Genomic DNA, 60,948 nt, shown 5'->3' with positions numbered 1-60,948 from the left:
AGTTATTTAAAAAAAATCAAGATATCACATTTGATGCATATGTGTAGGTGTGTTGTATCACAAAACATCCTACCATAATATATAATCTTTTGCAATAAAGCCTAAAATATAAGGAGATATCAGTATTTTTCTTAATCAACCATAACTGTATAGACGGTTTAGTCTGGAAACATTTTTATTATAACTATTGTTTACATTTCGTGTATTTAACAATACTTAACATTGATAAAACGGATTCAAATTTTTACAGTGGTTGTTTCTATCCCTAAATCATATTTTAGAACCATTTTAAAGCACTAAATGCTGGGTTTTTGTGTCATTTGCAAATGGTAAATTATGCCTTTAAGGGGTGATTGTCCCCTCTAAGCATCAACGACAGTGCGCTGAACCAATATCTTATTTTGACAAAGAGTGGTCGGTGATTACAGGCCTTAAAAATAATAATTAGCTGTGATTTCATACCCTTTCATGTTTGGGTAAGAAAAGGTCAGCACAAGATAAAGCGACTGGCAGAGAATCAACAGAATATTGACAAACAAACAGACAAACAACAATAACACACACAATTATAAACAAACAAAGGAATCAAACAAATAAACGGAAGGTAGAGACCAGAACATCACAAACGATTACAACAACAACAACAACAACAACAACAACAACAACAACAACAACAACAACAACAACAGCAACAACAACAACAACAACAACAACAACAACAACAACAACAACACTCATCAGGCCCTCTTTCTTCATCGAGCGATAGACTCTTTCAAAGACTGGCGAAGTAGTCAACTAACAACTTTATAGGGTGCCTGCAGTATCATGGACCTATGAAGTCAAGAGCGGGTTGTAATGGTCACGGGCTGCTGCCTTGGTTAATGAGCAACCCCCGATTGTGACTCGATACTCTTAAACTTCGAATAAGACGCTCCCTCGCTTCTCACCACTGAACGACATAATGACCCTCATTTATTGGCCTTGTTAAACCTGATTGGCATGTAAAAGCAAATAAGAAAGGAAAAAAGGGAGAAAGATACTTGGAGAACAAAGCACTTTTTAATCCCTGGATTAACGGGAAAGAGAGAAATTTAGAAGGGGGCGTTTATTCTTTCAAGCCTCGTACATGTATTTGCCGTGTATAATACTATAGACGCGTGTGGATGACTGTGAGCAGATCACCACTCCATGTCATGCCTATTAACCCTTTTCAGGTCAATGAGTCAAACTGTGGAACACACATTTCACACACACACACACAAAAACACACACATACACACACATATAGACCGGTAGTTAATATGGCATGCAGGGGGTTACATCCCACATACCTGTGGTATAACGTGAAACGATCCATGGGCAAGGTCCATAGAGATTCGAGTCTCGAAGGAAACGGGTTAGCTATAAGCCTGTTATACGTATAGCAAGTGGATAGGATAGGAAGGATATAGAACGGAAGGAACTGTCGTGTTTTTTTCTATCCTTCATCGTCTTTTTATCCCCCCCCCCCCTCTCTCTCTCTCTCTCTCTGATCGATTGCATTTTCATCCACAGGTAAAATAAATCCACTGTTAGAAGGCTTTTTTGTTGTTTTCAGGCTCATTATGAAAAGAAAATAATTGGAACTATAATTGTGAAACACTCTCGTACGTACATCAAACGTATCGCAAGCTAAAAACCCAAAAAAACAAACAAACAAACAAACAAACAAACAAACAAACAAACAAACAAACAAACAAGAGACCCGCGGGTCTAGCGCTCACCTGAGTATCGCAAGTTCACCTTTCACGCAGTCACTAATCTAAATTATTCACAGCTCTACTAAAACTTGACCAGGCATTCTCAAGTAGAAGATGAAAATGTACAATAAGGGCCCATATTTTTTAAGATTCCTTAATTTGGGGGGATTGGGGCCCCCCCTGGGGCCCTCTGGGTGGGGCATGGTGCCCATTTTGATAAATTGAGATCCTGACCCCCTAGGGATGCTACCTGCCAAGTTTGACGAAAATCCATCATGAGGTTTTCAGGAAGAAGATGAAAATGTACAATTCAGGCCCCCACTGGGACCTTCCCAACCCCCCCCCCCCCTGCCCCCAAGAGGGGCACCCCTGGATCTGCTACGAACAAACTTGAAACTACAGTCATTAATGTGCTCACTCAAAGTATTATCTCAGCTCTATAACTTCTGATTCTAGAGAAGATTTTTAAAGATTCCTTCATTTTTTTTTTGGGGGGGGGGGGTTGGGCCCCCCTGGGGCCCCTAGGTGGGGCATGGTGCCCATTTTAACTAATTGAGATCCTATCCCCCTAGAGATGCTACCTGCCAAGTTTGGTGAAAATTGGTTATGGGGTTCTCAAGAAGAAGATGAAAATGTACAATTTAGGCCCCATTAGGACCCCTCCCCACCCCTCCCCTGGGTCCCAAGGGGGGGGGGGTACCCCTGATTCTGCCATGAACAAACTTGAAACTACAGTCATCAATGTACTAACTCATAGTATTAACTTAGCTCTATCACTTTTGGTTCTAGAGAAGAAGATTTTTACAGATTCCTTAATTTTGGGGGGTTTGGGCCCCCCTGGGGGCCCCTGGGTGGGGCATGGTGCCCATTTTAACAAATTGAGTTCCTAACCCCCTAGGGATGCTACCTGCCAAGTTTGATGAAAATCGGTCTTGGGATTTTCAAGAAGATGAAAATGTAAAAAGTTTACGCACGACGGACGACGGACGACGGACGACGCACGACGCACAACGCACGACGCACGACGGACGCCGGACGAAGGGCGATCGCAATAGCTCATTGAGCCTTTGGCTCAGGTGAGCTAAAAAAAAACCCCAAACAACATAAATGAGCAAGGATTGGCAGAACAGACAAACACACACACACACACACACACACACACACAAACACAAACAAACAAACAAAAACAAGAACAAAAGCAAGGCAGAGAAAGACAAGCCTGGGATACAGGGCATTTTAAAACAAAAAATATAACATCAGGTAAACACATTCAAAGGATAATTGTCTTTTAGAATAGATGGAAGATATGAAGAAAAACCAGTAAGTAGTGGAACGAGAATAGAACATAATACAAACACCTAAGCGGGCGGAATAGTAAATGCCAAAAGGTCGCAACCAGATACGGGTGGGCAGAGAGCTTTACGGAAAGGTTACTTTGCGTCCTACTCTGGCACGGAGCGATGACGATCAATTTGTAAGTAATGCTGCAAACAACATTATTGTTTCAAATGGGGTGGAATCCAGACAAAGTGTTCTTTCCGGTTTTTGTCTTTCGTTTTGTTTGTTTCCCCCACCATCTTTATTCTAGGTCTGTGAGCCATGTTCAGGAATTATAAGATATCCCTTTCTTTCTTACCTTTGTTGTGCCAACTCCGTTTTGCTGTGTTTGCTCTTGCTTTGTTTTGTTGTGTGTGTGTGTGGGTGGGGGGGGGGGGGGGGGAGGGGGTGTCCCAAAATTTTCTCCGTCTTTATGCGTTTTTTAGGTAATCCATGGCCGAACGGACTGCCCCGTTTGCCTATTTTTACCCAAGGAGGCTTACAGAACGACGCGAACAAATGAAATAAGCGCGATAACCTCTTCTCCCCCACTCATAACCCCATACTATGTGTGCACGTTTCCACTGAGGCTATCCCCCTTTCCCTCTTGAATAATATATCTATTCCTCTGTCTGCCTTTTTTTTTTTTGACAAAAAACAATATCTGTCACTGCATATTATTTATTGGTGGAAAAATGAGCAAAGAAGTGTTTGTTACAATGATATAGTGACACTCATTTCAGAACGCTTTACGTTTTCATGAAAACAACAATGCTGAATATAACTCACAATGTTGCGATAATTTCCATTCTTATTTAGAATAATTTTACCTCTTTACAAAATAATTGAGTCTTAATCTTATTAAGAGAGAGAGAGAGAAAAAATATATATATATATTTATCGCAGAAAGCCACCCACGATTATTTTCAGGAGTTGGGCATGAAGCTGCGAAGTTCTCGATAGAGGGCGGCATTCTCATTTAAAAAAAAAAAGGCTTGTGTCATTGTGATCGTGCCATTGTGTGCTGGGAGAGAGGAAAAAAAAAAAAAAAAAAAAAAAAAAAAAACGCTTTATCCAGTTATCACATACACAGAGGCAAACCAAGGCGCGCAACAGACAAACACACAGACATATGAACACACATAGACAAACACACGCAAATACAAACTCTCAACACACTTACAAGACACACAGACATACAAACACAAGTCAATGTCCAATGCTAGATTTGCTGATTCCAAGGTGAGGGTGTGTGTTGTATCAGGATCTGATAATGACATTTGAAAATGAAGAGACACGTTTTTGCTTTCAGTGACTTTGTTCCCGATTGTTAATGAACTAATTTTTGACCGTGAGAAACGTTCAAAGGATCTTGTCAAAAGACATGCAAGATTGCAGCAGACATTCACAACAATTAGGGCTTTACACAATGTACATCTTCCAGTTTTATTATTCAAAGAAAAAAAAAAAAGGTAAAGTTGTTACAAATGTACAGATTCAAAAGTACCTTCGATCTACTTCTTACTCTTTGAGACAAAGTAATGCAGCTTGACGCTTTGCCCATACCCAAGCGTACCATTACCAATTTATCAAGCTGGTTGCAAATGCATCAGTAAGTACCTCATTTCTGTCCATGTGATTGATCAATTCCATATCAACTGTTCAGCATGGCTTAATTTGGCATTAAAAGGAGGTGGGAAAAGCAAAAGCATACAAAGAGACAAAGAGTGATCAAACAAACAAAAATAAACAGAGTAGTAGGGTGGACTCTTCTTAGAAATCCTAGTGAAATCACTTTGTTATACTGTACAATGTATTAACAGTATGTCATATCAAGGTCCAGAGCATTACAAAACACAAAGATAATTGGAACTTTGGGACCAAAGAAAAACTCTATTATACAGGGAAACCTCACAGTAGGGAGGTTGGATACAACATAACCCTCTTATAATGAGGTTATTTTGCAGGTCCCAACTTTTTTTTTTTTTTGGCCTTCTTTGTTTCTGTAGCCTGATATAGTGAGAGACCTGTTATAACAAGGTGATTGCCATTTTCTAAGGTCCTCGTTGTAATGAGGTTTCCCTTTAATACGAGCATTTGTTATATCAGTATTCACTTTAACGAGTAGAGCCCTACTGAAAAATTCTCTCATTATTTGCAATTTTCTTGTCAATTTCTAATCAATATCCACTTCTTACATACAACAATGGCCATGATTGTAGTGCTATCGTGTTGTGCTGTACAGCACAACACTATCGTGTTGTGCTGTAATTAACATGCACTAAATTACGCCAAGGAAGTAGCCTGAACTAAGATTGTTTCTGTTTGCACGCAAAAATTCTAAAAATCAATTTGCTAGGTGAGGGGCAAAATCCTGATCTCTGCATGTTGTCTTTTACAGTCCTCAGAAAGGTTGTGTCACAGATGCTGAATACTGCTCAAGACATCAGTGGTGCACACCCGTAAACAAAACTCTCTTTGCAGTGCAATTAGGGTATTATGTTTTCTGCAATTAGAGCACAGAATGCAAACTGACTGGGTCTTCTTTGTGTTAATTTGACATTGCTTGTGAGAAAGATGAGCAATAATGATAATAACAAATCCTGAACTTGGCTCATTGCATTTTTCACCAAATACTGAATCATATGCTTTACACTGTTTGTTTGTTTGTTTGGTGGTTTTTTTTTTTGAAAGTTTCATAATACAAATGTCAAAAGGAAAATAACTTTGCAAGAATAAAATCTTTTTGAATATAGACAGTCTGGGTGATGACAGAGTTCCTTCGGCAAAGCATTTAACACCGCTGGTCTACAAAATGCAAAATTATGTTCATTAGCCTTTGTTTGAAAGCAGTGGTATTTGTCATTGAGTGCAACTCATAACTTGATATGGGTTGGGGGTGCAATGGACAAAGAACCTGAATGATTTTCTGGATGATCAAAAAAGTCCTTAATGATTCTGGTCGACATGGTTGTAGGCTATCCTGTTATTAAACACTTGTGATGTTTTACCAAACTCATCACAGACAAACTCACTCACTAACTGATTCAGAAAATGGCATGAGACTACTTGCCCAGTCCATTAAGTCCCCTTGGGATATGGGTAAGAATCCAAACTGGGTGGAAAGACTAACAAGTACAACACTAAATTTTTCACAGAAGATGAAGCCATTAACACTTGTAGCCTACAAGAACCGGGTGGGTTCGGTCAGAGTTTAGCTGCAGATCAGAATCTGGCAGCAAATAGGTCAAAACGGACTTGGTCATGCAGTTTCAAAACAGTACATTAGCAAACTGGATGAAAAGGATAAACACACCGACACCAAGGGGATACAAGAATGGCTTTCAATGTGGTGTACTATATTTACATTAGGGTATGTCACGCTTAATGACACTCGGTGCTCGGAGATCGTACAAGTATACATATATTTGTGCAACAGAACGATTGTAAACAAAAAATAATACATTCCCTCTTCATATAGTGGCTGGTTTGGAATGTACACTCTATATTGTTGCTTGCTAGCAGATGGGGCCTAGCAAGTTTACAATTGTGCAAGCCTTAGGGCCCTTCTGCCAGGCAAGCAAGAATTATGTTCTGGCACCATACAGGTGTTTTCATTATCAAAATATCTGAAAGAATGCAATCACAAGCCTACAAATCACATCAAAGAAAGGAAGCAAGAGAGAAAGGAGAGGAGAGGGGGAAAAAAAGACAAATTCAACTGAAAAATTAAGCAAGGGATTGAATCTGCATCTCATCATAACAAGAGTTTGTTTTGTCCATCTGGCCATTCCCTGAAGGATATGTTGAAATTCCAAGCTCCCACATATATTGTCTCTAATTGTCCATTCTCTGATCTGTAGAAAATATGGCTGGTCAAGCAAATATAATTACAATTATGGGTTTCCCGGCGGAATCTCTCTACCTCAGCTGTCTTCTTCTTCACGCTCCTTCTCCCTTTTCTTCTTCTTTTTCTTCTTCTTCTCTGACGACGGTGTCTACATATGAAAAGACGAAGGCATTAAGCGATGGGGTTATCAGTATCAAAAAAATAATACTTGACCGTATTGAAGTACAAATAAATAAAATTATGTCATCAAAAAGATATTCCCTTTAACAAGGAGTATCAGAAAGACAAGAACCACGCTTCAAAATATTGAATAATATATCTGCAATCCACTAATGAAATGGATGTCTTGCTGGTATAAAGAAAGCTTGGTATTGCTTGTGATGACTTACACATCACCTTAGTTTGGTGGCCCTTTTTGTCAATGTCAAAGAAACTACATAGTAATGTTGCTAAGATTATCTAATTTGTTAGAACTTGTTTTTTACATCATCGAAAAAGATACATAAGCAACACGAAAGGGAAGCATTCTGTATGACCATCAATATTATGTTGCAAGTACTATTTTCAAGGCACTACTTTAAAAACACCTCACTGTTGCTTGAAACAATTAATTATAACATTACCTCTGTGATCGACTCTTCCAATGCACTGGTCTCCTCCGCTTCCGCTTTGATTTTCTTCTTCTTCTTTTTCTTCTCCGACTTGGGTGTCTGATAAAAGTGATCAGAGTACAAAGGCAAATTGTATATCGCAAATCCAAAAACACAAAACAAAAGACATCTCATACTTCAGCACTGAAACGAACTTGAATCCATAGATGCTATGGTTCAAAATATCGAGGACAGTTCAAACTTGACTAGCTGGAGTGCATATATGTATTTCATGTTTTCATTCGATGAAAGAGTAGACTAGAGACTTCTTTCTTTAAATCAACAACAACAACTCAGGTTAGAGACTTGGTGCATATCACAGAAAAAATGAGCCATAATACCCTCCTCAGAAAGAAGACATACAATTTTGCGATGACTTAAAAATTCAAGAGAGACAATTTCTCAGAAAGAAGAGGAAGCTGTGATCATACTTATGTCCTTGTCACTTCTCTAAAAATAAATCCAAAGCAAGGTCAGATAAGCCAAGAAAAAAACAACAACAACCTAAGGACAAAACACACACCAACAGCAGCACACTGTCTTCCTGTTGCACTAGAAATGCTGCACTGGAAAACAAGCTTGATTTGATGGGACTATCTATAGTAAAGCTCTTGAGTGCGCAAGTGACAGATTAGAGCCCTTCATGGAAGCATTACCAAGCATTGGTTTCCCTGCTCACTGAGAACAACTCACAGTGTCATCTCAGCAGCACATGAAATGCGGATCTACGGGTCTTCACGCTTTAGGACCTGCCATATCAGCCCCTCAAAAATCGCTCATTTGCTCACAGCCACCCTTATCCATGTGTGTGTGATGTGCGTGTAAATGTGTGTGTAATCTGGGTGTGCATATCTACTAGTAAGCTTTGCCTTCTTGTGAGATGTACACTGCAGATATAAACATGTTGGTAGTGCTGGGTCACATGTGAAAATTAAATCATTCACACACTGGTAAACCTGGATTTGTGGTAAAATGGACCTTATGAGATTCAGACAATCAAACCACGAACAACAACTTTCCTAGGATGAGAGAGGTTTACCATGGGAATGCCTACCTCTGCAGCTGACGTTTCCATAGCAACCTCCTCCGCTGCCTCTCCCTCTTCCTCCACGGCAGCCTCTGTCTTTATCTTCTTGTCCTTCTTCTTTTTCTTCTTCTCCTTCTTGGTGGAGGAGTCCCCATCGGCACCCGGTGTAGCGGGTGTGGTCACCTCAGGGGCGTCGGCGCTGGAAGTACTGGACTCTCTCCTCCGCTTTTTGGCTGGTTCCTGAGGTACTTCCACCTGTGAGTCTGCTGGCTCTTTCTTCACACTGGAGAAAAAGAAGAGATTCAGCAAGTTCTTTCTATTTAATCCCTGTTTGAAATGAAACCATACTTGCTGCATCACATTTGAACCTACAATTATAAGTTTCTAATACCGTTGCCAGGTGCTGGTTCTAGGACAATTACCCCCTGGAAAATTACCCACGACCATCCCCCCCCCCCCCCTCTGACCTTAAAGGGAAGATAAACCCCAAGAGCAATGCGGATTGAGTGAAAGCAGCAACATTAGTAGAACACATCAGTGAAAGTTTGAAGAAAATCGGACAATCGATGCAAAAGTTATGAATTTTTAAAGTTTTGGTGTTGGAACCGCTGGATGAGGAGACTACAAGAGGTTATGACGTATGAGTGGACAACAATACCAAGAAAATACAAAGAAAATTCTACAAAAATCCATTTTTCATGAAAATTACAAATTCCATCAACTTGATATTGACATATGTTAAGGGTAGCAATTATTCCCCATGCTTTCTGAAAGCGGTTGGTCCATTGCTCTTTCATAATTCTAGAAAAGTGAATTTTTGTTGAATTTCCTTTATATTTTCTTTGTATTGTTGTCCACTCATACGTCATATCCTCTAGTAGTCTCCTCATCCAGCGGTTCCAACACCAAAACTTTAAAAATTCATAACTTTTGCATCGATTGTCCAATTTTCCTCAAACTTTCACTGATGTGTTCTACTAATGTTGCTGCTTTCACTCAATCCACATTGCTCTTGGGGTTTACCTTCCCTTTAACCTTAATCCTAATCCTAACCCTAATTAAACTAAGCCTAATCTTTACTCTAACACTATCACTAACCAGTATCTAGTAGGTGGGGGGGGGGGGGGGAATTGTCCTGATATGGGCTCAACACATAAATTTGTAGTAGCTCTGGGCCATGGGACCACTAGGCCACTGGAGCCACTGCAAAGAAAGTGACAGAGGGGTCATTGCAAGCTGGCAAACCAACCACAGCTGGGGTAAACTTTTCTCCCATCAAATTTAGACTGAGAGTGAAGAAGTGTCTGTAGGATTGGTCAGTGTAGGGCAGTTCTCACCTGTAGTCCTGGTACCCTTGCGTCCACTCTTTGGGCGTCTCCGCATTTGGTTTTCCGTGCTTGTCCAATTTGCCCTGCTTGATTAGCATCTTCTTCATGCTCGCCTGCAAAATCAGAATCACAGATGACGGATGAACATTGTTTGCACAAAAACTATGCTCCTATGGTGTGAGAACACCATGGAATTTCATGGACGAAAATATTGCATTTGTGTCGAGCAGACCTAGTGCAAAAAGTTCGAAGTTTAAATGACCAAGTATCATATGTGACCCTGCACCTCAAAACAAACAAAAAGTCGCCAGACATGAATTTTTAGTTAAGACCATATTCTGAAAGAGCAGATTTTAAGCTTTAAAATGATGTATAACTCAAATCAAATGGACTCTCCTAACCTATCTAAATATTGGAAAGAAAGCACAAACTCAGGAAAAGTGTGAACTGAGAAAAGAGGCTCTGAAGTACAGTGTCTATTCAAGCGCTTAATCTTTACCAAACCGTGCTGGCTGTGCGATGAATGGGACAAAAAACAGGAAGTAAACCACCAGAGTAACAACAATGAAGGGATTATCAGATTAAAGTGAAATTAAGCATGCCTCATTATCACATTCTGTCCATAATTAATGCCAACTTTCAAAGCAGTAGCCCTATCCTTTCAAAAGTTATTAGAGTTGAAAGTGAAGAGGGTGAACGAGGTTTTTCAGAAATGAAAAAGGGATATTAAAGACACACCTAATCACACTATTCTACCAAAAATGTTCAAGATAAACTGCTTAAAAAACACACTTTCCTGCCCGTTTTATGATACCAAATTTTAGCATAATATAAAAGAAGATCCGCTCTTCCAGAAAATATGAAAAAGTCAAGTTCGGCTAGGTTGACCCATTTCACTTATTTTCAGTCCTCACGCAAAATCAGTGTGTGCGACTTTATGTTCGTTTTGAGGTGCACGGTCACATATACAGTATTTAACTGCGAATGCACAACCATCTAACCAGGTCCCCTGTATAGCTCATCTCTTTTGTGTGCCATGTTTGTATGCCCAACTCGGTCGATAGCTTGCAACCTTCACATATTTTACTTCAACACACGAATTTACTTGTTTCAAATAGTGGCCATTTGCAAGAAAAACAGCCATACATGTACCTTTGTCATAAAGGTAACATCATAGGGAAGTTTGCACTTAGCTCCACAATTCTGCTGCACTGCATTTCAAATATAAATGCTCCAATAAACAATTACATGGCTTTGAAAAACAGAATGTCTTCAAAATGTGCCCATGTGTCGCAGTCGTAGAATAATGAGCTCAAATGTAAAAGCTACAATATAAGGATGGGTTGGTTACGTTAATATGTTCCTTTTGCAACCCTGAAAATTAGATACCTTTCATAAGCTGGTGCATTGTAAAAGTAGGTAATTCAGACCTTTCCTCAGAATAATAAACCTGGAAACATCTTCATAATGGGAGGAAGAGGGAATACCCTTGGATTTCCAGTGAATTCATCCAGAACGTGGAAAAATTCCAACTGTTATTCTTGGTTCGAAAGGAAAGTGAATTCTCAAGTGACATGGGGTCAGTTCTTAACATCTTTTTTGAAAACTCTTGAGGTTTATTACCGTAAGATTTTATACTTGATGTTGAAGTCATTATTCCTCAACTATGCAAAATTCTTAGATGTTTGCAAAAGGGATATACAACCTTGATAGACCCCGAGTGCAAACACTCTGTTCTAGATTTTGGCCCCACCTTTGGTCCCAGACCCCACTTTCGTGGGTACACGTCCCTCTCCATGATGACTCTCTTCAGCTTGACCACCAGCCCATGGTCAACCGTCGCCATGGTAGCGGTCGTCATGAGAGCGATGCCCAGGGCGATGGCCTCTCCCTTGGTCGTCATGAGGACGACCTCCGAGTTGAGTTCGATGCCGTCCTCGAAGCGGAGGACACCGGGAAGCATGACTTTGGCACCGTAGCAGACAGAATTCACCTGGGGCAAAAAATCAGAATAAACATTTAATAGAATATTTGCCTAGTTTGATTTTTTCATCTATTTCATTGGTGTCATTGGTCAAAGTGACTACATCATTCAGTTAGGAGAGGTGCACTGGTCAAGCTGACCATGGTTCACTAGCAATCATCACATGCACAGATCATAAATAGGCCCACGCACTCAGCTTTGGCTAACAACAGCATGAGGGCTTTTGCAGAGCGCTACATCAAGCTTTACACAAAAACGTACTTTGGCTCATTCAAACCTGCAACTAAAGGTACACGCAGATTGGAAGTCCCCCCACCACTTCTAAATGATGTCTTAATCTTTTTTTTATGGTCTAGATCAAGTCTAGGCCAACTTACTGCACTGTCTTTGAGGACTATCCTCTTGTGTGAGGTAAGGAGAGCTTCCATAGGTTTGATGGTTCGCCTGAGATAGTTCTCGTCTTTGTGGTTGTCGTACACCCACTGGGCATCGAGGACGTCGTGCATCGTCACCATTCCTTCCTGTAAAAAGCAGCATAGAGTAGTATATTTATCAATCTTAAAACTTTCCTGGATGGACAAGCAAGAGTTACAAGAGATGAAAAAAAAAAATGTGCAGATCAAGTGGAGAAATTATGTGGTTTAATTTCACATCAACAAAATACACAGGGAAAATTTCTACAACATACAGACTTGTTCTTGGGACACTTAATGTGTACTTTACTATGTTCCTTTATTATAAATGGTTGATTTTGGAAATGCTCAAAAGTTTTCGTAATGTGGACCAACACCATTCAGGGATGAATTCTTCTATTGCCACCTAACAAAATACATGTTATGAGATGAGCTATATACAGTTTGATTACATCATCAACCAAAGAGAATCAAGAACTGACTTATGACAGATTAACTCTATCAGTGACCAGCGAAAGGGAGAATACGAGGAACAAATTTGTTGTGGTCTACTCTGGCACAGTTTGAGAGAGACAGAGAGTTCTCAGGAGTGTGCAGGAAAGGAAAGATACCTTCTCGGATTGAATACCAGATCGCACTCTCCTCAGCTCCGCCATTTGACCTCCGACCCCCAGGAGCAGACCCAGATGGACACATAGTGTCCTGATGTATGTGCCCGCCTCACAGCTCACCCAAAAGATGCCTGGACATGGTGAAAAAGAAAAGCAAGAAATGTTATCCAGGGGCCCGTTTCATAAAACTTGTCATCAGTGACAAGTTGTCATAGATGTGACAAGCTACTGAAATCCTTGCATCTGATTGGCTGAGAGCAAATTTGTCATAGAAATGTGGCAGTTGTCACTGGTGACAAGTTTTATGAAACGGACCCTTACGCATATGCAAAATTTGGAATAAATGTGAGATAAAAACTGAAGGAAGACAAACATATCCACACTGTTGCAAGTCAAGTGATCAGCTCTACTTCTATACACCCATGTGTAGCTTCCTAATTGTTACACAGTTCGACTTCTGCTAGTTACACCCCTCCTGTGTACAAAAGCACACCTTTGTCTCATCATCAGACTTGTTACATTTTTTTAAATTCAAATATATCACGCTGACAATATCCCTTGGTACAAGACTACGCCAAATGTAACAAAGCATGCATATGTAAGATCATTAACTACTTTTCATCTTGTAGAGACTTTGCGCTGTTATAGATTGTGCATGCACAAATATATTCCTTAAGAGGTAGTGGTGATCCACTGTCTTTCCACACAATAAACACCTCAAATAACTGCAATATTTACTAGCCACCTATCATTTGAATGTCATGAAATCTTACAACAGAAGTTATCCCCTTCTTCCATATTTTCTCTCCTATTCCAGTCCGTGCCAAGAGCACTTTACAATGAAATCTAATGATTAGTTCTCTTTCAGAGTTGCATCAAGTTTCGCCATGCTTCCTCCATCTGTCGTTGCCACAAATGGAATGAGGAAATAATAAATTCTGCTTCAAAAAAAAAAAAAATGGAAATGAAAAATAGTGCTTTAATTAAGCTCTTCATTTGGCAAGATCCCCATATGTAAATGAACTTACCTAAATGCCTCTGATCATCATACTCGATGAGTTTACTTTCATAGATGGTCCTCACTCTCAGCTGCCTTTTCACAGCCGATATTAAAGGTGGCCTCTGGAACAACGCACCCGTCAAGGTTTCTATCGCCTGATGAAGAAAATTATAGAAATACACAGTCTTGGAATTCTTCTTCTTATTATCATGGCACTCAGTACCTGGTTGATACCATTTGCTGACTACTGCTAGTCACCTGGGGAGAACCAAGAGGGGTTGGCATCATTCGCCCGTTTTCTTGTGTGGGTGTTACGTGGGGTGGATCGCTTCACCAGGTTAGCACCCTGCTCTTTGCAAGGAAGCAAAGTGGGATCTTTTATATGTGTGTGAGTCATGACTCTCTTACACATGGAACCTCCATTTTATGTCCTTACCTGAGGGACAGAGTGTTTTTGCCTCCTACTGGAGGGGACGAGATGATTACGCACAATATTGCTCAACTAGATTCACTGGGAATCTATCCTTAGCCCCTGGACTGCAATTCAGACATGCCACCAACAGAGCCATATCACCAATCTAGCGTAGAATCAGGCAAACTAATCAAAGGAGAAGGTTACCTCCAAAATAAATATGGCTTCAGCAAATGCAAAAAGATCAGAAAAAAAAAAATGCAGTAAAAGTTCAATTAAAAATTAGACAATCTGTTCACGAGTAATGAAGTCTTAAAAATCTTTGGTTAGGAAATTTAGCCCAAATACATGTACATGATTTGTTTTAAAAAAATATATATCCTGCTAAGCAGCACAAACATATCCCCCACACTGACATGAATTTCCTTGTGTATGGCATTTTTTTTTTCTTGAATTAAAACAATGGAACAATCAAGAATTAAAATTCATTTACACTGAAGGCAAGATAGTTCCAATTACCCATGGTAACGTCCCCCCAGATTTTTTTTTTTTTTCATCTTTCATTTGTTGTTTTTTTATTTCCATCCTTTCACAAAACAATAATAATTGTACATAATTATACATAAACCAGCCCCCCCCCCCAAAAAAAAAACAGACAAAAAAGAGGGAAAAAATAGCAGGTGCACACAAGTTTGTGCTTTTTTAAATCTTAGATATTACATATCCCCAGATCCAACAGAATTTGACTGACTAAAGAGGAAATATGTAATTTTCACACATATGAGAGGAGAAAAGTACTGTAGAAGTGGAAATTTTCGCTTGAGTAATTCTTCTTGCTCAGCCAGGTAAGATGAATTTGGCATGTTTTCAATTTCTCTCATTGTCACAGCAACTGAGCAAGCACTTCCAACAGTACACTGCTGCCACTATGACTACGGGTTTGGCAGCACACAGAAAGGTAAAAAGTAACTGGTCCCCATGATGACAGCAAATTCACTTACTGTAAAAGTGGATATTTTTGCATGACTAAAAGTGGATATTTTTGCATGACTAATTTTTCACGCTCGGCCGGGTAAGAAGATTTTCCTGTGATTTTAATTCCGCAGAATCAAGACATCGACTACTGGAACATATGGCACACAAAAATATTTGCGTGCCTTTATTTTCGCGCTAGCTTCTGGTTGCGCGAAATGCACGCAAATTTCCAGTACATGATGTACAGTATGTGATGCTAAATCTCACCTTGGCTAATTTGGACTGGTTCTCAATGGCTTCATGTAACCTGACGATACACACATACTCCTTGCCTGGGGAAGGGGTCAAGGAAAACATGGTGACCAGGTTAGTTGATCAGAAAATTGGACCCTTAACAAGATATCTCTTTCTTTACTGCTACTACATTATAATGGTCTTATTGACACAGGGTAGCTGCTAAAATTTTAGCACTCCTCTTCCAGAGGGTCCAACCATTATTATTACCCCAGAACTGGGGTACACCTGGGTGAAGAGGGATGGTTTGGGCTAAACATCTCATCCAATGATGAACACATTGGGCAAATTTTTCACCCAACACCTCTGTTTACAATCCAGAGCTTCTATATCATAATGTACCACTAAAACCTTGTTCATTCTATTGATGAAAATGTGTTTATCATTCATGTAGCATTAATATTAATCTATTAGCAATTTTTTTTTTCATTAATGTTTTTATTCATTCACATACTTATTTATCTAATTAACATCTAAGGCCTGATGTTATTTTCATGTTTTACCAGTACATATCAATGGGCAGTGGCACAATGCTATTGTTTAAATGCAAAATATGCAACGGACAGTTACTGCCCACTGAGTAAACATTCAGCTATACTGAAAAAATTTCTCACTTATATAAATGTTATAAGCGTTAACTGGGTATTCAAGTGAGTTCTAACACTGTGGCACTCTGTTATTTCACAGTGCCTTCATCCACAGGCTCCAGTAACATGCACATCAACAATAAAAGATATCTTGGCAAAATGAACTCAAAAGAAAGCTTATAATTGATCTTAAAGGTAGAGGATACCTTTTACAGACCTCCCAAAATGCAGCAAAACATTAAATATGAACCTCAGGGGACTTGTTTAGGCCACTGCTGAGAAATTTGGAAGTCAACAGTTATCTACAATTTGAATAATGCACAAAACTCAACTACTCAGTAGTTCTGTGTGTCAGCGACACTTAAGCCTTTTTGTTGCAGTCTTCTGTATCTTTTATCTATAAACCCAAATCTAAAAGTATAAGAGCTGATGTAATAACATATAGAGTGTGTGGCAAGAATGTATAGACATTGTTTGTAAGTTTGGATGAACTTTCTTCACAAAATATACATGATGGACACACATGCAGTGCATGGGTCTGCAAAGGTAGCCTAGTAATGTACTGAAATTTACGGTGAGCCCCGAAAAAAATTCAATTCAAAATCTAACGGTCAATAAAAATGTACTAAATGTTACCTTCCACATTCAATACTTTATGGGAGTTTCTAAAATGATACTCTCTTCAACATACCACTGTATTTATACAACTCTTCATTTAAAGGTAGGGAATCCCATTTGCATGACTTAAATGAAAAGTTGTATAAATACAGTGGTATGTTGAAGAGAGTATCATTTTAGAAACTCCCATAAAGTATTGAAAGTGGAAGGTAACATTTAGTACATTTTTATTGACCGTTAGATTTTAAATTGAATTTTTTTCGGGGCTCACCGTAAATTCCAGTACATTACTAGGCTACCTTTGCAGACCCATGCACTGCATGTGTGTCCATCATGTATATTTTGTGAAGAAAGTTCATCAAAACTTACAAACATTTCTATATACATTCTTGCCACACACTCTATATTTTATTACATCAGCTCTTATACTTTTAGATTTGTGTTTATAAAAAAAGAATACAGAAGACTCCAAAAAAAGGCTTAAGTGTGGCTGACACACAGAACTACTGAGTAGTTGAGTTTTGTGCATTATTCAAATTGTAGATAACTGTTGACTTCCAAATTTCTCAGCAGTGGCCTAAACAAGTCCCCTGAGGTTCATATTTAATGTTTTGCTGCATTTTGGGAGGTCTGTAAAAGGTATCCCCTACCTTTAAGGCATGCAAATGGGATTCCCTACCTTTAAAGATAAAACACTGATGAGGTTTCTCGTTTGAGGGAAGCTACAGGCCTTTCGTAGGAAGCTTTACTAGAATCAAATAAAAATGATGCAAATGTGTGAGCATGTAGATGTTAGACTCACCCGCACTCTGCTGCGATTTCACCAAGCGTGTGGCACGCTCGATGCAGACGATGAGGCAACCAGTGACCTTGGGGTCAAGGGTGCCGCTGTGGCCCGTCTTTTCCACCCTCAGGATTTTCTTGATCCATGACACCACTTCATGGGAGGACGGATTGGCCGGCTTGTCCAGGTTGATGAACCCACTCCTGCAATTCATAGCAAAAATACACTTCTACATGTAAGTCAGAGAAAGTTTAGGCTACTGTAAAGCATGTCTATGGTTTACACATCAACAGAAGGATGACTGTTGGACTGAGAAACAAATGAGCCCTGTTGAAGCTGTTAACTGTTAATCCCATCTTTTTTATCATTTGCATTCACAATATAGGGAAGCTGGTTGAATGTTAAGACAAACACTGCTCCTTCAATTCCTCGTGAGAACTTTGTGTGTCAACTAACAAATCAAATTTTTTCTTGTGATCTTTGTAATAGTCATGTCGCTGAATTACTTTACCCGCACCACACACACACACACACACACACTCATAATTGATATAAGAGCCAAAAGTTCCAAGGCAGACAGTGAGAAACAATTTGCTCCGAAAATTATTGCAAGGCACTTGTATTACCTTCCCTTACTTTCCCTTCTTCCTTTTGGCTGTTCAGTGCTAAAAAAAAAAAAAGAAGAGTCACAACAGCAACATTATATTTTCAAAGAGTGAGCTGTAATAATGCTGAAGTGTAGATGCAAGACTCCCCCTGAAATCATGGACTGAACTAGCATTCAAGTACAGACAAGAATGTCAGTCTCAAAATGTGGACGAAATTGATGTTTATTTACACATGTTGATTTAATCCTCAGAATACAGACTAGGCTTAAGTGCATTTACGGGCATGGAGTTCAATCAAAGAATGTGGACTGAGTGGATGCTTACGAAATGTAATCCTTCAATTCTCTCTTGAGGGGGGAGCAGCCACTGGGAAGGGGCGTGTAGTGCCCCGTCCTGATGTTCAGTTTGTCATAGTTCTTGAGCAGCAGGGGCCAGTGGTCCGTTGTGAGTTTGGCTGCAGCCGACTCCGGCTTGATCAGGAAGTCTGCCTCATGCTGGATATCCTTCAGAAAGATTGTTAGAAGCATACGCAAATTTAAATGTGTCGTCGAGTGCTTTGAGAGCAACAAGGAAATGGTAAAAAGGTGCTATATTGAAATCAACAATTATCATAATCATCGTTTATCACAAATATGGCAGATGAACATTGGATTTCTTTACAGGTCCTGTTTACCTTTGGGAGCAGTGATTTAAAAAGATATCACTTTTGATGCATATATGTGTAAGTTAGTTGTATCACAAAACATCCTACCATATATAAAATTTTTGTAATATAGCCTAAAATATAAGGAAACAACACTATTTTTCTCATTAAACCATAACTGTAGACGATTTAGTCTGGAAACATTTTTATCATAACTACTGTTCACATTTTGTACATTTAAAAATACTTAACATTGATTATAATGTGACTTGTGCAAATTTTTTACCTTTGTTGTTTTTATCCCTAACTCACATTTTACTAAAGCTGGGTTTTTGTTTCATCTGCAAATGGTAAATCATGCCTATAAGTGGCAGCAACTTTGTTTGGCACAATGTTGCAATTTCAAAATCATTTCATGTACAGTAATTATGGATCATATCTGCAACATACAAATTAGAAATATTAATATTCTAACTGTTGGAGGAATACATACACAATCAAATTAAATATAAAACTTGTCATTTCCTTACATAAAATATAACATTACTACAATCATCTCTCGTGCACACTGTAATAGTGTCCTTAACCCGTTGAGGACGAGTCCAGAGTATATACTCGGGCAGGTGTCTATGGGAAATGCGTGTTGTAGCAAAATAAGTCCGTCCTCAATGGGTTAATTTTACGAAGTGCAGGGCTCTTCTAACTAATGCAGACAACAAAGGGTTGAATACTTCCCTATGACTAAAATGTATTGTAAGACCTGATTCTGATTTAAATCATGGAAAATCTTACAGAACTTGATCTCTCGCCAGAGGGAGTAAATTTGTAGCGGCAGTGTTACACAGATGGCCACCTAGACAGGATTGACTACATCTCTACACTGTTTCACAGTGTTTGCTTACCCCAAGGTTCTTGGGTTCCTTGCTCTTCTTCTTGCTCTTTTTACTTGAAGCTGCTGATATAAGGGGAAACAGAATAAAATGAGATGAGTACCATGAGCCACTGAGGAAACTACAGGAGAATCTGTATACAATATTTTACAGTCACCAATACATCTCCTATTGAGGGGTGGAACATCAAGGTACAGTAAATGTATTGTAGCTTGTACATGCATATCTACAGTGATTAGCAATAACATTAACCGACATCTACAATGACTAAGAAACTGTTCCATGCATGCAACAGGTTTAGCTACTTCCGAGTCCTGCATAAATCAAATTTGTGTTAGTTTAATCACAGTAAAAATGCAAGCTTTTGGGGGTCAGGCCATCATGAAGATCAACATCATAAGAAACCGACATTACCAGCATTGCCAGAGAGGTGAAACTGTCAAGTCATCTCACTATTCCCAGATCCAACAAAGGTAAATTAATGAAAATGACGTTTTAGTGGCTTTAAATATTTCTCTCTCTCTCTCTCTTTATTACTGTTTGTTTTGTGTGTTTCTGTTTTGTGTGGTATAAGAGAAGGCTTGTAGGTGTGTGAGAATGAGAAAGACCCTTGAGGCTTGAGGTGCGACGCTAACAATAAACACCTACGAGAGTGAGACTTGGTATCGTGAGTCTGATAGCTGCGAGCGTCAGCACCCGCTGTACACACAGCACAGACATGCATATAACTATAAGCATAAGGAGACAGCATGCAGCAAATACACGTCGATATCATCTGACTTGTCTGTATCACATTGATGATGTACATCTAGATCTACATCTAGCTTCATGTCACAATTATGACAAGTATTTTCTAGTGGACCTCATGACTATGTACAAGCAGGTAGAAAAGAGCACATATCTCTCAGTCTCACATTAATAAGATTAAACATTGTTAAAGAAACAGAGAATATAATAATAATATAATATACAAAAAATAAAATAAACCCTCATAAACAAACCAAGCTTGCAGAAGGTAAACAAGTACACAGTAATTAGACAGTAGCATAAATGCCCCTGTGAAGCAAGCATATACTGGTACCTGCAGTTCTCATTCTGGAGCTAGATAACATTTAGGGGCCTAGGCCTAGACACAGCCGGGCGGATGGACGGGAATGGGGGTAGGAAGGGGAGGTAGTAGGACTAGGAGGGAGGGATACAAGAAGAGCATCCTGCATCTGCATTTTGGTTTGTTCCCGGGAAAAAAAAAATGCATTGATTATTCACTCTTATAACACATAATGTTTTTAAAAGCATGTTACAACCTAAATTTCTAGTTACAGGTGCCATAAAGGTTCGATACAAGGCCTTGTTGCACTTTATTGGTATGGCGAAGCTCTCACGGTCCCGCATATTGCTACTCATGTGATTCATGCAGCCACATGGTTCGTGAACGCGAGCGGGGCGCGATTTTTTTTTCCGTAACCCTAACGCGTCGAAAGTGCCAATTGTGGCACTTGAGCAAAGACTATCAGAGTACTAGTTGGTTGCGATACTTGTGTTGCTTTCTTGTATACAGTACCATGGTCCTCTGCCAACCACAGAATCAGATTAGAATGTGAGAATGGCACGCCGCCTTGTGAACTGTCATAACAACGGCTTTCTGTGTGTGTGTGTGTGTGTGTGTGTGTGTGTGTGTGTGTGTGTATGTGTGTGTTTGTGTTGTGGATATGTGCGTGTTTCCATTTCGCCATCGGCATCGCGTTCTGCTTTGCCGTCTGCTGGTATTCCTGTGGTTTTGTTCGCCGTCTGCTTACACTTTCCCTCTTGTCTCGCAAGACTTGCGTTGTTAATGATAATAACAAATATCATTTATAAAGCGCTTATTACAATGTTTCTAAGCGCTGAGCGTCTCGATGAAACATTAGAAAAGAGAAATTCAGTCATGGAGTACAAGATGCAAACTCGAAGTTTTCATCAATATCTTGCAAAAGTAAATTGGAAATCTAAGCTTGGAATGAATTATGATATAAGTATTATATAGGCCTATGTAGGCGTACAACTGCAGCAATTGCTATTGTTAACTTTGATCATGTTTATTAAGCCACGCAGAATCAGATTCGAAGTGGGCATTATGTCTAATTGGGTAACATGAATACACTACTTGGTTAATTTGGGTTTATACTTCTCCAACCTCACGATGATTGTGCTTTAATAAGAAATGATTCAGAAAGGCGTAGTATACGCTCCTTTTTAGTTCAGGTTCATGTAGATCAGATATGATTAAATTCTCATGCACTAACATCCAAGATGAAGATGGGGGAGAGTAATCATTGATTTCGATCGATAAAATCTCTATATTGATATATTAATTCAATCAGCTTTATAAAGGCATTTTGAAACAGCATTTATAAAGCAAACAGCAACTCATTTTCATTTAAAATTCTAATATCACGGACGGTTTGAATTGATCTATCAATATAAATATATAGGTCTATATTTTTGGATGTTCACTTTATCATTGCCAACCCTATAGTTCTCCTCATCAAGTGCCTCGTTACCTCTACCAAAACGACCATCATTGAAGGAAACCCAAACCCAAAGAGAAATGTGGATTGAGTGAAAGCAGCAACATTAGTAAAACACATCAGTGACAGTTAAAGGAAAATCGCACAATATTGTAAAAGATGCAAAAGTTATGCATTTTTAACGTTTTGATGTTGGTACAACTGGATAAGGGGATACTTGAGTTCATGACATCATGTGTGGACAACAACATAAAGAAAATATAAAGAAAATCATAAAACTTTTTTTCACTTTTCTTGCGTAATGAAAGAACATTTGACTATAAAAACCGCTTTCAGAAAGTAGGGGGAATGATTACTGCCTTTAACATAACTTATGTCAGTACATTGTATCAGTTAAGTTGATGGAATGTGTAATTTTCATGAAAAATGATTTCTTTGTAGAATTCTCTTCATGTTTTCTTTACATTGTTGTCCACACATGACGTCATGGACTCTAGTAGTCTCCTTATCCAGTGATTACAACACCAAAACTAGAAAAATGAATAATTTTTGCATCGGTTGTCGGATTTTCCTCAAACTTTTACTGATGTTGCTGCGTTCACTCAATCCATATTTCTCTTTTGGGTTTTGGTTTCCTTTAATATCAAGCAATCATCACGACCATCATTGCTTCAATTAGATTATAAAACTGAGGGATCGATCACAGAAAAGAGTTCTGTGAGATCGACCATAAACATCATTACTATCATTTCACAACTGGATATCATCTTATCATCATCATCATCACCATGATTGCTACTCGTATTACCATCGCATACATATTTCCACAAGCAATTATATCCTCCACCGTATTGCACTATCAATACTTTTTTTTTCATGTCACCAATCCATCAACAACTTCACGAAATCTCTTGCATATTTTCAGCTTCATCATTATCATCAGTCTAAAAAGCATTGCGACTATCAATATATCCTACTCGATCCCTCCCTTTAATGCCCACATGGCCTAGCACCCTTATTGTAAGTCGATTCAATGAAATGATGAAGATAATTCATGATTGAATATTAAAACACTGATTTGTTTGTTTGTTTGTTTGTTTGTTTGTAAGAACACTAGCCGCATTCACACGTGTTAGCTGGTTACCGAGCGCGCTCCAAAACTCGAGTTCTTCTTATACTCGTAACTTTTTATGAAACTTCATGATCGATATATTATAGAAACAATCACCTGGCATTAACCGGTATCAGATTCCCAGGTGGGTTCATGAGTTTATGAGTAATAATACACATTTGTGGAAGCGACTTGAAACGATCGTTTTATAATGTGTTGTTATTTGGCACAAAATCAATTAATTTCATTTATTCTAATGGTGAAGGATAACCAAAAGAAAATTAATCTACCCGATATTAGCCAAATTTAAGGACTTTTCATTAAGTTGGAACATCAAGCATCTGTTCAGAGTCACAGACGCTACTTACGCGTTTTTATGATATGCATTTATAGGAAACTGATATACGTTTAAACGATGATAGCCATCATATTATGGTCACCTATATAGCTCCATACCAAGCCTGGACAAAAGTACGGAATCTATCAGCAATGTTGCAATGTGTGTGTGTGTGTGTGTGTGTGTGTGTGTGTGTTTTCTTTGCACCGAAAACTCGAGGGCGGGTGCCTGAAAGTGCAATGATTGCACCTTCCATGCACTTTATGTGTGTGTCTTTGTGTGTATGTGCGAGTGCGTGCAATGTGTGTTTGTGTGTTTATGTGTTTGTGTGGGTGTGGTAGGTGTGCAGTATATCGTTACTTGCAAAGTTTTGTGTATGCTAAAGTAAAAAACGTATGATAATCAAGAGTTATTCTGAAAGAAATTGAAAGCGAGGTCACAGCTGGTCGTTGTTCACGTCTGAAAAAGTAAACATTCTGGTCATAATCATTAAAGTGTCAGAAATTGTGCACTCTATTGTTAAAAATTTTTGTTATTCAAACTTCAGCGTGTTTTATGAAGACATATTTATACATTTCAAGACTGAGCCTGCTGTGACCTAGTTTAGTAACCATGTCATAAAGCATTACAAATTTTTCCCCTTAAACGTGATACAACAGTGCTAGCAACTATATATGAATGGGTGGTAGACGTAGATGTAAGGCTTAGGACATTTGCAGGAGTAGGGTAGGTTAGATTTTTATAATGATCGTACCTTGAGGTGCTCACAAGCGCTTTATTAGATCTTAAACTGAAATACTGATAAACCAAATGGCCACGACTTCAAAATGACGTCAAAATCACGTCCATTTCCCTTGTTCTTGAAGAAAAGGCGTCTTTCAGATGTATTCCTTGTTTTCTTTTCCAATATACGTTAAAAAGTCATGAATTGACGTGTAAACGACGTGCTCATGACGTTCTGACGTACATCTTGTCTTTAGAATTGTGATTTACACGTCATTAAGACGACTCTTATATGACCACCAATGACGTTTTTTGGACAACTTCCATTTGAGCAAAAATACGACATATTGACGTCAGTTTGAAACGTTTATATGACATCCAGTATCTTTGTTTATTTTCGTCTAAAAGATTTTTTTTGACGTCAGTCTCGTCTTTAAATTAGTAATTTACACGTCTTTATGACGTCTTTGTATAACAACCCAGACGTCAGAAAGACGTCACAAATATGTCGTCTTTTAGACGTCATCCATTAGAGCAGAAATACGACTTTTTGGCATCAGTTTAAGACGTCTAAATGATGTCTGCTTTCTTTGCTTATTTACGTTAAACAAACGACAATTATTGCGCCTTTCTGAAGTCTAAATAATGACGTCATTTTTATATCTTCCATTTGAACAAAAATTCGTCTTATTGTTGACAGTTTCGACGTCTTTCTGACGACAGTAATGACGTGAAAATGTCGTCATTCTGACGACAGTATGTCGCATAGCAAACTGATATAACTCTATAAAACTCTATAACTAGTAGGCCTAACTATATGAAGTTATAAAGACGTCGAAAAACTTACGTAAACATAACGTTAATATGTCGCTTATATATAATAACGTCAGAAATACGTCGCAAAACAACGTAAATTTAATGTCATAATACGTCATTAATATGACGTGATAAATACGTTGCAAATCAAACTGATATAACTACAAAACTATAATTCGTAGGCCTAATTATATGACGTCATGAAGACGTCGCAAAACTGACGTGAACATAACGCTCACATGTCGTTAATATAACGTCATCAATACGTCGCAAAACAACATAAATTTAACGTTATAATACGTCATTAATATGACGTGATAAATACGTTGCAAAACAAACTGATATAACTACAAAACTATAATTCGTAGGCCTAATTATATGACGTCATGAAGACGTCGCAAAATTGACGTGAACATAACGTTAATATGTCGCTAATGCAACGTTATAGATACGTCGCAAAACAACGTAAATTTAGAGTTATAATACGTCATTAATATGACGTGATAAACACGTTGCAAAGCAAACTGATATAACTATAAAACTCTATAATTCGTAGGCCTAATTATATGACGTCACGAAGACGTCGCAAACTGACGGGAACATAACGTTCACACGTCGCTAATATAACGTCATATATACGTCCCAAAACAGTGTAGCCTAAATTTCACGTTATAATACGTCATTAATATGATGTGATAAACACGTTGCAAAGCAACGTAAATTTTACTTCACTTATGCGTCGTAAATACGACGTGAATAATACGTCACAAAATTAGCTTGAATTTTACGTCTTTAGTTCGTCGCTAATATGACGTCATAAATACGTCTCAAAACTGAAGAAAATTTCACGTTAATACGTCGCTCATATGACGTCATAAATGCGTTGTAAAACAAAGTATATATTACGGTATTAAGACGTCATTTAGATAACGCTATGAATACGTTGCAAACCAACGTAGATTGCGTCATTAATACGTGTTTATGACGTAAAAATTACGTCGCAAAATTGACGTAAACTTTACGTCATCAATATGTCACCAATATTAGGTAATAAATATGTCGGAAAACTGACGTAACACATCAGGAGGTCCATAACATGACGTGATAAATTCGTTTCAAAGAGACGTTGAAATCACGTAATTTTCTTGTCATTTTAAGACTTGCGACAACTTTGACCATGTAGTTGCAACCAAATTGAGAAGTCTTTTTGACCTCCGTCTGCCAGCTGGGATGTTCATAAAGTTTGTTTCATCCCTTTCTGCCAATTCAACCGCTCATATGACTATTAGTGCTATATGTTTTTCCTAACCAATTTCTGTGCATTTTCTGCACGCATCCTAATGCATCCAGGCTGTAGAAACCGACAACTTTTGCTGATCTGAGATACAACGTCAAACGTTGAAATAGATGAATTTACATGTCTGTGTTTGAAACCTAAAGTAAGGGGAAGTCCAAACTAAAGATAACTTCTTTAAAAAAAAAAAAAAAAAAAAAAAAAAAACCTTGGCAAATAAGAAAATATTATTGGTTAAAGATTGAGGAAAACTTTCTTAAGAAAGGCATCATTCTAATTTTCAACAAATTATAATCGATCAAGAAAATCAGGCAATCTATGACGTTTCCAGCGACTTCCTATACAAGAGAATAGAAAAAAAAGTACATGTATGCAAAATTTCATATTCTAACGTAAAGGCATCATTTCCTTTTGCATATGAAACAAAAACCCAGCATTGGTGCTTCAAAATAGTTCTTAAATGTGCGTTAGGGATAGAAACAACCAATGTAAATATTTGAACCATTATCATCGATGTTATGTATTTTAGATATACAAAATGTGTACAATAGTTATAATAAAAACGTTTCCAGATTAAACCGTCTACAGTTATGGTTTAGTGAGAAAACTAGTGATATCTCCTTATATTTCATGCTTTATTGAAAACGTTTTATATGGTGGGATGTTTTGTGATACAACGAAATGACCTACACATAATATGCATCAAAAGTGATATCTTGAACATTTTTTAAATCACTGTTCTCAACGGTAAACAGGACCTTTAAAATACATGTTTGTATTCCATTTTAAATTCATCCTCTATAGTAATCACTCCAAATATTTTACAAATAACCTTTGTGACATCAGTTCTATTACTTCATCAAAACATCATGGAAAATACATTTCAAATAAATTTCTCAATGATTTCTTTACAAATTATCAAAATACTCTTCGTAAATTAAGTGACGAGCACATCAAAACACCACTTTTCTGCGGGGGAGGGGGGCAGAATGAATTTTTGAACACTGTGTAGGTGATTAATTCCTAGTGGAGTCAACATCTTGGTTTCGAACCAATGTTGGCTCAACCTTATACATGCACATAGTTATGTCGTGCCACGCTGGACTTACCATTCATGTAAACGTCACATGGATCGATGTTGGCACAATGTTTCACTGAATACTGTCATTGCTTTTAACATCTTTAAACCGTAGATTTTTTATGTTATACAACATAATGCGATCCTATACACTAACCCTTCACAGACAGCTGTTAACGCCATCCTAACAGTGAACTAGCAAATTACTATATCATACAGCATCTTAGCTGTTGTAAAACAAAAGCAAAAGAACAATCGTATGGATGTAATTTATACGGTTTTGTCAAAAAACATAGACTTACATTTTTGTACGTTCACACACGTATACACATATACACGCACACACACGCACATAAATAGCCTTCGAGATTTTTAATACCATCACTTATTTAGACGTAAAGATGTATTGATTTATATTGTTCAAAAGTTTTATATAGTTATTATAAATCTGATACATGTTTACACACTTGTGTATGTTAATGCACACCACACCCAACACAACGTTGATTTATACAGATTAATATTTCTTTAATGTTATATATTTCTGACAATGACATTGACATTGTATTGCTGTATATCTCTTGCGTGTTTATCATGTGTATCCATGTTAAACGTGTGCTCTGTATATTGTATGTATCGATGTAACTTGTATGCATGCTAACAAAACAAATTTCCAGAAACGGACAATAAAATCGAATTGAATTGAATTGAAATGAAATTTCTTTTACCTCACGGCCTATGTACACATCATTATATCATGCAGCACTATTATCCTACTCTCTCTCCCCCCCCCCCACAAAAAAAAAAAAAAAAAAAATCATTCGTGGCTTGTCAACGGACACCACCTGACGCTCACTCCACTTTTGATGCTGCCGCGTAAGGCAGCCCATAAATAATCTGAACACAAGTGATCGCTGTCAGTGAAAGTGACCAGTGATTTGTAACTTTGATTGAAAAAGGCACCCTCCCGTGTACCAGGGAGGTGAGAGAATTTTAGTCTCACCTCCCTGCTAATATACCAGCAAGGTGAGTCACCTCCCTGCTTATGTTGTACACGATATACCGAGTGCTGAGTTTTGTAAAATGATATACTTGCTAAACGGCTTGCTCATGTGAAACGTCTTCGAATAAAGCTCCAATTTACCATGTACGACTTGTGTCCTCACTTCTCATTTTCCTCTGGAACTTCGATTAATGGGAACGTGTTACTGTTGAGTGTATACTTGCAGTGCCAACAGAATAATACACACACAAAAAAAAAAATATATTCTTTATTAGAATTTCATCGATATCAGGCCCATGTTTACAATGAAATGAATTTGAACAAAAATAAGCACCTGAATTCTTATCTCTTGTGCTTCTAAATCATATTTTTCTCACACACAGTATACAATATAGAAATCATACCATGCGTAGCGTGTTACTTGACATAGAATTCTGCATGAATATCTCAGAAAAGGCTTTCTTCAAGCCAATCCATATCTGCCTTACGCACACACTTGTGCTACTGAATCACCTTCTTTTTTAAACACACACACACACACATACGCACACACACACACACACACACACGCACACACACACACACACACGCACGCACACACACACACACCGACACACAAATCCGTTGTTATGTTTGAAGGGCGTGCCATTCACATTCGAATCTGATTCTGTGTTAGCAGACGACCATGCCACTGGTATATGTGTACATACTGTATAGCAGTACAGTATGCATAACTAAGTCCAAGCGCATGCGTACAAAACCAGCCAGTACACTGATAGTCTTTGCTCAAGTGACACAATAGGCAATTTCGACGCGTTAGGGTTACGGAAAAAAAAATCGCGAGCGGGGCTAGCTCGCTCGTGTTCGCTCAGCCAGCCACGTGGGACGCGGCGAGAGCGGCGAGGGGCCACATGCACATAAGTTTACACTCCGCGGATTGTGCCAATTTCGTTTTTGACTCTACTTGTTCAACTCAACTTTGTGCACCCTACAGTTCTTGATCCTCTGACGTACTCCAATAGTAATAAAGCTATTACCCTTACTGTACCATACGGTGGCTAACTTTGCTAACATATTCTGTTCAAATCTACACTTTAGAAATTCATTTGAGCGATTGTATGATTACTTACGTGTGCCTTCCTCCATGTTGCTTTCCCGTTTAGCTTGGGTGCAAATGTTGCAAACAACTCGGCCCCTCTGAAATCGGCCGCTCTGATTCGGCGTTACATGCCGCGATGGAGCCGTGTGAAAATTGTGTACACTTTGGCACTGGAAGGAAAAATTGAAGATTGCGCGCTGTCTTTAATTTTTCACAAGAGGTATAATTTGTAAGAGTTTAAAGTTCAAGAAAGTGATTCTAAAGAAAAAGACGGGCACGTTTGACGAATCTACTCTCATGCAAGATTTCAATAGCAGAAGTATACACCTTATAAGTAGTAGAAATCGAGTAGTAGCTGTAGAAGTAGTACAATGTAGTAGTAGCTGCAGCAGTAGTCACAAATAGGACCTCAGTGCTCGTATTGCGAAGTCTGTACCAGAACGTAGGACCCTATAGTAATTGTTGCATCAAATCAAGCATAGGCCTATGAGGAAGTTTTCATAATGGTTAAAACTATAGAGGTATAGACATTTCTGAAATTTTGAAACAAGTTCCTAAAGAGGATGTCAGAAACAACTATACCACTATTTCAGGAGTACGTGATGCAACTATCTCACAATATTCTTCCGAATTTAACCTTCCTATTGAATTCGAATTTTATTTGACATAAGATAAATTATAGGCCTAACAATGTGTATAAGTTGCACACTTCGAAGCATCCTAGTCTGAGTTGTAATAAACTATAGCATAGATTGAAGCCTGGTGCTAAATCATCAGCCGAAGGCACGGTTTTTATAGACCTATATAATAATATCGATTACTTGAAACGTAATTATGATGATCATGACCTGGGTTAATCATTGTTAATAGGCCGCCTGTAGTTATCATAATAGGCATACGTATGTTTCTGGTGTTAGTATAGGTCATTTAAGTTATTATTTTTTTCAAGTAATAATTGAAAATAATAAAGCAACGGCAATACGATAATAAACAAATTTAATGTCTTCAAAACATGCGCGGAATTTGCTGGACATAGTGCCCTATGTCAGAATGTTCTTTTATGTTATTTTCTTCTAATCCTGAATCGTTGCTCATGAAATCAAAATAGTTTACTGATTTGATGCGAAGTATAGGCCCTACAACCAAGCATTGTGGATGTTAACATTATCATAGTGAATGTTCATTCACTGATCATGACCAATGGGAGACTTCCGATCCAGTACGACGTGGGTCTCTATATCATCATCCATTTTCGATCCCTTGGGTGTTTACTATAAAAATCCTTCACTGTTTGGTGAAAACACGATTTTGATGACACCAGTCCTCTACCAGCCTGTTAGTTTTATTTTACTGTATACTATACAAAATTGATGTTTTAGTTATGTTAATTGCCCACTTGAACATGGTCTAGAACATAGCAGAATCATTTAGTTTGAAGGCACGATTAATGAAAGGGGCTGTTATATTAGCGCGGATTCATAAAACATGTTCCTTTTCTTGATTCCACGTCTCTAGCGGGACCTCTGCGTACATTAAGCACAAACATCTAATTAGATATATCGCACCTTCAGAGAGACACAAGTTTCAGTTCCAAGCGCAGCGCTGTTCGTTAAAAAGGAAAAGAAAAAGAAACTTTTTACCTTAGTTCAGTGCCCGTACATAAATAAATAAATATAAATAAATAAATAAATAAATAAATAAATAAATAAATAAATAAATAAATAGATAGATAGATAGATAGATAGATAAATACATAAATAAATAAATAAATAAATAAATAAATAAATAAATAAATGAATAAAAATGCCCATGAAGCTTCAAATAACGTTCTATAGAGCCGTTGAAGGGCTCTGGCTTCGTAATGGTTGTAGCGCCCACTAGTGGTAAATTATGCCACAGTTGTGATTTACTATACTTGTCTTAGGCTATGGTCACAACCCCCAAAATCAGCCTGCTCGGCGACCGGTCGGCGAGTTTTTAGCTAAAACCGGTCGGAGAACGACCGGTGACCGACCAGTGACCGACCAGGCGCCGCTGATTTTTAGGGCATCGGTCGGTCGCCGCTGAAGTTTTAACGCGAAGTTAAAATTTCAGCGGCGACCGACCAGTTTTCACTCGCTGCCCAAAATACGCTCGGTGTCCGAGCAGGAACCGCCCAGGTACTGACCTAATCGAGCGGTCGCTGCCGAGCGATTTAGGGAACAAAAATAATAGAGACAAAGATGACAAGAGCAAAACCAAGAGAATAGATCGAGCGGTCGCCGTCGAGCGATTTGGGGACTTAAAATGTCAAGATAAAAATGACAGAGGCACTGAAGGAAATCAGGGCCTAGATGGAGAAAATAATCTAGCGCAATATGGAAGAAGCAGGGGGAGGGATAAGAGGCAAGGAAAACCCACCAACATATCAGCATCTCAACATCTCTGAACCAACATGAGGGACATTGAAGTCAGAGGCAACCACTTCGGGGCAAAACAGATGAAAGCTAAAAGTTAGTGTCGATATGTTGACGTAGTAAAATATGGTTTGGTTACCTTATCATTCATTAAATGCCTATTGATCGAAGAAGAAATGAATAACAAGAGATGGGGAAAATTAGAATATGAAATCAAATAGGAATAGAAAATACTGTAAAATATAGAAGCAAAAAAGATATTTTGGAAAATTCTAATCTATTCTAATCTTTGTTCCATCTTGGGTGTTCCTCCCTTTTGTTTTATTTCCTAATCTTTTTCTAGTTATCTGTGGTATCACATAGCGGAGTTTTGTTAGTTGGTAATTTAACTATTAGATGTTTTGCCTCAAATTTTCTCTTAATTAATTAATTAATTAATTAATTAACACATCACAAATCACATAGAAACATTAATAAACACAGGTAGTTCGTGAGAAATTTCTGGCAGAGACCGACGGGAGGCCGCCGGTACGCCTACGGGTCACCGGTAGATGACCTATCGATCACCCGTCGGTCGCTGAGCAATTTCGTAAAAATCGGCCGGTGGCCGGTGGGAGATCGTCCAGTTGCCGATGGGGCATCGCTCGGTGACTGCTCGGACTCTGCTCGTTGCAGATCCCCACATTTCGCCAAAATTTTACTGAAATCGATCGGTGACCGACGGGAAATCGACAGGGCGCTGCTCGGTCATCGCTAAGATTTTACAGCCTGCTCAGCATCTCCAAAAACTGCTGAGCGGTGCCAAAATTTCAGCAGCGACCGAGCAGGCTACAAATCGGTCGGTCGCCGCTCTGAATTGTGACCGTAGCCTAAGTAGTCCTACTGCACGAAAGAAAATAGTAGGACTATACTGTACCATAGATTATTTTGTATTTTGATTTTTTTTTTTTTTTTTTTTTTTTTTTTTTTTTTACTGTCGCTAGCTCAAGTCAGCTGGTATTCGAAATAATACCAACGCACGAATACATGCACTGTCAATAGTAATAGATTTGCAATGCTTTCTCAATGGTGTGGAATCTAAACATTCTCGTGGACGGGAATGATACCTACTGTAAAGGGGAATTCCATGCAGTGTAGATAAAAGTTAGTCTGAAAAGTGTAATATATTTTGGAAAGCTAATGTATTGAAGATAATCATAGCTGTACTTGGCATTTGCGTTTTGGTTTTAAGTATTATACACAGGCACATAAACCTGTACTCTCTATTATTACTGCTATACGTCGCATCTTTTTCATCCCCATTGTTATTATTGTCCCTCTAGGTCAAAATCACATCAAGACAACGCATTTGCCGTCTTCTCTAAGATAATTATAAAACTCTCCACCTGTAAGTCTCTGCCTCATGTTCTCCTGCGGTACTTAGAGGACAAGTCCACCTTCAGTACATGTGAATTGAGTTAATGCACCAATATTAGTGGAACACATCAGTGAGAGTTTGGGGAAAATCCGACATCCGTTCCAAAGTTATGAATTTTTAAAGTTTCTGTGCAGTCCCTCCTGGATGAGAATACTACTACAGTGTATGATGTCACATGCGTACAACGATATATGAAAACTAAAAAGAGAATTTCATAGAACTTAACTTTTTTAATAAGTTCCACATTTTCTTCGACTTGTTACTGACGAATGTTAAGGGTAATATTATTCCCCCTGACTTCTGAAAGAGAGAAGTCGAGTGTTTTTTTTTGTTGTTGTTGTTATTGGAGAAAAGTGGAAAATATGTTGAATTTTCTTTATTCTTTCATTATATCGTTGTACACATGTGACATCACAAGCTATAGTAGTCTTCTCATCCAGCCGTGACTGAGCAGAAAGTTCAAAAATTCATAACTTTTGAACGGATTGTCCGATTTTCCTCAAACTCTCACTGATGTGTTCTATATTGCTGCATCACTCAACCCACAATATTGTCTATGAAGGTGAACTTGTCCTTTAACCCCTCCCCCTTTCTTTTCCTCCTCTCTTTTTTTTTTGACAGTACAATGCACAGCAATCCAGCTGTAAGCCAGCAGGCGTCTATTATAATGTATGGGATTATACATAACGGTCAATTTCATACTACAGGTCCGGCGATCGTGACAGAGAGAGTGAGGTCTATCTGGTTATCGTTACATGGAGACTCGATTGAACCCGTCCCTGTAGGCGTGAGGTTTAGCCGCAAGTCTCTCGGCTAGGTGATGTCGAACAGTGCAACCACAAAACCACATCCCTGCTCAAATAACTGAGATTCAACGCAAGCGAACTGGAATTGCTGGTGGATTTTTTTTTTTTTCTCTTCTCATCATCTTATTTTCGTGTTGCAATTCTTTTGCGCTTCGAAAGACGATAAGGCGCTGACATTTAAAGATTTTATCTATTTTTTGTCTTGCTATCTCTTCCTTTTTTCTTCTCTTTCTGCTTTCCTTAACAGTCCTTAAAGGATAAAGGACATTGTTGATTTCGTTTTTCATTTCTTTCAAAATCTAATATGATTTGACTTCTACACAGACGAAGGTTCACAATGACTCACGTAATAAAGTCATAATATTCCACTTTTTTTCTCATTATATTGGTGGTGGATAAATGGGTAAATTTTGCAACAAGTGGCAATGGTTGTATTTTTGATGCTTCATCAAATGCATAACCATGTATTATGTAGGGGCCTATAGGACGGGAAAGTCCGTTATTGCAAGCAGACCATGATTTTCCTTCACAGAAATGTTGAAATCATTGATGGACCATCAGCTTCTTACATTATATCTTTGTCATGATCATCAAAAATGTATATACCTCGACTGCTTTATTGCATTATTCGTTGTATATTATTCTTTCCTCGTTACATATTCTATTAGCATAGTAATTACTTTCCGATAGCACCGTAACAACCAATCATGTTTATTCCAGCAAAGCTGGTCAACATCATTGCTGTCATCATCATTACTGCCAAACCTACACGCTTAACCCAAAAGGGCAGCTTTTATCATCAACATTATGTAATGAATATTTGTTGTTTTTACTGTTACTATCATACTTGATAGTAAATAATGTGCGTAATCCCGACATTCAACATGCCGTACGGCTAATAGGTGGCGCTCGTCACCTCTATCAATGTACCGGTATTATACGGCACTGCAGCTATGAACCGGCGGACGCTCTCGACTTTGCACGTGGCCCTTTAGTTTATGCATAATTTCTCCCCATGTTTCAGCTATGTACGACGCTGCTTTTCCATATGGGGACTGTTGTTAGATATTTCACAAGCAAAGCTGTCATTACAGCATTCCTCGGATCATCGCTCCAATATAATCATTCTCCCGATTAACCCTATAGGCCGGGTCAAGACCCCTCCGTTCACTCTGGATCAATGCTGGGTTCGCCCGTACTCTGTATAGGGCTCACACGGGTGAAAAATTCCCCATAGAGACGTGTGTTAAAATTCAAATTTCAAAAAATTCTGTAATATAGCTGGGAGAAATGAGGTGTTTCATCTTCACCAACCTGGATAAGTGAGATATACCCTTTCATCCATCAAATTTCCAGTGAGGGTGGATTCTTCGGCTCAAATTCTGTCCAAGGGTCCGCAAAGCCAGACTACGAGTTCTTGTCACTCAAAAAATCACCTATTTTCCGTACACGTACCCAATGAAATATAGTCCCCTCAAATTCCATCAGAAAAGCTTTCATCTTCCAACCAAAATGCAGTTTGCAGAGGAATTCATACTCAATATCTACAGCTATTCAGTTTTTGGCCAAACTACATCATTGATTTTTAATTAATTTTTTTCTTCATTTATTTTAGTATCTTTGGTACGAATTTGTGAAGGGGTCTGGGACAGTCCATTTTATTTACAGGTGTGAGCCCTATAATGCGTAAAGACAAACGACTGGTGACGACTCTGTCGTGTGTGCAAGAGAAAGTGTGATTGAGAATCTGCGCGTGTATTATCCACTCTTTATTCCAGTTTACTTTGCTAAACAGACCGAAATCAAGCAAAGGCAACGGTATAAGTTAAAATAAGATCGTACAGAAAGTATAAGATTGGTTTGATAAGTTTCACATGCTTCTATTGAAGAAGACTGATAGTTGTTAGGACGAGATTATTATAGACTGGGATTATTATTGGGACCAATATCACTACTTCGCATCTAAATTTGAAATAGCCTGGTTTAGATACGTTTTGCGTATTATGATGACTATAATTTCAACCTTCTATTATCTATATGTGTGACGAAATATTGCACATATAAAAATGTATATGTCTACATTCAATAAAACAAACATATATAATTAATTGACAATTATTCACTAACAAAAGGTGATGAATCGGAATGTTGATGGCCTGCATCACAGCCCTATTAACCCTTTCTGTTCAATGAGTTAACTGTACACAAATTTCACACACACAAGAATGGACAGGAAAAAAAAATGTGGCACGCAGAAGGTTAAGTGGGTGTTCTTATTTGATATTCTTTGTCTGCTAATCAGGAAGTGTTACATCATTCCATTATTCAATGCTGTTTCGAAAAAAAAAAACTTTTTTATTTTCTTCATGCAAATTATTCTAGAGATAGATTGCAATCGATGCGCGATGTGTAATCGAACCAATCGCTTTTCGTTGATCTCTCTTTCTATGTTGTTTTTGCTCTTTTTCGCCCCATGGTGATTAAGCGGACTCATCTGCTATCGCGACAAGCGAGAATCTTTGAAAACTTCACGCCCCGAATGTTTATTTTACAAGCTGTGACTCTTCTCGGTTACCTTGTGTTTCGTCTCAAATAGTGACAAGACAGAAAAGTATAAGACGTTCGATTTTCAGGAAGAAAAAGAAAAAAGAACACCCACAACACAAATGCTGAACACAACGTAAAAGCAGACCAGACGACTCTCTAAGCTGGGTTCTCTCAAAAAATGTCTCGTTCAGTGGAATGTTTGTAAGTATCGCACTATTTGTTTAGATACAAAGCGATGGGCGTCATTCAAAATGGGCAAGGTTTACAGAATACCTGGAGCTTTCAATGAGAAAAAGAAGGGAGAATATCATGGGAATGACAGAAATATACAGGGAGGGAGAGAGAAAAAGAGGAAGGGAGGGAGGGAGGGAAGGGAGATACATAAGACAGACGGACAGACAGTCATGCCAACAGATGAACCAGACAGTGAGGGGAAAGTTTTATGGAGTTAAAAAAAAAAGAGTTTTCAACTTTTTATTTATTTTTTTAGATGTCGTCATCGTCGTCGTCGTCGTTGTTGTTGTTGTTTAGATAGGTAGGGCCTATTAAGCTATTATCTTCATTTTTACATTTGTGGATAATTATCATAGGAAGAGAATTTGCCTTTTACTATACTCCGAATGACGCAATCAGATTGACACTTACTAAATAGAGTGAGAATCAGTTTGGGCCAATAAGATTAAAGTTGCATCGAACTCATTTCTTTCATTTATCTTTCAAGTTTGATCTGCCTTTATTTATACTGTATTGATATGTGTAACTCTAATCGTTCTTTGATAAGTTCTTCTTCCTTTTGTTTTTCCTGCTTTTACTCTTTCTTCCTTTTCTGCGAGATTGAAATCGATTTGGTTCTTTCATTCAAACGTTACATGCTACATATTTTACATTTAACTTTTTTTTTTTTTTTTTTTGCTTCCTCCACATATTATCATTGACTGATGTTATACGCGGGAGTGCCGGAGCTGCCCAATACGTTATGTCCTGTTTACGTCACGCGCAGTTTAACGACTGATGGGTTCATCTTTGGGCGCATCTTGACAGATCCTACAGGCAAATCATCCACATCATCTTGACAAATGGGGTGGGGTCTGATCGTGTGGAGATGCCATCGTGCCGGGCATCCTCTATCCTCGGTGGAAGAAAACCGGATGACACCAAACTCGATCTCCAGGTGCGTGGCGTTGTGTTTACGTCTGGCTGTAAACGTCTCGAATCGCCACACATCCATTAATGCTCGGGATGTCTGCGAGAACGTTCCGGACCAAAGTCATGATGTCATCTTAGCCTTGCTTTCTAGGCGAAGTGAGATTATTATATCCTCAAAGTTTAAAGCTTCGGAAGAACTCCGGTGTCGTATAGGAAGGAGGGACTGGATACAAAACTAGTTTTTCATTACTGTATCGTTTCGAATGCAAGTGGTGCTTCGATTTGCATGTTGTTGTTGTTTTTTTTTTTTGTAGGCCTATGTGTGTATTGTATGTGAGTGTAGAACGATTAACAACTCTCTCATAATAATGCTTGAAGATCTCGAAGAGTAATAATTATTATCTTTACATGCACAGAGACAGGGCTAAACGTTGAATTAATTTATTCATCATGAGGGTTGCTATGGAGACGGCTCGTTTTAAGCAGTAGGTCTATATAATCTATAGTAGCTGGTCTTTCAAAAAGGTCTTTTAGTATGCAAAAAAAAAAAAAATCTACTTTTATATGCAAATGAAACTCTAACATATCTTTTTTATTCTTCTTTGAGTGCATGAAGCAAAACCATGAAGTGATTTCCTATAATGCAAAGTATGAAAACTTATCAAGGCACACAATACACATCAACTGACACTCACGAATGATAATACATACGTGTATACGCCTCAAATTTACGATCTTTTGCCTTTCTTTCTATGATGTAAACTTGTCTTATAACTGCAGGCCTAATGAATGTGTCAACGAACAGAATACAGTGATATTGATTAATAATATTTCTGTAATTTATCATTTCAATTTAATTGTCGTCACTTGAGTGTGCGCGTGTGCGCTTCGTGTTTGTTTGTTCGTTCAGAGTTCGGTGAGCCACTAGAATTACTGGCAATCTCACGAGAATCTGCAGCATTTCGTGAAAAGAAATTCTTGATCTTGATCTTGATCTTGATCCCATAAGGACAAGCATTGTGGACAAGGGTGATCTTTCATCATTATGATCCCGTTGATAGTTGTATCAATGATTTTCATAATAAATAATAATTTACATAAATAAATTTCATAATCAAAATCTATATTGTCCTTTGTCTCTAAATGTTGAAATGATGCATAGAAAGTGACCAAAAATACACACGATCAAATTACTTCAGCGTAAATACAATGGCTTGTCCCACCAAATCTGCCGAGTTAATGTTGGCTGTCTATTTTAGAGGTGATATGCAACACAGCCCCATCCCATCCGGGGCCGACCGGGGCTGCGGCGAGATCGTTTTCGCGACTACGCCTCCTCTCCGAGACTCATGACAATTACCGTCTGTTGCTCTTTGCGCCCTGCAAATTACTCCGGATGAGTTGTACCATTCGTGCATCCGTGAATTGCTCTCCGCGGACGTCACGATCGCTGTGTCTCCTTCTGAAATTTATCCGATGGGGAGGGGGAAGGGAGAGGGGGTGGGGTGGGGGTGGAGAGAGAGAGAGAGAGAGAGAGAGAGAGAAAGAGAGGGTCTGGAACTGATGCCCATTTTTAAGGTCCACAATATCTGTGGAATGCTGATCAATCTTAGACCACGTGACTCGGCAATCATTCGTGTTCATTATTCAAATTTCGTTGCGAAATATGGATCCATCCTTTCAGACTCGTCCTTCACGTTGTGATGCAACGCACGCAGGCGCGTTATACGTTTCACTTGAAATCCCTTTTGTGACGTATTGCATCCCAGCATCGATGAATGAACACTATTTTGGTCATAGTGTACAATTCACAGAGAGAAAAGCGTAACATAACTGTTAATCAAGTACCATTACCAAATACTGTATGGAAGTAAAGGAAGGAAATAATTGGCCTACTAATAACTTTAAGTTTTATGTTTCTTAAGAATTGAATTACACTTGAAAGTTGATTACTTAACTATGCCATATGGTATTACCCATACATGACAGATTGTATACATACATCAGGGCTCGACAGACAATAGTTTTTTTTTTTTTTTTTTTTTTTTTTTTTTCTCTGGTGGCCTGTTTGGGTCACTATGATCTTTCAATCTTAAATTTTAGCGGCCAAATGAAGAAATAAAATACAGTGGCCCGAAAATTGAAAATCCATTCTGAATCTTGGGTGCCCGATCTGGCCACCAAAAGATATCCTTTTTGGTGATTTTGTGGCCAAACATCCATTATTAGTGCCTCGTGTAATTTATAGCCCTGCAAAATTATGCATAATGTTATGTATGTGTTTAAGGAAAGCTTATACACACATTGTGCATATCATATCATATCATATATATGTATCATGTACACGCATGTATATGTATAAATATATGTATGGAAAATGAAAAGCTAATATATACAAATGCATGTATAATTTGTGTATAATACACATTATTATGTTTATATGTATTCATCTATTTTCTCTGCGATGACTGAGTGACTTTAAAATGGTCATAGGTCTCTTATCGTTTACCTCCTTTCGCAAGTAATGTAAATTGACCCTCTTTTTTCATGATTGTTAAAAACTTTTATTTTCTCTGTGTAGTGCATTCAGTGAGGTCATGATGATTTTGCCGATGTTTACTATTAAAGAGGTATCCTGAGACATCGCATTGTCAGAAAAAAAAAATGTCGAAATACAAAAAGGAGGGCGTTTGGTACGTAGGTCGAGTTGATTGAGTTGATTGATCTGATTTGCAGCGAATGAGCTAAAATCAGTATACGTTGCAGGATTCAGCATCCTGACTACAAACGGACACACACACACAAACACACACACAACACACACAAACACACACACACACACACACACCAACAAACACACACACCACAGACACAAACACATGAACACACATACACACTTATATCATGTATGCAGCCTCACACACACATGCACACACAAAAAGTACACACACTCACACACGCACGCAAGAGCACTGTCCTTGCACTCGTTCATTTCCTATCCCAGCTCTCCCTAAATGCATTTTGTCTCCAACCTATACCACCTCGTCAAGGCAAACGAAGAACGACTTGCATAATTATGACCAGTTAAGCACAGGAAATCGTAAAATTAAGAATGCCACTTGATACTCATCGAATCAATATTGCAATTTCCCTATGCTAATGACACTCTACTTTATTTATTTGTTTGTTTGTTTTTCTTTGTGTTACCATAAAAAAATGTCCATATTTCCCAGCTCAAAATGCGTAGATAAGCACTCTTACGATTACCACGCATTGCAATCGCTCCTTATTCACGTCCTCGTTTACTGGCGCACCCAAGCAATCTCAGCTGCAGTATATGCACCGCTAATCCCATCATGCCCCCTTTGGTTATTCATGTCGCTGTTTTTATTGTTTTCTTTTTACTGCGGTCAGATAGTAGTGAATCCAATGTGGAGAAGCCCACTCACATCTGATTTCCATGGAAGTCTTAGATTCGTCTGTGCAACGAAAGCGATCTAAATAGAACAAAATGGCGCGTGGCGATTCATTGCACAAGCAGTCATAATCCTCTTCAAAGTACTATTCGGTCCTTGAAACATAAGGGATTGTGAATGCTTGGTCGTTTGCTCGCCTGTGACGACTTCATATATAACACTATAGGTCAAGTCCCCTCTCAAGCCTGGCGTTTCTACATCATTTTTAACAACTATTCCCCCTAACCCTTTTTCCATTTTTTGTCTGTTCTATCCGTTTCATTCTTTTATGTTTTATTTCCTTCTTTCTTCCTTTCCGTCCTTTCTTCTTTCTTTTTTTCTTTCTTTCTTTTTGTCTTAAATTTTTATTATAGTTGATAACTTCATTTTCATCTGATTTCTCTGTAGGACAACAACAACAAAAAAAAAAACACCTTGTTAAATTTAAGATGAACCACATTACAGTGTAGCTTTATGCAGACGTTGCATGGATATTATATTGGACTTCAATGTGATTAATTCTATCTTTTCTTTTCCCAATGATATTGCAAAAAGAATACACTGAATCAATATGAAAGGTAACACAGTGTTTCGTATTTCAATCAATAAGCAACTTTGAGCAGTAATAGTCAGAGAATATAGTTTCAAATAGACGTCAATGGGGTTAGTGATACAAAAATGCATGTCCTTCAAAAGGAAATAATGATAAGCAATTTTCATGCAGAATTTCTGTGTTCTGAAAAAAAAAACCTGAAAAAAACAAAACAAAAACACGTGACCTTTAGGAAATTTAGGAGGGGCTATATCTACTCTCAAGTGATTTAGTGGCATTCCGACCCAGTTTAGATATTATAGTTTAATCTGTTATATCATCTTCCAAAAAACAAAAAAAAACAAAAAAAAACACCATTTATTAAAGATGGAAACATAATTCCCTTGCCAAACACATGTATTCTTTTCTATCCCCTTGAACAACAAATTTCTTTACGTCTAAAACAGAGTATGGCTACATACCCTGTTCTTTATGACACTTATAGCGCTCTAGCAAACCAGCTACAGTCTTGACAGTTTACTAGTATAATTCATGATTGATCAATCTGATTTGTTGTTGAGACAAAAAAGAGACAATAGTTTTCATTTTGTTGTATAATATAGGTTTTCCCGGCCAATTTCGCACTTTTTTCATTCCAATTCCGAATTGCTGCATTCAATTTAGCACAATTTAGACTAGACGGCATGTTCGGTATTTCAATTTTATAATCTTTTCATTCAAATTCATTTTGGAGCATTCAAATTACCTTTTACATCATTCGAATCAGCACTTTTTCAGTTCAAATTCGTAAGACAAGCACCATTTCGCAAATCGTTCATTCAATTTAGCACGATATAGTCACGTGATCACGTAAACGCTGCGCTCGTTCATTCGAATTCATTCTTGGGCATCCAATTTCGCATTTGCTGCAGTCAATTTAGCAGACACGTTTATGCTTTTATTCTGATATCACCTTTGCAACAGTACTTTCAAAATAAGTGTATGTGTTTATAATGTTCGATAGCATTATTTCATTCAGAGATACATTGATCTTAAGTTTGTTTTGTCAATAATTGGGAGAAGGAGGTTTCAATTTACATGATTATTTCTTTCATCTGCATGTTTCATTATTTTCATTTGGTGGGTGCTAGATTGCGTTAATTATCATTAGGAATAAATACAAGTTCTTGGATCAGCTCTAGCCATCAATTTGTCAAGGTTATTACCCTCAAATGCTTCTATGATTCTTTCCCTGTTTTCTTGAGAGATACGCCTGTATCTAACTCGTGCTGCCATGACTGGACATAAGAAAGTGAAGTGAATCTATGGTACTGGTGCAAGCATGGCATGTATAGTTCTGATAACATTTATGGAAGAAGAGGGGCGTTACAGAACAACAAACTTGAGTTATTTAGGGTCAAAGATACCTTTACTATATACTTAACAGTGTGTGGATGAAACAAAAATTCACATTTAAATACGTATAAATCACGGTTCTCACCTTTTCAAAATAGAAATAACATTACGCCAATTTGAATGAACATGTTTGGAATTTGACTGCCCATACGCGAAATTGAATGCCTGAAATACCATTTTCCGCCAGTGCTGGCGAATTTGAATGACTGAAGAGCACGTGCCAATTTGAATGCCCGTTTTACGAATTCGAGAGGCACATGTGCGAATTTCATTGACCGAAATGCTAAATTGAACGAACAAGTTGCAATTTTGAATGACAGAATGTGCAGTGACGAGGATTTTCGCTAAATTGAATGAACGTTTTATCAAATGGACAGAAAAAAGTGCGAAATTGGCCGGGAAAACCTATAGATTAAACAGGACAAAAGATGATACGTAAGACATAAGATCAACGTTCCTTTATTTTATTTTTTCAAATTTGGTTTAGTAGACAAGATGCTGAAAATAATGCCTGCGCCTTAAGGGACATCATACGCCTTTCGTTTTCACTATTTATAAACACACAAACAAACATCATACAACTTACGCATAGTCTACCCTAACACGTGAATAGAAATTTACATTTTGGACAATTATTCCTCACCATTTCTTTCAGGCTATTTCTTAATATAAATAACTTTAGGAATCTTGCAAATATATCAAGTCATATCCGTTTCTTTAGTACTGATATCAGCATGCAAGTCAAGCTCCGGTGATGATAATCGTGGTTTTTTTCTTTTTTTCTGCTAGTGACATATTTCATATAATTTCATGGCAATCTGACAAGTGACATTTTGAAATTTTCCCTCCTGATGTTAATTTCCATTTCAGTTTATTCGACACAAAAAAGAAAGAAATAAGAAGTACATTATGTCCACAGTAAAAAACAAAACAAAAGTAAAATAAAACAAAACAAAACAAAAGCGATGCGTATACATGCATATGTTTAACAAATCAAAGCCATGGCCCTTTTAAAGCAACTAGAGCTTGTTAGTGGGCCCCAAGACAAAATTTAGACAAAATAGGTGATTAACAATGATACGTATTATGAAAAAGAAAACAAAAAAGTAACAGTCAGTATAGATTTTAACATGCACCTGCCCTTCAGTAAACACACACACACACATACACACACAATGCTCTTATCACTCACAAAAACATGCACACAAACACACACATTCTTATATCTGACATATTTCTCTTCATATGAAAGTTACAAAAAAAGTAATGTCAAGAAAAAAGATACACCCATCTTAGTATATTATATTCATATGTTTGCCTTCTTGGATGCTCTGTAAAGAGCTTCACTTCTACGCATGTTTTCAATATTTGCTGAAGGTTGATTTATAGATACTTTCTAAAAATCTATCTCTTCTTCCTCCTCCTCTCTCTCCATTTCATTTCCTCCCCTCTCTCCCCTAACCACCCCCATTTCTCTTTATGCATGTCTTCCTGGACCAACAGCTAAAATAAGCGTTTAATCTCGGTTTTGCTTTTGACTGTAATTTTTCATTGTCATGGTATTGTTTATCGCAAGAAAAAAGTATTCCCTCTTTGGACGGGAGTGAATAGAAGAACCAATCCGTTTATATTTGTTGTATTGGAATCGCCATAGTAGAGTTTCATTCCTTTTCTGTTTTTATCTTTGTAAACCTTAAGCCTGATGAAGTTTTATTCTCTATATCGTTATACACCCACGCAGATTACACTTACTCCCCTGCTTACTGCGGTAAATTTTTCTAAGCTAACTCCTTTAGATTTATCTACGCTCTATCCTCTGAACTTCTGCATCCTTACTACTTTTGAATTATGTGTAATCTTTCTAACATTTCCTCTGAACTTCACTATGCTTATACTGCTCTTTGGTATAAGGCCATAGATGAAGATCAGTGAATCCAGAAATGATTTAGAAGTCACTTGGCTGTGCTGCCATCGCAAACAAGATTGAGTGCCTTGTTTTCATGGACATCCGTCCGTTCTTTATTGACTGATGTTCATGGACGAAGCAGACACATATATTTTTTCTCATGAAAAACACGAGGAAGATACAAATATGTCTCATTGCTATGCTAGAATATAAAATATGCTAGACTTCAACCGCGACGCATGCATAAGATATATGTGAATGTTCCGCGCACCTCCATACGCACGCACTCATCAAAACTCGCGCACAAGTGAAAAATCGATCTCGATACCATTCTTTTCTCCTTTGCCAATCCGTTTCTTCGCGTTGAACTTAGTAATTACCATTCAAAAAGGTTTATGCGCACACCAATTAAAAGCGCGATATGCAACGTTGTAACCATGCTCAATCTTTAGGATCACCAGGAGAGGCGAGACAACCTGATCCGTCTCAGATTAGGTGTCAGATTGCCTAATCAGGTTGAGTGCGCGGCCCGGGCAGGATCTATTAAAACGAGGCCTCAGAGATCGTAAGCGATTTCCGCACGTCCACGCACTCGATTCCGACTTCCTGAATTTCGAACTATAGTCGACAACCGAGACGGCACTGGCGTATTCGTCACGGGGTCTGCTGCCGGCTCCGAGGCACTGATTCGGAAAACAGCCACGAGATCGATTACGCCGCCGAAGAGGGACGGGCTGAGGGAGTTGAGGGTGATTGTCGGGAAGGGAACATTAATTCAAGAGCTGGGGAGACATCAAAGGAATACACAAATCGCGCGAACACGTCGTGCCACCCACCGGAACTCTTCAGAAGTAGCAAACGATTCCAACACGACAATCGGATAAGCACGATACATTAGGAGCAGCAATCCAGGAGAGATACATAAGTAAGTTGCATTCCTACATGGTTTGTCTCGTTTTGTGTTTGTCAGCATTTGGATCCTTCACATATTATCACTCATAATTTCCAGCCGTTTCCCCTTCTCTTGGAAGTATAGTCATCCGATTTCTCATAAATGTTTGGGACAATGTCTCTAGGTAAGCACATTTTTAAGATGGCGAGGAGTCAACTGCTGACATGCAAACAGCTTGACTGTGTGTCATCAACTGTAGCAGAATTTTACCATTGTTTTGACCAAAGACGCATTAATTTTGTTCTTGAGTGCATTTTTACGTCTTTCTTAATAAAATGTTGCAGTGTAGTGCGAGACACAACATAGAAACGGTAAAACTAAAATGTGCACGCATGAAGAATTGAGAGCATGCGTGTCTTTATTCTTGTATCATTCGGGTTTATTTATTATCTTTAAACAGATGCACCATGCTTCGATTGTATTATAATGAGAAGACGATATGAGATGATGAGATCTTTACCGATGCAGTGGTTGAAGGATGTTCATAGGACTTATTTGGGCTCGATGGCAGTTAGAGAGTGGTATGTGTATTAGCGAAAAATTATACATATGTATATATATATATATATATATATATATATATATATATATATATATATATATATATATATAATATTATATATACATAATAGGAATGATGAAAGATATTATAGAGGGACAACCAGACATTATATGTGGGATTAATGATGATTAAGATATCTTAATCGATGGTTTGTGGATTCAACTTGTATGTATTTAATGACTGAGAGAAATTGATCAATTTGATTCCTTTCTTTATCCATGGTCATCATATTGAGACATAATAGAATTGTAAACATAACTTCTCAAGTCAACTATAGAGTCACAACGGTTAGGAAGCTTTGATTAAGTGACACAAATCGTGTGGTCTTTCAGAATATCAAGATGTATCACTGCTATAAGTTAAAACCTTCTCTATTACACCTATTAACCGTGTGTCGTTACTTTGATTTCTTCTTTAATGGCGGGAAAATCAAAACATGAAAGTGGAAAGTGCTATATGCATGATAAAGCAAGGACAAATGTGATTGCATCAATTTTGATACATAATTTACATTTTGCTAATTAATTTGAAGTCAATTATAAAATTGCGCGATTTATCAAAAGAAAAAAAAACAACAACTGCAATACCCTCACGATCTGTAGTTGGAAACAAAAATCCCCTCAACTGAGGACTAACAAAACAGAATGACCCTTTCAAGAAATGTCCTACTCTGTCGTCCACGAATTAATTTTCCTCGAAGGCATCTATTTGCTCCCGTCCGTGATCTCTTTTTCTTCTTTCTCTTCCGTTCCGTCTTTGTATTTGAAAGCCTCCATCTTTTCCCATTCGTCCGTTTTCTCGCACGCCATAAAATTAGACGCACGCTGACAAATTGGGGGAAGATGTATGGACTAGACGGGCATATCGAATGACTACATTTGATATTACTCAAAATTCCCAATCTGCTGTTAGCCTTTGATTAAAGCATTTCGTCATTGCTGACCACTGCTATTATTTGGTGCTTTTGAATTCTTGCATAATTCCATCCTTACATAATTCTAAATCAATAAGAACAATAATATTTATCTAATTAGTATTAAGAACGAGTAAATTGCAGTCTCTAGCACAAACTAAACTAAATTCGTAAATGAAATGAAGGGTTTTAAAACTCTCTTACATCCTTTTAGAGATAAAGCATTACGGATAGGGAGGTGTAAGACGGTCCAAAGTTTTGTGGCACATAATAGTGATAATAATATTTAAAATCTATATAGCACTTAAGACAATTATATTTCTAAATTTACAATTATACAATAATGCACAATATATGATGATCAGTTCTGCTCTTGAAATAAACGGGTTTTGAGTTTCTTTTTGAAAAAGTCAATGGAGGTGACATAATTATGACAGTGCATTGCCACTGGATGAGGCATTTGGCGTCAGAAACTTATTGAACAATCAAATTATTGAAATATTGAATATGGGCAAAAAGAACGATTCATGTAGGCCTATATATAGAAATCTCTGTGATATACATATAACATAAAAAGCATTTTGTGAAAACTGGGAAGGAAAAATTATAGAATATTAAAGATCTAGCCAGTGTGAAAATGAATGAATTCATCATCATGTATAGTCTGCTTTCAAAATTCTGACAATAAATTTGGCAAAGAATTTTGGTTTGCAGAAGATTTTATGACAGTTATACAAAGCTGTTACATCAATTCGCTAAAAAGATATATATAATATATGTCTGTGTGTGTATGTGTGTGTGTATACATGTGTATTGATATCAGCCTATGCGATGGAAAATCACCACCATCATTATCCTTTTGACTTGAAATATTCATTTGAGAAAGAAAATTCCATGAAGATGAGGAATAATCATCGAGTAATCGATTCTTTTGCACACAAAATCATTTTTATACATGTGTCACATGTTATGAAAGTCGTTTGTGTGTGTGTGTGTGTGTGTGTGTGTGTTTGCCTGCGGCTTGGCTTTTGCACTGCTGCCAAAAATAAAGTAACTCATAATTTTCATATCTCGACGATGAATAGGCCTATTTCAATTCAATTCAATTCAATTCAAAGGTTTTATTTTCACTTCTTTCAACAGAATGTACAAAAAATATAGATTCGACATGCGTTTGATAAGGAATGATACATTCATACCTAAAGGTCCACCACTTCCGTTCACATGGCGAAAAAAAAAAGGATAGGAACAAAACGCAACAAGAAATCCGAGTGTATGTACCTTTTTAGGCTCTTCCCACCTGAGAAGAAAGATTAGTCCGTCATCCAGAAAATGGCGGGACACGGGAAGAAACTGAGTCTACGTCTGTCAGTCACGTGTCATCCATCGGGACTATACGCTGCAATTGATACGTGTTTGCAGACGATTCAAGGAGACTTTAATATACCGCACCGTGCCGAGGAGGGTGCGCGGGGAGAGAGAAAGTTGTGGCGTGGAGCGACTCTTTCAACGCCCCAACTTGGCGCATTACAAGTTGGCGCCATTAGCGGGAACAAGTTGGACTTCCATTACAATACTGCCGTACAGCAAAGCACACCACGCCTCTAATGAGTGTTCTACGAGGCGTTGCAGCCTTGTATCATCTTTCTGAAGGTTATGTGCATTATATACCGATATCTTGGAAAAAAATATGGAAGGAGAACATTGCAGCTACGAATGGACGGTCATTAACGGTGACGTTATTGCACGAAACGTAAAACATTATAGAGATGATAAGAAACAGTCCAGGACGTTTTAGTTTGTAAAGCGTGCATTGCAGTCAATAGTACATTTAATGATGAGCTTAGAAAAACAAAACAGAGTAAAGATTTAATCTTCTTGCCTTACAGCAGGCGCAAATCAATACAAAAATTCAATCAAATTCAAACAATCTCTATCGAGAGTGGCAATGCCCCTTTTCAGGCTGGATTTAATTTCATGGTAGCCATTATATAAGTGTGCCCGTTTCTGTGGCATGTAACTGTAAGACGGATTTTGCAGATTTGGAAACAAAAATGATGAAATAAGACATTTTTGTTCGGAGAATTCATCAGCTAATTATATTAACGTAATAACATAGAAATACATACGGAAGTAGTAGAATAAATGATTAAACGGATGATATCAGCATTATTTCAAGTTTAATTACATAAAACGTATAGTAGATTGTAAATCTGACTCATATAGTGAGTTGATCAGTTGAGATAAAACCAGGATTTTGTGTGTACTATAGGGATAGCGCGCTCTGCGTATTACTCGGGTGACAACCACCTTGAAGGCAGCTAGAAGGCAGGAGGAAAGAGGTGGGGTCACGAATAAAGGGGGACGAAAATCTACGACACTTGCAGACGACTGCCTGCCCCTAACAAGGCGGAATGGGAAGAAAATGGAAAGGAAAGCAAACAGCCTCAAACATCGCAGGTCCGAGCTTCTCAATAACCAAGGTCAATAGACTTCGTGAAGTTCAATCAAACCTGGTTAGATTGTGGCGAGCGGAGCAATGTATCACAGAAAATTCAAGGGTGGATCGTCACTTGCATGCAGCATAGAAAACGTCCCTATTAATATTATATACAACTTCTGCCTGCTTTTGTTCTTTTACACGCAAAAACACTGTCGTTGATTTTTGTTTTAAAAACCACAGGTTCACTACTATGCAGTGTTTCCAATGATTATTGACATATCATGTATGTTACTATTAAAGACATTGGAAAGGCGGTAAGTTTTAAAGCGACGTAAAACATTGCATATGACGCATATCATTCTTTATTTCTACCTATTACATAATCATACAGTTTATATCAATGCTAATCTAGATGAATTACTTCAGTCTATGGTTTGTGATACACTTTCCATTTTCTCCTATTCCACGTTGTTAGTGGCAGTCGTCCGCAAGTGTCGTTGATTTTGTCCCCCTTTATTCGTGACCCCTCCTCTCTCCTCTTTGATGATGAATACATATTTCATGCATACAGCTGCAGATTCAGTTCTTTAGAAATAGAAAACGGATGAACATTGAGATCCTTCAAGCTTATGTCGGCGGGGGAGGGTGGGGAGGATGGGGGGGGGGGGGGACATTAATGACATCATCTCTTCGTCAGTGGTAGGGAACGATTTCACTTTCCCGCGAAAATAGTCATGATGGTTACCAATAGCTCTACCACTTTAAGCCCACTTTATGATGACATCGGGACTATATACTCTATTGTTTGATACTAAACGACATTCAAATCATTTAGAACATGGAGTGGTCTTTTGCTTTGATAAAAATAAAGGAATGCAGCCACTTCTCCCTAAAAGGAATGTGTATGACATAATGGCATATATAGTGAACTACACTCTCTACCATAAAGATATGTTGTTAATTTATCTCTATACGGTCTCCATTCCTAATCTTCTAAAAGGAGCAGATAGCCTATAAATATTGAAGATTCAAGTGACCTACAATTCGTTCCTTTTAAAGATTGATTTTAAGGAAAATCAACCCATTACTTTCTTTAATCCCAATAGTAAATACACAGTTTCAAGCCACAGCTTATATTTAGTGACGATTGCAGAGAAGCTGGCCGTGCGAAATCGATTCTCGTTTGTGGTCGTGTATCACTTTCAGACGGTCGATTTGCTAGCGAATGAGATGAGCATGCCGACTGCATGATCAAGAGTCACTAGGGGGGTAATTCGTCATCGTATCGATTGAGGTAGAGAAACATTCTTGGAAATCTCTTCATATTTTATATATATATGCGTATGTGTAGTTTTTCATGAAATTGTAGTATATGTAATTAGGAGAGGGATATATTAGGCAACATTTATAGAACATTTAGAGTGCTCTTAGGACTTAGAACATAATGAGGTGTAATCATATATATATATATATATATATATATATATATATACACAGTGCGATAAGAAGAACAATCGTGGACGTAGCTAGGGTGCTGTACTAGTGCTGTAAATGGTCGAGACCCCTTCTCGCAGTCTATATATATATATATATATATATATATATATGTATATATGTATATATATAATATGTGTGTGTGTATGTGTGTGTGTGCGCGCGTGTTCATTATAGAAAACAGACATGTTCAATTTAAAGATGTTTGGATGATAGATGTATTCAAGTATAATCCATCACCTTCATTATTGATCTTATTTGAGATGCCGATGGAGATAAAAAAATCATCTATACATAATTTGTTGCTGTTGGGTTTTTTTTTTCTTTTTTATTTTTTGGAGGGGCTGTCTCAGTCTAACGTGATTATTATATTAAAACATTATCAACTGAACTTATTAGAACTATAATGCACCTGTGCCCCGAAGGCGTCTTTGAATACAACTACATGACAATGCTAAATTTGGTTAACAAGTAACGCAATTGTAAGGTGTATCTGCAGGTTGTACACGTGAAAACAAAATTATATGAATTTAAAGCTCGAAATATTATAGCTCAAACTTCCTGTTGAAAGAAACTAGGCAAAGCACAATGACTATTCATAAACTTTGACATTGTTAATCTAGGGCATAACCTTTTATTTGCATTGAAAAAAAAAATCCTTTTTTAAAAGTAAATGTAAATTCCGAGGGTGAATTGGGTGAAAGTATATACTAAAAAGGGGTATTTATAAAGGACTGCGATTCATTATGCATGAGCAAATTGTCGCAGCGCCCTTGACGAGCACTCTCATTCAATTCCTTCAGTAGTACTCTTTCTACAACCCACTTGAAGTGTTTATAATTGACTTCTTCTTTACCCAGTTTATTGCTAATTCTGTTACGAGATCTAGTATTTTCTTTCTTTCGTTCTTCTTCCTCTTCTTCTTGTTAATGCAAGCTCTGGATATTTGCATTCATCCATACATTTCAAATGCTTAGTTCAAGGTAGTTAGGGAAGAATGCAATTTTCTTCTTTTTTTTTTTTTAATCAGAAAACATGACATTTGCAGTGGAGGGAAAACTCCAAATGTAATTTGATCTAACGTTAAAGTTGAATTTGGGGTAAACACATAAAGTAGTTCAACTTTATTGCCTCATTTTATGAATTCTAACTGAACTTCCCAAGTGTTTAGACACGTTAACAACAAGAACTATACCACTAACTACTGCATCGAGTGAAACCAACGCAAGTTGTTACGACCAAAATCACTCTGAGAATGATTGCACAAAAGAAACAATCTACTTAATGTTCAGGCGGTTTATTAACAGTAATATTGTGGGTACAGACTCGTAATCGGTTTTCACATCAGTACAATAATGATCACTAAAACAGTTATAAATCGGTAGTGGAATCACTTACACGTATTAAGTAATCCTTTGATTGAAAAGGTCCAAATGCGATGTTCGATGCACAAATGAATAATCCTTGACGTGCCGATGAATGATTCCTCCGACGTAACTCGAAAGGCACAGGTTGCATTAATCCACGGTATAAATCCGGGGTAAAGTCCACGAAATATGTCCACGGCGAAACGTGCAGAATCCAAATGTTATGACGACCACGTCCAGTTGATGCGTTGAATGATGATTCACTTTATAATGTCCAGCAAGGAATCCAGCCCGTCACAGCTTTGCCGTAATAATGTCCGTTGACACTAAAATATGGAGTCTATCTCCAACGTAGGCAAATTAATTCTCTGCAGGCAAAATGTCTCCCAGGCCTTATCTCCACAAACACAGGTTGTATAGCAGGTCAGCAGGTTACACAGGACTGACTATAACAAGTCGCTTCAGAGCCAGAAGTGACGTAACTCTCAGAGCAGTGGTGTTGGGTACTCTGCCTACTGCAGAATTTCTCTGGCTTATATACTATCCATTCACCCCTTTGTAGTACATTCTGTAATTTTCTCCAACCTGGGGCCACATACTTGACTATTCTAGCAAGTCCGAATTCCAGGAATCCGGGATGACTCACTGCCTAACTATGTGCATAACATCATTGCCAAAATTAACTACCAATCACATTGGGCTAGAGGGACAGTGCCTCACTCATCCAAATATGTAAGCACTTCCCAGAATTTTCTGGAATGGGTTAAATCATTCTAGATTGAGTGAGCTATAATGTATTTCCTGTCACATGCATACATATACTGTAGCTACATTGTATGCCACATAGAAAATTCTCCACTGATCTGGTCAGCATGTATGTACTATATCTATATCATATAGAATGTTCTCCATTAATCTGGTCACCCCGTGTACATACACATAAAAACAACCATGCATACAGCCTTGAAACATGTACATAACTACTTGTGTGTACATTTGTGACAACGTATACTGGAAAGACAATGGAAATTAGACGAACGAATTTTATCAAAAGCAAATAAAATCTACATTATCACATCGCATGACAGGTTTTGAGGTCATCCGTTGCATAGCAAACCATCTCAGTAAGTTACACAATTTAAGGTTTTGCAATGAACGCATCACATGTTCGATCCCGTGTATAATGAACAAGGCATGCAGCGCGCAATTTACTTGACGTAATTAATTGCTTATATTACAGCGTATATTAAAAGTAAAGAGAGGAAATGTGGTAGTTGTGAGATGGTAGTCGTGAACTCATTCAACAAAGTATATGAGTGTGAAAGAAAAGGCTGTTTATGGTACAAAAATAAACTTTACGTAATGAAACATGAGTTAATTTAAAATAAGTTACATTGATTAGTCTAGAATTTATTGTATTACATATTTCATTTCATTTTCAATTCATTTATTGTTTCGGCGTGGTACAAATCAACGATTCACTTTCGGACTTTCGGGGTGTACGAAGATTCGATATTGATCTTTATTTTGTGTCTTCGCAGCATGAACCACTTTCATTCAATGACTGGTTTGACATCAATGCTTTCATGATGACAAGCATATTGAGCCTGGATTTGGTCAGTACTTCAGTTTTTTTTTAAAGAAACTTCCTCTTGAACATGTTTATCTGTTGATTGTTCTCCCATTTTTCCTTTTCCCCCGTTTCTTTCTTTTTTTCTTCGTTCATTCACTCATTCATTCATTTTTTTCTTTCTTTTTATCTTTCTGTTAGTTCTTTCTACATCTTCTGTTTTGCTTTCCTTGTCATGTTTTCCTTTATTTCTATCTCTGATCTACCTTTTCTCTCTTTTTTTCTTCGTCGTCTTCCTCTAACTTTTGTTCTACTCTTCCTGATTCGTTTTCGTTTATTCCTTCCTCCATCTTTCTAATCTTCTCCCGATGCGACTGTTACGTAAATGCTCATTCAAATTCAAATTCAAATTCAAATTCAAATTCAAATTCAAACTCAAATTCAAATTCAAATTCAAATTCAAATTCAAATTCTAGAAATAGGCAGAACTCGTTCGCAGTGTAAAATCAGAATGTTTCGAGGTTTCCAGTGCTGTCTGCTCCATCCAAGCCCTCCCCATTCCCATTGAATATTTTGAGTAAAGGTGGCATCATTTTAGTCTCTGGATTATAGAGCGCGCCCATCTGCACTCATCTGTAAAAGTGACGCCCCAACCATGCCAACTGTTTGTGGGCGGGATGGGACACGAACGTTTTCGGTGCGTTTTTTGTATCATTCCACTCGAAATTCCTTGAGGGGTTTGGGCAGGGAACAGTTCCATCCATCAAATGTGCTTTCTTACGCGGGAAAGCAGCTGTAATCAGGCCCATTTGTTATACATCCCACCCTTTCCACCGCCATGGTGTTTTTGCAAATGAGGTTTAACCTATGTATGTAACACCTTCCGGATGGCAAGGGGATTGGGAGAATGTTATCCATATATAGCACCATTTTGGTGACCTCAGAAAGAGTGTTGAAGATACAGAGAGAGATAGAGAGAGATGGGGGGGGGTGGGTAAGGAGTAAGATTCTTGTGCTCTTATAATGCAAAGCAGAACTCGAAAACACATCTGTAACAGTACGTCGACGTTTAGAATATTTTATACGTCTACATGCGAACAACTCTGCCCTACTAGAAAGAACACAGTGTCCCACAGTGTGTTCACAGTGTGTTCACAGTGTGTTCATATAGTCAACTATGTGAAAACGCTCGAATTTAACAGTGTTAAGATGATTTCACATGTGGTGTCGTTTTCTCAGAGTGTTCACATAGTAATGCTTTGTTTCACACTGTGCGTTGACACACTGAATTGACGACTCACATTGTGTTCACACGCTCGAATTTAAGAAGAGATTTCACACTGTGTTCACACTGTGGTTCTCACACTGTGGGACACTTTATTCTTTCCAGCAGGGTAATACATAAACAAGATCATATTTTGATCATTCGATATTAACTATCTTTAGGAGTGTGATCGATAAGTCATAAAAAGCATAACAACTGAAGTGTCTGATCGCAAATGGGCAGCGCAGATTAAAAGCTTTACATGCTTGCAGTATCTTTTCTGCATGAAAATTTCTTCACGTTCAGGCACTGATGCAGGCAATTCCGTCATTTTCTCTTTAAGTTTCTGTGTGCATTAAACAACAGGGTGAAACTGTCAATATGTAAATAGGTACTCTGTTCATGAATGCGAAACGAGATGACACCTCGCTATTATGATGGATAATTTATTAACCATCTAAAGCCTACTCAATTATCGATCATTACATTAGGAGCTAGTCGGATCATCATGTGCATACCGAGCATGGTAATCCAAATTAGTACAATTATCACATAATGTGCCCTACACTTAAAAGGGAGACCTCCAAAATATGAGAGTGAATTCAGCGAATGCAGACAGATTACTAAAGCATTGAGGAAAATTGGCACTTCGTGCATTAGCATTGATATAATTATAATAACATGTGTGCACTTGTGTTTTAGTTTGTAATATATTCCACGCCAGTCCTCTAAAGTTGCGAACTCCCTGGAAATGTGTGATGTCACAGTAGTCGAAATAATGATATTAAGAATCAAACATTTTAAAGTAACATCAAAGTAATAAAAAAAGGATGTCTAGATCTCCTATGGCTTGCTTAACTTAGCTCAGATCCTCCAGATGCTAACAAAATTTGCCTGGCCACATCTAAAAGCAACAAGTCAAAGAAAATGTGGGCTTTTCTTGAAAAAACAACAACAACAAACAAGCTAGAAACAAGAAACATAATACAACTTTTGAAAGGTGTGTCCTATTTCTCCTCAAATTGCCACTTATTATGTCCCTTACCTGTATTATTCATTGTATTGGTGACAGGTTTCTGCTGTACGTTGTGTAAAGGCAACGAAGAAAAAAAAAATTAACAACTGATGTTTTGTATATGTATTTGTATGGAACCATAGCAATACACATGTACATGTATGTTCATGTACAATGATAATACCCGAACCAATAAATCAAATCAACTCAAATCAAACCAAACCAATCCAAACCAAACCAAACCAAACCATACCAAACCAAACCAAACCAAACCAAACCAAATCAAACCAAACCAATCCAAACCAAACCAAACCAAACCAAACCAAACCAAACCATACCAAACCAAACCAAACCAAACCAAACCATACCAAACCAAACCATACCAAACCAAACCAAACCAAACCAAACCAAACCAAACCAAACCATGTATATGGTCTTTTAAAAGAGTCTTTTAATCTCGAATGGAGCGTCCCACCTCATGTAGAAAAGCTGGCAAATAGATTTCCGTGATAGAAAGACAGATAAACAGACAGACAGACAGACAGACAGATAGATAGAAAATCGATGGATATGAAGATAGATAGACATAATATGTAGATGGATAGATAAGGAAGAGAGAAAATGACAAGAGGAAAGAAGGAGAGATGGAGGAGAAAGAGGGGGTACTCGGAGAGAGTGAGGGAAGGAGTGCGAGAGACACCCAAGAAGGGGGTAATTTGCACTTAGGGTCAAGTTTGTAAGCTAATCCGGATTACCCTACATTAGCGAATGATACGTCTGCCTTTTAGAGAGGCAGGTGCGAACATGGAGCTGATAATCTCAAGTTTCTTTGGGCAAATTTTCCACATTCCCTCACCAGGGCCATGTGATGGAATTAAGAGTTAAAACTTTAAACACGATCTACTTTCTTTTGTATCAGATACATTAGATGTCGTGATGAAAAGGAAATTAAAGTCGCCTCCAAACACTTTTATGTTTTGCGTAGCTATTTTTGTTTTCACAGTGGGATTACAGGACGTAGATAAAAACAACGCTTATGGGCAAATCTGAATAATTATTTTTAAAATACTATATTCCAAGCCTGTTCCATTTCAACTATGGGAATTTGCAGGAATGTCAAAGATCGGTACATCATTGACAACTCTTTGAAGAGTCGACTTCCTAACTAATCATGCTAGCCTTTTTTAGATTAAAAAGGGGATCAAAGCCATAGTTCGATGAAAGATACTAATCAGTTATATTCAACACTTTCATTTCTCCGGTTTGCTTTTGTTTTGTTTTGTTTTGTTTTAGGAGGGGAAGAGTGTCTATTAAAAAGCTCAGATGAATAACGTTTTTATTCTGACATGATATTCAAATAATATCATATGATACAAACGTGACCTTCTTTCTTTCGCTGTCTATATTTCACATCTACGCAGCAAGTTACCAATATTTTTCCTTTCACTGCACAATCAGCCGGGACAAAGTTTTGACAGTTTTGATGGGGTCATCCCACGAGACCGACACCCACGAGTCATACGGTCCACGAGACCGATATCAAAAATAGGTCCATGAGTCATACAGCCCATGAGTTATACGGCTCACGAGTCATACAGCCCATGAGTTCGACACTAGGCACAAAAGGCTCACGAGACCGACACTATTAAAGCAAAGAAGGCCCACGAGACCGACACTACACAATTAAGGCTCACGAGACCGACACAAGGCAAAGAAAACCCACGAGACCGACACTAGGCAAAGAAGGCTCACGAGACCGACACTAGGCAAAGAAAGCCCACGAGACCGACACTAGGCAAAGACGGCTCACGAGACCGACAGGATGAACAGCGCCATCTACATGTCAATTACAAATATGTACCTGGACAGGGTGTTCCATTAAGGGTAAAATTACATACTGGCGGGTGCAATTTCGTTACGCTGTCGAGCGAGAGATTATAACTAACTAATAACAGCACCATCTGCATATCAACGACATTAAATATGTATTTGTACACGTGTGGATTTTAGGGGGCAGTTCTGTCCCGCTATGGGGACCGACGTTGTTACCATTTTTTCTTTAAAAAAAATGAAATTGTCCTCTTCATGGGACCACCATCCCCCCCCCCAAAAAAAAAAAAATGTATGAAAAAATGACATAGGACATGAACGATGAATGGTTTAATTTTAGATGCCATCGTGCCATATAGGCTTTCCTAATTTCTAACTAGACGGTGGATAGGATCTAGGTTGTTTTTTTTTTTTCGCCCTTCAGTGGCTTGTGTTTGTAAAATTATTCTTCTCAAAACGGTACATTTTTCATGAAATAGAAAAGTTGTTTTTATGGATGCATCTGCTGTTTCCGAATTTTTAACGCTGCCTTAATTGACGATTACATTATTTTCTGTGAATTTATACTATTTCAACGCCTTTGCAGATGACCAACCCCCCCCCCCCGATATCACGTAAAGCAGGTGTGCACAACAACACTGACCATTTTGTAAATAATTTTCTTGTAGTGACCTTCATTTCATGCCTGGGTATATTTCTAGTTGGTTGATCTCAATGTCCACATCATTTTATTATTTTTTTTTTCTAAGTAGGTGTATACCGGTATGGGCTTTTCAGATAGGGAAACGAGGGTGTTTTGGTATTTTCGAAAGTAATGTTGAAACATCGCATGCACTTTTACTAATTTTTTTTTATTTTTTCACAAACACTCACATACGCAAACACAATTAAAGATCTTGAACCGTTCAGGGGGTGAGGGAGGGCAATTGACGAGGTAATACCGTAGCATCTTTCCTTTTCCATCTCTTATACCTTCTTTATGCCATTATCTGGACACCCTATACAATTAATTAGTCTATAGATGGCACTGTTCATCCTGTCGGTCTCGTGGGCCTTCTTTGCCTAGTGTCGGCCTCGTGAGCCTCTTTTGCCTAGTGTCGGTCTCGTGGGCCTCTTTTGCCTAGTGTCGGTCTCGTGAGCCTTTGAAGCGTAGTGTCGGTCTCGTGGGCTTTCTTTGCTTAGTGTCGGTCTTATGAGCCATTTGTGCGTGATGTCGAACTCATGGGCTATATAACTTGTGGGCTTACTTTACTTGATGTCGAACTCATGGGCTTTATTTACTCAGTGTCGAACTCGTGGGCTGTATAACTAGTGGGCTATATGACTTGTGGGCTGTATGACTCGTGGGTGTCTGTCTCGTGACGTGCACCCGTTTTGATCTGGAATAATAACAACAGCAAGGACATTAACAAAAACAAAAACAACAACAACAACATCATCATCAACAACAACAACGACGACGACGACGACGACAACAACAAAAAGTGATTAAACAGACTAACAAGACGGTAAAGAAAAGAAAAGAAAAGAAAGCAAGAGAAAACAAAACAAAAACACTGCACGCACTCTACTGGATTTTGCATAATCATGATAGTTATTTTGACGTCTTCGGAATAAAATAGCGCCAGCTACGGAGAGACACAGCCCTGGTGTCATTTTGACTATCTGCTGTTTGAGATAACCAGAGAGGTGGAAGAGAGATAACTATGAGTGGCCGGTAGAAGGCCACTTAGAATTGATGTTTATTGGGCCACCAAATTTCCATAAAGCTTATCTTTTGGTGGCCCGATCTTGCAGCTAAAATTCAAAATGAAATCCTCAATTTCCTTTTATTTCGGATCACCGAATACTTAAATTCAAAGATTTTAGTATAAATAGTATAGTATACAATATATATATATATATATATATATATATATATATATATATATATATATATATATATATATATATATGTATATATATATATATATTTGTAGCTTGAGGTGTAACCTTAAAAACCTTGATCTTGATTCAAAACACACGGACACACAATCAGGTGAGTGATGCCCATGCTTACGGGTAGGGAAAGTCGCTTAGTTCTGGCAACACTATCATTGATTTGACAGAAAAAGGGGAAAAAGGGTGATGAATTTGACCAATTTTTGTAGCGGAAAAGGGGGATGTATGATCTGTGCAGACAGGTAAATGAACGAATATAAACTACAAAGTTCCACATT

At 38.0% G+C, this 60,948-nt stretch overlaps 1 protein-coding gene across 2 annotated transcripts; it reads right to left on the bottom strand.

The window, feature by feature from the left end:
* Positions 1–4,470: 4,470 nt before the first annotated feature.
* On the bottom strand, positions 4,471–29,757 carry LOC140244184 (H/ACA ribonucleoprotein complex subunit DKC1-like). Of its 2 annotated transcripts, none has more exons than XM_072323815.1 (13): positions 29,730–29,757; positions 19,743–19,795; positions 18,522–18,700; positions 17,608–17,792; positions 15,574–15,638; positions 13,948–14,074; positions 12,920–13,050; positions 12,273–12,416; positions 11,665–11,904; positions 9,921–10,024; positions 8,611–8,866; positions 7,530–7,616; positions 4,471–7,054 (listed from the first exon to the last, which is right to left on the bottom strand). In XM_072323815.1, exons 1-13 carry the CDS (start codon positions 29,743–29,745, stop codon positions 6,983–6,985), a joined length of 1,659 nt encoding a protein of 552 aa, XP_072179916.1. In that variant the 5' UTR covers positions 29,746–29,757; the 3' UTR covers positions 4,471–6,982. The 2 variants fall into 2 exon arrangements, with proteins under 2 accessions (XP_072179916.1, XP_072179917.1); XM_072323816.1 differs by having other exon boundaries at positions 19,743–19,792; positions 29,730–29,746.
* Positions 29,758–60,948: the final 31,191 nt, after the last annotated feature.

This window comes from Diadema setosum, chromosome 21 (genome assembly GCF_964275005.1).
Source record: "Diadema setosum chromosome 21, eeDiaSeto1, whole genome shotgun sequence".
Classification (NCBI taxonomy): domain Eukaryota; kingdom Metazoa; phylum Echinodermata; class Echinoidea; order Diadematoida; family Diadematidae; genus Diadema; species Diadema setosum.
This window is presented reverse-complemented; position numbering and strand designations above follow the sequence as displayed.

Excerpts from the sequence above, each read along its gene's own strand:
- LOC140244184 (XM_072323815.1), bottom strand. Across the intron at positions 14,075-15,573 it reads ACCAGTCCAAATTAGCCAAG|GCGATAGAAACCTTGACGGG; the intron begins GTGAGATTTAGC and ends TTTCTTCATCAG. Across the intron at positions 11,905-12,272 it reads TAGTCCTCAAAGACAGTGCA|GTGAATTCTGTCTGCTACGG; the intron begins GTAAGTTGGCCT and ends TTTTTGCCCCAG.